This window comes from Hibiscus syriacus, unplaced genomic scaffold, assembly GCF_006381635.1.
Source record: "Hibiscus syriacus cultivar Baekdansim isolate YM2019G1 unplaced genomic scaffold, ASM638163v2 tig00111584_pilon, whole genome shotgun sequence".
Classification (NCBI taxonomy): domain Eukaryota; kingdom Viridiplantae; phylum Streptophyta; class Magnoliopsida; order Malvales; family Malvaceae; genus Hibiscus; species Hibiscus syriacus.
The window spans coordinates 1,819,587-1,880,534 of record NW_024063127.1 but is presented as its reverse complement, the minus strand read 5'-3'; the positions used below and the strand labels follow the sequence as shown (position 1 = coordinate 1,880,534).

The 60,948-nt window shown below is 34.6% G+C and overlaps 1 protein-coding gene, 1 long non-coding RNA gene and 2 pseudogenes across 2 annotated transcripts; 1 reads left to right on the top strand and 3 right to left on the bottom strand.

Annotated features, from left to right (window-relative positions):
* Nucleotides 1–12,405: 12,405 nt before the first annotated feature.
* LOC120165596 lies at nucleotides 12,406–13,674 on the bottom strand (annotated as a pseudogene).
* Nucleotides 13,675–13,850: 176 nt separating this feature from the next.
* Nucleotides 13,851–17,629, top strand: LOC120165642 (uncharacterized protein DDB_G0290685-like). Its single transcript, XM_039175114.1, has 2 exons — nucleotides 13,851–13,968; nucleotides 14,546–17,629. Exon 2 carries the CDS (start codon nucleotides 14,567–14,569, stop codon nucleotides 17,360–17,362), a length of 2,796 nt encoding a protein of 931 aa, XP_039031045.1. The 5' UTR covers nucleotides 13,851–13,968; nucleotides 14,546–14,566; the 3' UTR covers nucleotides 17,363–17,629.
* Nucleotides 17,630–18,680: 1,051 nt separating this feature from the next.
* LOC120165622 lies at nucleotides 18,681–23,270 on the bottom strand. Its single transcript, XR_005519838.1, has 2 exons — nucleotides 23,109–23,270; nucleotides 18,681–19,254 (listed from the first exon to the last, which is right to left on the bottom strand). It is a non-coding gene; the product is annotated as an uncharacterized LOC120165622 (long non-coding RNA).
* A 30,596-nt stretch (nucleotides 23,271–53,866) lies between these two features.
* LOC120165595 overlaps nucleotides 53,867–60,948 on the bottom strand; it is a 10,786-nt pseudogene continuing 3,704 nt past the window's right edge.

The window sequence follows — 60,948 nt, the reverse complement described above, 5'->3', positions numbered from 1 at the left end:
CAGTTCTTGCACCTTTGCTTTCAAAAGTATGCCAAGACAGTATAATGCCAAGACAGTATAAGGTAACCTCTGCATCACTGATTCTAGAAAAAAGAGACAAAACATTGATACCATCGGGGAACATATATCTGGCAGATCCTCTTCCTTGTGTATGGTTTTTATAAAAACCTAGAAGAATTTACACCTCATCAGGTTCAAGTGGAACAACTTTATTCCTTCCAACCCATACCAGATTCAATTTTTGGCACTCATCAAGAACATACTTCTGGACACTCGAAGGAAGGCCAACATTTCTTTGTCAATGGAAAACCAAATGAAGCAAGTGTCACGTTCTCGTAATAGAAATAAGGAGGCCCAATAGCATCTTCTGGAAGTGTTCTTTGAGTTTTTTGATCTGGTTCAGTAGGAACCCCAAAACTAATCATTGGATTTAGAAGATGAACTGCATAATCATCTTTTATTGAGAAACTTCTTTTCAAGCTTTCTCTGCTTCTTCCTTTACAAATATCATAGCCCGAGTTTTGCCTTTTCTTGTAATTGGGGTCATTGCATAATGGTTTCCTATCTTCTACCGAAAGAAGTGTGTCAGCAGCCTTAACCATTTGAGCAGCACATATAAAATATGTCAACTCTGCAATTGATGAATCCGGATCACATTTCTCCATGGCTATTGAAGCCTCAGCCTCTGAGTTCCTCATTTTTCGTCAAGTATAACAGTTTATTCTCCTCATCAGAATTAGAATTCAGGATTTCCTTGGTATCAGAAGAACTATCAATATATGTGAAATCATTCTGAAAGATCGCTTCATAATCAGATGAGTAGTTATCAGAATCAACATGTTGCATGGAAAAGTATATTCCATAAATAGCCTTCACTAAAAACAAGGTTCATTGTGTCAGCCTGAAATGAATTACCAAGCGATTTATACCACTCTGTCTGACTAGACCCCTCCAGATCCAGAAAATGGTCACCTCATTCAGAAGAGGCACATATCTCATACATTTCTGTCATAATGATTGATTATTTTTAAAGTTAATGACAACATGAAGAGCATTCCTCAAGTTACTTAAACAATGTTGTTTTGTAACACCAGAATGAGAGTATTCAAGATAAACAGATTTGAGGCATGGATAAAACCACAAGTACACACCATAGTGCATTGTCAAAACTGGACCTTGTGGGGATCATGATATTCAAGTCAAACAGACATTGAAAGTAAGCCTTACAGTTTAGAATGTCAGGGGCATTGTGAAGGCCCAATTCAGACAGATCCATGCGGGACATCTCGAAAGCCCATTTCAACCAGGAATAGAATGGTGGGGCATTTTGAATGCTCATAGTAATATGAATATTTGGGCATTCTTGGAGGCTCATCTCAACAAGAAATAATGTGAATACATTTTTAACACCTGTATCAGCAAATGTTGGGGCATTTTAAAGGTTACTTCAGACAGATCCATGTGTGGCATTTTGAAGGCTCAGATTAACAAAAAGCAAATGTTAGGGCATACTGAAAGCCCCTCTCAATCAGAATCATGAATGTTGATGTATTTTGAACATTTATATCATCAAATGCTGGGGCATGCTGAAAGCCCCTTTCAATCAGAATGAAGAATATTGACGCATTTTGAATGCTTGTATTAGCCAATGTTGGGGCATGTTCAAGGCCTATATCATTTTGCAGAAAAATCATTGACTTGAGCAAATATTTCCAATGAGACAGAAAGGTATGAAGAATGAAAATGGTGAAGCAGTGACAGTCGAGCTGATTATACGTGATTGCTTCGTTCATTAGGCAGTTGCATCAGGGTATTGTTGTTGAACAAATATCTACTCAGCAAGTATGGTTTCAAATACCCAATCTTCTTAACCATGTGTCACATGACATCGTGTTTTTTAAGATACATCATGTTTGTATAGATAAAGATGGTACCCATGCAGACTATTCGATCTAGGGTTCAGTGCTTCAAAATCTCAGCTTTGAATTTTGCTTTCTCTGTATCAGTGATGATTGGAAATATTTATTTGAGATTTCTGGCAGTTAGTTTCAACCGTACTGTTGGGGTTACAAAGTTGTTTTTCACATCCGTTTTTGTTTACTTGATGACATTGAATAAAGAGGCTCTGTTTACGTATATTACCCTTATTCCCGTTGTTACTGTGGTTATCATTGTCAGCCAGGGTGAACTAAGTTTTCATCTATTCTGGTTTTATCATGTGCGGTTCATCCCCAGCTGCAAGAATTCCATGAACATCCTTCTGTACATGGTTCCTATAGTTGATGTGTTTCTACTTCCTACAACACTCGTTATGGAAGAAAATGTGACCAATATCACACTGGTCCTTACCTGAGACGATATTAAGATCAATTGGAATCTCTTATTCAATTCATCACTAGCATATTTTGTGAATTTGACCAAATTTTTTATCATGAAACACACCAACCTCTCACCTATATTCCCCCTGAGTTTTGTTCTCAAGAGGTCTTGTGACATCATGTAAAAGCTTTGAACACTAAGCAAAGAGCTTCCTTAACCATAAATTTATACAGAAGCCATAGGAAGAGATGAATGCGTTGTCAAATGTTTTATGAACATCTGGGCAGAAACCACATGAGATGATAAATGTGTTGTTAAATATTTTCCGAACCAGTGATTATGGTGCTGAACCAATGTTGCTATCATATGGTGTTTTCATTTATTGATCTGAGATAAAGTTTTCTTCAACCCCAAAGTTTGAAATGAGATATGATGAAGATTTCTTTCCACAAAAGGGAAGAAGAAATTTTAACAACAAGAAACTAGTGGAGCCAACAAATATTGAACGATAGGTTGTTGTTAAGCATCTCGACATGATATGGTCCAAGTTGCCTTATTGAGATTTGATTAGATGTGGAGACATGAAGGAATTAAGATACATCCTCCTTATAATGTGTTGCAAGAGTCAGATCAAAACAGATATTGATCTCTTAATTAATCCCTGCTGAGTCAGGTATATCTACATCTACATTCTTCAAAGATGATAGATTTTCTCAAAGATGATAGATTCTCTCAAAACAGATATGATCTCTTAATTAATCCCTGCTGAGTCAGGTATATCTACATCTACATTCTTCAAAGATGATAGATTTTCTCAAAGATGATAGATTCTCTTTTTAAAGATGAAAGCTTTATTGGATTTTTACACAAGTCCAAGAAAAGAAAGCCGATGTTATCAAAGACAAAATGGGGCATCAAGGTCATAGTTCTGACTACGACAAGAGTTCCATAAATGAAACATTTCTTCTGAGACTTAAATGAAACAAAGAAGACACAAAGATACAAGTTGATCAGATGATTTTTTCAGAGATACAAGCTTGATAGCATAAGTTGCTATACTGTTATCCAAAGGTAACCCTGGCAATAAATGATGAAGTGAAAGAAGAGCTAGTTCACCACTTTGAAGTCAAATGAAGATTGCATAAACATTCATGCATCCATAAGAACATCATTTACACAATAGACAATGCATTACATTGATACATCTGAATGCATTCAAACATGAAGTTTTATAGATCTTCATATGAAAAAGAATATTCATGATGAACAATACCTTACAAGAAGAAAGTAGAATTCAAAACCTCAAATGCAGAAATCACACAAACATCTGAAGAATAGATGGACGTAATCCACAGAAGATACATTATTTTAATTGGGTCATGTTACCCAAACAACAAGTTATTTCAATGACAAAACGATTTCCAAAATTTCTCATTTAATCTTTTCTAAAAATGAAATTGTTGAAAAGTAAGAAAATGATTTCCATAGTTTTTTTACTTAGTAAACTATTTCCAACATCTGTAAGTCCTTCAGTGCATGATGTTTTCAAAAAACCTTCAAGTCATCTGTAAGCCCTTCAGTGCATGATGTTATCAAAAACCTTCGGGGTCATCTGTAAGTCCTTCAGTGCATGATGTTATCAAAAACCTTCGGGTCATCTGTAAACCCTTCAGTGCATGATGTTATCAAAACCTTCGGGTCATTTGTAAGCCCTTCAGTGCATGATGTTTTCAAAAACCTTCGGGTCATCTGTAAGTCCTTCAGTGCATGATGTTTTCAAAAAACTTTGGGTCATCTGTAAGTCCTTCAGTGCATGATGTTTTCAAAAACCTTCGGGTCATCTGTAAGTCCTTCAGTGCATGATGTTTTTAAAAACCTTCGGGTCATCTGTAAGTCCTTCAGTGCATGATGTTTTCAAAAACCTTCAGGTCATCTGTAAGTCCTTCAGTGCATGATGTTTTCAAAAACCTTCGGGTCATCTGTAAGTCCTTCAGTGCATGATGTTTTCAAAAACCTTTGGGTCATCTGTAAGCCCTTCAGTTCATGATGTTTTCAAACATTTCCGTCATACTCAATAGAGGCCAAATGAAAAAATTATTGTCTTTTTCGTCTTTGCTCTATTCTTGTTAACACAAGAATGAGCAAAAAGGGGCAGCTGTAGACACTAATTTTTTAATTTCATTAAAATTATTCTTAATTATTATTTTTATTATTATTATTAATATATTATTATTATTATTATTTTATTACAAATAAATACAAAACAAACCCAAATATATTACAAAACCCAAAGCCCAACATCTGGCCCAAACCCTTTAGGGTTTATAACATATCAACTAAGGTTTTCTAACCCTAGCCCCAGCCACCGCAGGTCCTCAACCGTTGGATCTAATATGATCCAACGGTCTTGATGCTTCTAGACAAAACCCTAGGGTTATGATACCCTAGGGCAAACACGAGGTGCCGCCTATGCCAGATGCTACCTCCAGCCGTTGCCGACACTCCCATTGCTAGGTGCTCCATTCCGATGATGCCACCACACTGCCACGAACCGTCGAAGCTACCAGAAGAAGCATTTCATCCGCCCACATGTCTCATTCTTCAATGAGTCACCACAGATTCGGTGACTCACCAGAACTCATCTTTGGGATCGGTCCGACAAGAGCCTCGATGGTGGCTATAAAAGCCACCACACCTGTAAAAAAAGAAAGGAGACAGCCAGGGAGAAACAAAAACAAACAGCGACAAAGGGCAACAGAGAGCAGAAAACCACCAGGAACAGAGGCGAAAGATCCAAACAACAAGCCAAATACCACATCAACAAACAACCATTCAAAAAAGAAAAACAAAGAGAAGGGAGAGAAACTTACCACGTCCGTCGGAGCCCTCCAAACCGCCGTCGAACAGAAAATACCGAAGGTATTTTCCTTAGATCTAGGAAATATTGGAGGGTTTTAGGAGAAAAGGGTATCGGATTTGGCTTTAGAGTTTAAAAACGGAGGATTTGGGTTAATTTGTAAAATTTTGGCCACCGTGAATGGTGACCGGCGGGAGTGTCGGTGCCGGAATATGGCTGCCGGCCGGTGACCAGTTTTCTTTCTGGCCAAAGAAGACGAGAGCTTCTCTCTCTAGAGAGAGAAGCCAAACCAGAAAATGAAATAAATTGGCCCAAGGAGGTCGGTTTTTGGATTTAAATACCCTCCCCGAACAACGTCGTTTTGGGGAGGGGAATGTCTGTAATTTAATAAGGGTAAAACCCTTTCCGCAGTCATTCATGTTCTATAAATTTACATTATGGTCACCAAAATCAACTTATATGTCTTTTAATTTGGTATTTCAATTTTATTTTTTATATTTTCTCCACTAATTATATATGTTTATATATATGTTTAGGGTTATGGTTAAATTGCATTATTAATGTTTATATTATATTAATGTTTCGAATTATAGTTTTAAGTTTTAATAACTTTTATTTTAAACCACAAAATGACTAATTAAGGCTAAATTACATTATCAGTACATATCTTTTGAATAATTCGAATTAATATCTTTAAATTTTATATTTTATATTTTAATCCCTAATAGTTTGATCCTTTTTATTCATTTAAGTTAATTTTATAATTTTGTTTTATTATTATTATTTATATATGTTTAAATTATTATTATTTTATTAGTATTATCTTAAGTCATATAAATATATATATAATATTTATTTATTTATCTTATTTGTTTTCTATTTAAATCCTATTTTTTAAATTTTTTACTTTTAAAATAATAATAATAATAATAATCATATTTTAAATATTTATATTTTTTAATATTAAGAAATGGGCTTTCTTAAAGCACCTAGAAGTCCTTTTCTGATATTCTTAAATAAATTTTTATAAACTATACTAATTTATTTTATTAATATTTATTTATTTTTTAATATTAAGAAAGGAGCTGTCTTAAAGCACATAGAATCCTTTTTCTGACATTTCTAAATAAATATCTTATTTATTAATAGATTTTTTATAGTAATAAATGTGAAATAACAAGATCATAAATTAAATACAATTGAATATTTCTAATAATAGAGACAATTTATAATTAATAAGTACCAATTTGGGCGTTGTGGGGGTGCTAATCCTTCCCCAAACATAATCGACCATGAACCCCTTTTTATTATTAAAAAAGAATGAATTTTTGGTTAAAACGCAGACCAGTTTATCTTTTAACTGATGTTTTCCTAAAACCTCTTTTAAAAGATAATTTTTAGGTATTCGACCTACCTGACCCAAAAGGCCGATGGCGACTCCTTAAAATATTTTAAAAACCATTTATTCACATTATTTTCCCGCCAAGTAAAAATTTCGTGACCGGACGAAAACTGGTTACGACAAAGCTTTATCCTTTATCTGACATCTTGTGTGAAAGATGTTTGTTCTTTGAATATCCAAGCCATCAATTGTTTGAATGCTTAAGTTTTGTCTCACAACTAAGCATATTTTGTCAAATCCATCACTATCCGACTCAATTTCTGTCTTTTTTTTTCATATGATCGGTACAATCTGTTTCTGAATCGGGCCATCTAGTATTCTCCTACCAGATTATCATTGTTTTCAAATTCGGATAATCGTGATTGATGTAACCATACCCTTTGCTTTTAAAGCAAACATGTTATTTTTTTTATCTTTTTAGGGTTTTCAGTCATATCTTTATTAGCCACCTTAGACTTTTCATCCCTTGATTTCTTATTCGTGACAGAAGGAGTAGAAGAAAGAGTGAGATCAGATAAAGTACCTTGGAAAGAAGAGGATTTACCTTGATAATTGTCTTTGAATCTGAACCTTCTCTAAAGTCATGCTTTAATTGTTATTTTTTTTCAATGTTTCTTCTAGACATTCATAGTCATGAAAATCAAGAAGATCAACTATGTTTGTGTTTAAACCAACCAAAAAAATGAGAAAATGTGTATCCCTTTTCTTCAGAGATGTTTGCTCGGTTTATGAAAGATTGCATCTTCTTGTAGTAATCTTCCACGTAACTCTTTCTAGTAATCTCCTAGTATATTTGTTTTACTTCTCTTGTGTAGTGTGTTGGCAGAAAGAGGTTTCTCATGATTTTTTTTTCGAGTCTGCATCCACCAAGTGTGAGTATAGCCCACGAATTTCATAGTGACAAGGGGTACTTGTTCTGTAATGGTACAATCATGGTAGGAAAACATGAGATCAATGCTTTCTTCATAATCGATGTAACCATTTGGATCATAGTCTCCTTTGAATGGAGGAATTGTGAACTTTGGTTTAGCGAACAGTTCCCACATTTGAAACTGGGTTGTGTACGCCTGAGACCCATGAAGTTGTTTGGTTTGTTGTCTTGTCTCGGGTTATCGGCCGGTGGTAGTTGAATCTGTTGTTGTTGTATGAACAAGTTTAGGTTATCCAGCCATTGTTGAATTCCCTACAGTAAAGTGGATTGTTGATTTACAACATTCAAGTGTTGCTAAGGTATTGTTCAAAGCTTCTTGTCCCATCCTAAAATCACAACACTCAAAAAAATTTAAGTGAAAATAAAACAAGAAACCTCACAAGTCACTCCAAGGAAGTAACACAACGAGAGACAAGAACGTCAATCTTATACTCTTTAAAACTTTCTTCTCCAAAAATCTTTCCAATGTTCGTATCAGAGTTCAATCACTAGAAAAGGAAGAAAACATTACTTAAGGGTTCTAAGAGGCCAAAGAAAGTTAAGACTCCAAGCTAACGAGAACGCAAAGAAAAAGAAGTATGCAAACTCTTAAATCCTAATAAAACAAGGAAGATAATGTGTTAGATGATGCAGAGTAATAATAAAATCTAAAACAAAAGAATCTAAAGCAATAAGAGTCAAAGAAAAAAGTTGGAAAAAACTAAACCCAAAAAACCCTAATTGGTTGGATTAACTTGAGCAACATCTTTGAGGGGGTTTTCGATATCCAAAAATTATAATTTTTTTGGATGTCTTAAAATGAGTTTAGTTTATATTTTTAAAATTTAAGCACCAAATTATTCATGTAAAATTATTAAAAAAAATCGACAAGAACTAGTGCTCAAATCTACCGAATAATCTTGAATAAGGAATCAGAGGGATCAAATAAAGTCCGATTGGTCCGAAATTTGAAATAGAGATTTATCTTAGGATAATGCAAGTACCTATAAAAAAAAGTCTCAAATTCCTTCGTTTGTGATTTCTGGATTTTTTATAGTTTTTTTTTTTATTTTTTTATTTGATTTTTTATTTTCTTTTTGATGGAAAACATCAAAATAACAAGAATGAATTGAAAATAAACTAAAATAAATTGAAAAGAACATGAAAACAATGAACTTATCTCAACTAGCTCCGTTGGGGTGCCTTGATGAAGTATGCTCGCAAGAACAATCAAGAAAACTTGATTCTCTTCAAGAATCATCTCAAATCTGATATCAATTGATAGAGAAGTGGCAGAAGATGATGATCGTTGATCTTCATCGAGGAATGAAACCTAGAAAGCTCTAGACTCAATCAAAGAAAGAGAGGATGAATGAAGAATGTGGGTGGCAACAAGGTAATTGGATTAAGGCTTTTATTTGCTGAGATTAAGACAAGAATAATAGGTTAAAACAATAAAAAAAAAGGGTAATAGAATTCTAATGAAATAAGGACAAAAGGAAAACAAGGGTAATTAGATAAACTAAAAGTCAAAACATGTAATAGAGGAATTAAAGTTATCGTCCCTTATAATGGGTGGCGTGAGGCTGTTTTGAATGGATTTGGATCAATGAATACTCGTTGGAAAGATAATGAGATAAGGATTGCAACGAAGAAGACGAATCAAAATTCTGACGGTTGGATCTTCGTAAAAAGAGATTTGAAAATTTACCCCTATAGTTATATAGCTTAACGCAAACCTAGCGTTTTGGTAATGATGATGGTGTGATAATGGAGTAAGAAGATGATGGATTATGGAGATGAAATATAGATGGATATGTGCTACTGAACCCTCCTAGTTGCAATGAAAAGACAAACTCGGCAATACGACTCTAACCAACCCTCCTAATCGCAATGAGAATGAAAACCGGAGTGTGAAGATCTCTCTCTCAAAAACTTGGAAGAACTTAAACGAAAAGATGTTTCGAAAGCACTAGACAACCAACTCTTGCAAAAACGTTATCACATTGTATTATTATTTAAAGAAAAGATGATGAAAAACAATGAAGGGGTAGTCTCCTTTATATAGGTGAGGAGGAGTCCTTGTAACATCCTATGTTTGTAATAAAATAATAATAAAAAATGTCCTAACAGAACTAGGATGGGCGGCATGAATGTTAGCTGTTGATTCAATTCTTGATCAAATAATTATGATAAAATCAAGGCTTTTGAATGCATGATGAAACCTCTAGCTTGATGGACGATCCAGATAAGTCTTCTAAAAGATGAAGGGGCGACAATGCTTTAGAGAACAAGGAAGGGCCAACCATGTAGGGTAAGGTGGAAATGATGGGCTTTCCTAGGGTTTTGTCATTACAAATAATTACCATCTTTGGGCATGGTCTTAATAAAATAAAGAAAACAACTTAAATAACTAAAATCTACTTAGGACAAGTGATTCATGGTTTATATTCCAACAATGGATACTTTATATATAGGTTTTAGTAATTTATGGAGGTTTGAAATTAATTTCAGGGTCATCTTCATGAATCTCGCAATTTGGTTTTGGGTTACCTTCACCTTTGGGTTTGAAGGCCCAAATAGCATTAGGAGGAAGGATGAAAGAGTTTCCCTCCTTAAATTCTTCTATCTCTACGTGGGCTTGGATTCCTTGTAAATGAAAGTCAGGAATGAAGCCTAAAAGCTATCTTTTAAGAGTTTGACTCAGTTGCTTGTAATTGGGCCAAGTAGAAGAGTTAGCCCATCATCTTTGGAGAAGTGACGTTTGGTGCATGTATCACCCCTTAATTCCATCATCTTCTTCAAAGATTCTATTTTTCTTTACTATAATTTCTGCACAACACTTGCACTAGTTATTAATAAAGAGATTATATTTTTGGAGAATATTCTCGTGAAATTATCAAATCTATGTTAATAATTATCTTGAAAGACTTCTCCCTCTAATTAGAACTTTTAGAAGTTGTCTGATATCCAGAGATATAACAAATCATCCTCGGCCGAGATCACTTTTTTATAGAATAAAATTTGATAGTTGATAGTCATATGTGTATAGTCAACTTATTAACAAACCTAATAAGTTTTGTCACCGTAAACAAAAATCAATTGTTAAAACTTGACGAGATATTTAATTGACAATTTTTTTATCAGTCTTTTATCATTTTCCTTTTATTTGGATATGCAACAAAATACATTTCCAGCATCCTTGATGTAGAGATGATTAGACAAGACTTTGGTTCCATACGTACAACAATTTTGGCTGTTTAAACCAATCAACTAAACAGTAGCTAAGCTTGCGAAACACCAAATTCCTGAATGACAGCAGATAAATTAAAGGCCCGACAAGGCTGCAACAACCAAAAGTCATGGGGTCATAGCTACGTAAATAATAATCAATTTTTTTCCAACTACAATAGCACGAAAAAAGGACTAATTTGAACATGGATGATGATACCTCAGTAAGTCATTCAAGGTTTGAATCCTCTGTCCTTTGCCTGTTAAGTGTACGAGCTATGAACAGGGAACTTAAGATCCAAAGTCGTAGAATGAAAAACAAAGTGGGTTTTCGTCTTAAGCTGCACATCTAATCCGAATTCCAAATGCAACCCTTTATCAATTCTTTGTCCAGTCCTGAGCATTGATCTCATCTCACTGTATTATCTAAAAATAATGATTAATTGTAATATCGGACTGGGACGACTATGTTAATTGGATTACCAGATATTAGAAGCTTTGTTAATGATGTTTAACAACGGCTTAATGATTGCTTCAAAATAGAAGATTGAGGGGGAGAAACAGGGTTAGGGGGACATTTATTTTACTGAATATAAAATTATCTATGAAAATATAAATATCGAGACGTGAGTTTACAAACATATCATTAAGAATGTTATGTTATGTTAACTTGTTTATAATAAATAACTTTAAGAAATTAAGATAAATGTCATTTCTGAAATGCTTTGTTAACAGAGAGAATGTAATATTACCTAAAACCCGAAATGGCAAGTGTTGCGTAAGACCGAAGCTACAAGGTTCACTGGATCAAATCACCTTCGATTCCTTCCTATTTTACATCTCTAATTTATGAGGTTTTTAGTTTGCATAATGAGAGCTTAAAATAAAAGCTCAGAGTTGCCTGTTTTGAGAAATCCCATTCCTTGGATAAATACAGAGAGCTAACATTCAGAAAAGAAGATTTGCTCACCCAAAGGCAGGTTCGCATTGTGTATGTCGGGCATGCCTGAGTACCATATTTTCTGGGAAGACTACTTTCTATGCACACGTCTCAAGGTTCAAGTTGACTTTCCAGTATTAGACTTCATCAGCAATTTTAAATAACAGTCGTTGAAAAAAATGGCTATCAAGATGCAATCTAATACTATATTTTTTCTTCAACCTAGAGACCAGTATTAGACTTCATCAGCAATGAGGATTTGAGGACACTGTAATTACAGAAGTCTGGTTCCAGCCTAATTCACAATTTAATCCAACAAAGTGGCGAAACAAGAGGCACCATGCATCAGTAGCCAAAGCAACTCAGCAGCTTGGCAGAAAAGGGAAACGTGTTATTACAAATTTTTTTCAATGCATTCACAAAAGTAGGCACTTTTGCGAGAGGTAAATCCAATGTAGAATGATGTCTACTTCACAATGCTTGATTTGATAGGAGACTTCACACTTATTTCGATGGTAGAAGAACCGAAGCATTATTATAAATTTATAAGTAATGACTACCGCTGAATAGATCACCCTAATTCATTTCATTATATAAAAAGCAACATAAAACTAGATATTATTTGGTATCCATCACAGTGATCTCAGAGTTCCAAAAACATTCAATAACTTTACAGCTAAAGCAGAAACATTTATTATTGTTTCTATTATCAAGATAGGATCTCCCTATTTTGATGAAGTGCAAGATTTACTTTCTAATCATGTAAATTAGCTAAGAAAGCTATCAAGGAGTGTACATGGATGAGAGAACAAAACCAGGATATAATGACACAATTCTAGGCTCTAGCTCTGCATAATCATTCAACATGCAATTCTTATCCAAACTAGCCTCACCTATCTTCCGAGCTCGATCAATGCTGCGCCCATTGAATCTGCTTAATGTCAATACCTTCCTTTACCATCTCATAAAGCGGACTCATTTCCCTTAATTTCTCAACCTGTTTCACAGTAAGCTCAACTGCCTTATCTATCTCCTCTTCGGTAGTAAACCTCCCAATCCCAAACCTAATCGAAGTATGTGCCATATCCTCATCCACACCCAATGCTCTCAACACATAAGAAGGCTCCGAACTTGCACTAGTACACGCACTCCTCTAGACACTGCCACTTCTTTCAACCCCATCAACAAACTTTCCCCTTCAACAAACGCAAATGACAAGTTCCCAACATACCTCCTATCCATACTCCCATTCACCACAACCCCATCAATCTTCTCCCCGATCCCATTCAACAACCTCTCTTGCAAACCTTAAATCCTCTTCTCATCATACTCCATTTCCTTCAAGGCCAACTCACATGCCGCTCCTATCCCGAAAACAAGTGGAGTAGGCACAGTCCCACTCCTAATCCCTCTCTCTTGCCCACCTCCATTCATTTGAGACTCAACTCTTATCCGTGGCCGCCTTCTCATGTACAAAGCCCCAACTCCTTTAGGACCATAAATCTTATGCCCACTTAAACTCATTAAACTAACGTTCCATTTCTCTACATCAAACTTAATCTTCCCTAAAGCCTGTGCGGGTGAAGAAAGGGTTTCGATAAAACTACGATCACCCACTTTTCGTATGTCAATTATAACACGTGGCCGCTATCTGCCCCTTAAGGAAATAAGTCAGTATTTTTAGTTAGAAGAGTTTATAATTAGGTTAAATTATGATTTTAGGTAAATTATCTAAGATTCTAAATAATAATACAAGTTAACTGATACAGTTTAATGAAATTAAAGAATTGTGAGACAAGGAAGTTAACGTTATATTCCATTATCTAAAATGTATAATATTATTTTATAAATTTATAAAAGCACGAGATTGAATTATATCAAGTTAAAATACATGGATTATATAATAATTTATGTATAATAGAGGATCACAATCAAAATAAGACCTTATAACCCAAATTGAAAGCGATTGATACGAAAACGGCGTAGTATACATATAATGTAATTACACGCGCCATTAAGAGTGTGGAGACAAAAGAGGGTATGAGAAGGAGAATTTTTAGTTTTGCAGAGATCAATGGGATGCCATTCTAAGGAGCACGAATGCACCATTTATGTGTTACAAGCTCTCTGATTTCCCATTTCTAGATCCAATCTCATTTTTCCACACACCCCGTAGCTTTTAATTCTTGAAACAAGTTTCTTTTTTTTTCATTTCGTCCAAATTCTGGAAATATAACCATTCTCTGAATTTTCACTTTAAAAGCGAAGAGATTCCATTCTTAGTTCTTCCTGATCGTTTAGGATTGAAGGTGAGTCTCTGTCCAATTTTTTTCAATTTAATTTTCGGTTGTTAAAACTGGGTTTGCTTTTAAAATTTAAGTGGTTGATTCGTTTCAGATTTTTAGTGCAGTTTTGATCCTGCATTGTATTCATCTCTTCATTTGATCTGTCTTCATAAGACGTCTTCTTAACTTACTTCTGTCATTTTTACCTTTAAAAGACGTGAAGGTTAAATTTTGTGTCTTGGTTAAAGCTGTAAGAGTGTTTGAAAGGTGTTTCATTGATATCTTTTCGGAATTTTGTCAACCTTCCTCTTGTTCATTCATTATTTATCGTCATTTTCTGTGGACTGGATCGGTTGTAATTGTTAATATTAGTGTTCGATCATATTCTCATATGGAAATTTGAATTGAATATATTTATGTTAATGGTAAACTACCATTTGAGCTTTAGTTCATGGGATGATCTGAATTTTCCTTTGCATGTATTGCATTTTAACAACATTGTCTGCTTGAGTTTTCATTTTCTTTCTGTCGTGTTAGCCAATTTTCTCGATGTTGTAGTGTATGACTGTAAATACAAAAGAAAAGTGATGTTTTGGGGCAGGTTCGTTGGAGGGAGTGCACCATGCCGAGGGTTTCATCCTACAGGAATCAAAGATCCAAAGGGTTGAAGGTAAAGCATGCTCTCCAAATATGTGTTCTGGCTGCTATATGCATTTGGCTGCTTTACCAAGTTATGCACAATAGTGAGAAGAAAGCCGAGTACGAGAAATCCAACAAGGAAGTCTTAAAGTTGGGGAGAAAGGACCTTCCTCGAGCAGAGGAAACAGTTATTAAGGATGTGCGGGTCAAGGATGAAGACGAGGAAGCAAGGAAGATTGGAGAAGAAGATAACAAGCTCGAGGAAACCGAAAGTGTAGCAAGAGGGAATGGAGAGGATGATGTGATGGGCGAGCACGATAATGTTAAGGCAGAAGAGGAAGCCGATCACAGAGAAGATTCTATAGATGGAGAGAAGGAAAATGAAGAACGTCGGAACACTAAGATTGGAGAGAAGGAAAGCGTAGACCTGGAGAGTGAAGAGACTAAAGAGAATGTTAGCGATGATAAAGGGTTAGAAGAGAGTAAAGAGGACAGTAAAAACAAAGAGAGTGAAGTTAACACAGAGGAAGGGGAAAATAAGGCACTTGAGGGGAAAGAAAACACCAAAGAGAGTCTAGAGAAGGAAAATAACCATATTGGGGAAGAGAGTAATGCTGCTGAAAGCGGCAAGAAAGAGACCGAGAAGAGTGGAGGTGAGATTGAAAATTTATCAGATGATCATGTCCGTGATGGAACTGAAATGAACAATGGAGAAGCAAGAGAAGAACACTTAAAGGGGGGTGATGCTTCAAGCGAAGTAATTCATGATACTCAACATGTATCAGTTGAGAATGAGACAGGTGGTTCAGAAAATTCCAACCAGTCTGAGCAATTGGAAAACAGAGGTAAAAATGAATTTGACCAGGAGAAAGGATCAAGTAACAGTGAAGCAACAAATGTTTATCTTAATGAGTCAAACGTGCAGGAAAATGAAGCAACTGAAAACAATCAAGAGAGTGGTAATGAGAGCACGGAGGCTTCAGTGACAGATACAAACTCAAATGAACACCAGAATGGTAGAGAGGCAACATCCAATTCAACTCATAATGAAAATGATCAACAATTGGAGAAATCCAAATCAGGTGGTGATGGTGGACAGTTAGATTTAAATGCAATTGCTGCTTTGACTGAGCACATGAATGGAGCTAACAGTGGTTCTGCAAGCTCTACCAGTAACTCTGAGTCTGTTGAATCAAAGGGGCAGATTGAGAACTCTGATGCACGGAGAGGATCGGACAAAGATTCTTCATCTTCAGTTACAAGCCAAAATGACGGAGTTCAGATTGATGAATCCAACACTAACTCTGGAGTGGAGGGTACACGAGAAAAACTTATTTCGTTGAACAAAATCGGGAATTCAAATACTGGTCAGAGTGAAGAAGTTCATTCTTCTGATTCTTCAATTGCCAAAGGGAGGACAGCATCCTTGAACACTAATTATAATGCCGGTTCTGGTCAGAATGAGAGTGGAGACGATACCAACAATGACGCAAATGTAAATGGGAGAGACAATCAGAGCAACACTAATGATAATGCAAATGCAAATGAAGATGTTGCTGAAAAGGATAATAACAATTCAAGTTTAAATGAAAATGCTGCTCAGAACAACAGCAGCAATGAGAATGCAAGTCAGAATGAGAATAATGCTTTCCAGAGCAACGACGAGAAAGCAAGTCAGAATGAGAACAATGATACTGTTCTGAGCAACAACAAGAATGAGAATGCTGGTCAAAACGAGAAAAATGCTGCTCACAGTGTTACCAACAACCAGAATGCTGGTCAGAATGAGAATTATACTTCCCAGAGCAACAACAACAATGATAATGCAAGTCAGAATGAGAACAATGATGCCGTTCAGATCAATACCAGCAACAGTGATAATGCAAGTCAGAATGAGATCAGTGATGCCATTCAGATCAATACCAGCAACAATGAGAATGCAAGTCAGAATGAGGTTAAAGATTCTGTTCAGATTAACACCAACAACCATGAGAATGCGAGTGAGAATGAGAACAATGCTGCTCAGAGCATTACCAACAACAAAAATGCCGGTCAGAATGAGAATAATGCTTTCCAGAACTATGACAACAATAACAGCGAGAATGCAAGTCAGAATGAGAATAACATTGCTGTTCAAATCGACACCAACAATGAGAAAGCAGGTATGAATGAGAACAAGGCCTTCCAGAATTACAACAATAACAGTGAGAATGCAACTCAGAATGAGAACAATAATGCTGTTCAGATTGACATCAACAGCGAGAATGAAAGTCAGAATGAGAACAATAATGCTGTTCAAATTGACACCAACGGTGAGAATGTAAGTCAGAATGAGAATGACAAAGCTTCTCGAATCAACACCAACAATGAGAATGCAGTTAAGAATGAGAACAATGCTGCTCAGAGCATTGTTGACAAAGAAATTGCAGGTCAGAACGAGAATAATGCTTCCCAGAATTTAAACAATGACAACAAAAGCACCAATGACAATTCTAGCCAGAATGATAACAATGACGGTGTTCAGGGAAACACAAACAACCGGGAAACCACAAATCAGGATGAAACTAATATGGCTCATACCTACAATAATGAAAATGCAGGTCAGAATGAAAACAACAATGCTGCTCAAAGTAACACTCACAATAATGGGAATTCGGCTGAGAATGACAACAATAATGCTTCAAAGACCTACAAGGACAACAATGCAAGTGACGATATTAGGACTTTGGCAGATACCAAGACTGGGGGAAATGATGGTGAGCATGTAGCTGCAGAATGAAAATGATGTTCTGTTGTTCACTATATGACTATTATTGCCATCAAAGTTTTGTTTTGTACTTGCATTGATAATATAACTGGAATTGTTTGTTTTGTACTTACAGTTCTACTTTTAATTATTAACACTCCAAGTTCCATAAGCCACATATGTATATGTTTAAACTGTGTTCTCCATCTAGCAAAAATGAAAATCATAGGCTTTGATTCAACAGAATATATTTCTGAAAGTCTTTTGTTTAAGAAGGAAAGTTTCTTTTCCTGCAAATGTGTCTAGATCCCTCTTACATCATCATTTTGATTCCATGAATTTGTTGCTTAACTTACAAGGACCAGTAGAGTTGGCAAAGCAATACAACCTGATTCTGCCCAAAAACCTAAAACCGATCTGAAAAACTAGACTCTTAACCTTATCTCTGTCATCCTAACTTCCGCTTGGATTGTCCTTTGATTCTAGGATTTCTTGGTAACATTATTATTATGAAAAGACCTTCCATCTAACATTAAACAATGAAAAATCTTGGTCCCTTCCATTGAGAAAGCCATCTCTCTAGTCTTCAGTTATTTTTCATAATCTTTACCAATATTCTTCTCTCTCATTGGGTAGTGTTGAACTCTCTTAATTATGTTCTTACTATCCTCCTTTTATGATGGATAATCTCAACTCTCAAAAAATCCTCTCAATTGTACATTTTCGAAAATCCTCTACTTTTAACATATGTACAATAATATTTAATTTGTTTTCAAAATTTGTGTTTCATGATCACATGAAAACGTATTTCAAACGAGATCATTTTTTTCATACATTAATGCATACTTCGAAATGTTAATGTGCACACTCTATGTGATCACCTATTATTTGATCTCTAAGAATATTTCTTCACAGAGATTTCTTAATACATCCAGCAGCCCAGCACACTTCACTGTAATAAATCTTCAATTGTACATTTTCTATCACATAAACACAATCAACTCAAAATTTAAATAATCGTGTTTGCATCCCCAAACATTTTTAACTTCACTCATGTAGATAAACCAGCTTCAATTTTTTTTCCAATAAAAACAAACAGTACTAAGGCATTACAAATATAATCACCCATCAGACGAGTTCAAACAAGACCATAAGGGAGTTTCAGTCCCTCAACTGACTATAACAGTTTGTCAGTCTCCCCATTTTTTTTCCATGTATTTCAAGTATATGCAAACAACTATGCCTAGCCTCTCATGAAAGCATCTTACATGAATTCATGGATTCAACCTGGGTCACAAATCCGTCATTCATGAATTGAATCAACCAAGCAAATTGAAAGAGAGAGAAAACATGGTAGACATGGGAAAAACTACTTTATTATTTTTATTATTTTTTTTATTATTATTCTTGATTTTCAATAATGTTCGGAAAATAACGTTACTGAAGATCCACAGAAGAACCACCATTGGTAGATCAATTCGGGGAAGCATTACTTCCTCCTGCTGACATGGAAGTTGAAGAGGCACCCTTGGCCAAAAGTTCCTGACGATGCTTTTTCAGCTTCTCAATAAACTCCGCTGTCTCTGCATCCAGTGCCAGCAACTCCTCAGGGTTGAGTTCATCAAGTGGTCTCTCCACCAACCATAGGCCCTTTCTTTGGTTCTCCATCTTCATCTGTTCAAGTTGCTTAGCTCGAAGTTTTGCAGCTTTCAGATTTTTACACGCATCTGAGTATTCTTCAAAAAGCTTCTTCATATTGACCAAAAATTTAGCAATATCCTGGCTGATTTCATCTGCAACCAGCTTCCCACAGTTGGCACGCTTATCTATATTAGCAACACCACCAGGATGAGCATCCTGCAGAGCATTTTCTACTTGTGCCGTTGACTTCTGATTCCTTCTCCGCTTGACCTTGAGCAAAGATCCTGCCATTCAGAAACTATTAGAACAGCAAAAAGAAGTGTTTAAAGGATTGATTTGTAAAGTATGGAGAACAAAAACATGTTATTTATATGACTTTGATGGCTAGACCAATTATTCGGAGTCATCCAAGTCCCGTTTTTCGATTAGTCACCTTTACTTCCTACCACATATTACAATGGCAGAGATGTAATAAAAATAAACTATTCTATTTTCCTTTTAGGACTGACTAGTAAGCTCGAGTGTCCTAGGTTGGCATGATTAAACAAAATCATGCTTCAGGTGCTAGGATGGAAATGGAAGTTAAATTCCATAATATACCTGCCATAGCCGCAAAAAAAATGAAATAAGCCTACCAAATTTATCTAATAGGAAAATATAATGGCACTAAATAATTCAAGATTTGCATGATACTGCAATTACTTCATAAAAGAAACCTTTTTATCTGGAAAACAGAATTCATTCATTGTTGGTGTAAAGTTGTCCTAGTGACTCAACTTACCCTAGGGCCACATGGTTTGCAGAGCACCATACACTTCATACAGCAACCTACCCGGACATTTTCCGCAAAAAGGCAAGTCACTTAAGATCAGCTAAGAAATGGTAACAAGATAATTAAAAATTATAATAGGTAATAATTCCAGACCTCCATTAATTACATTAAATTAGTACGAAATGTGACATTTCTATTTGAAATGCAGACAGATCATTGCATGATGCTAGATATTTTGGTTAAGACCGATATTTTGGTTTCATGTCAGGTTTCATTGTCAATCAAGGAATCCATACACCTCATTTTTTAGGGATTATAATCATATGGAACAAATATACAGAAGAACTCCTCTTAGGATAATACTAAATGTTATCCGGACTCTTCATTTTCCAATACTTATGTTTTACACATTTGAGCACAAGTATAGGAGTATGGTCCTCCAAATATATGAAAAGAACTTAACATGGTAACATAGTAGGCTATAGAGTTAACATGAGAACAGGTGTAAATGGTGTGACTTAAGCCAGAAAATTCTATTAGGAAATGGGTTCTTACAAATACAGCCATATTTCTCCAACACATTTGCACAAATAAATATTTTCTCTAACACTAAAAATTAGCAGAATAGTTCATTTTTGTCAATAGTAATGATGAAATACCACAATAAGTATATTCAGTAGAGCTGAATGAAACCTTGCAAAAGGTACTCTGTCTTTCGACATCAGGGCTTATGCTTATGAAGAGGTTTAGTAGGCTATAGAGTTAACATAACAACAGGTGTAAATAGTGTGACTTAAGCCAGAAAATTCTATTGGGAAATGGGTTCTTACAAATACAGCCATATTTCTCCAATACATTTGTATAAATAAATATTTTCTCTAACACTAAAAATTAGCAGAATGGTTCATTTTTGTTAATAGTAATGATGAAATGACCACAATAAGTAAATTCAGTATAGCTGTATGAAACACTGCAAAAGGTACTCTGTCTTTCGACATCAGGGCTTATGCTTATGAAGAGGTTACTCATAATAGAATACATGCTATGTACAGCTAGTTTTTCGACATCAAGGCTTATGCTTACAAAGAAAAAGGGGGGTGGGGTGGAATCACATATTTCATTTATTCTTGTCTAAGCTAAATGGATGAGTGAAACCGCTTTTACTCATAATATGCTATGATATGTTCAAATCAAAATCTGATGCTTTAGATCTTACAATTGATACCAAATATTTATGTGTTCCTCGCATTTTTAGACCATTTCTGCCACACTATTTTTATCATCAATCTAGATGAACTTACAAACCTTCATAGCAGGTCACATATAGCATATCTATGCAAAAGGATGCAACATTTATAACAATTCTAAGACAATTTTTTGTATGAAAAAAAAACAATATATCAAAGCCATTTAAAATAGAGAAAATTGAAGATCAGAAACAAAAGATCTAAGTCTAAGTGGTCTCAAATGTTCCAGATGTGATGATAACCCTATCAATAATTTCGCTGTGCAAAAAAGTTGTTTCTTGCTCTTTTCTTTTTAACCCCACTTTTCCTCTTAATTAAACTGACAAAGCTAGAACACTTCACATCTACCGTAAAAGAGGGATTATAGATTCCATTTTTCCAAATACAAGTCTAATAGGTAAGATTAGGTATCAGTAGTGTGGAATAAGACTAAAAATGCAGACAAACCGGATATTTAGCTTGCATCTAATTGTATTCAGTTCAAGAGTGAAACAATAAAATTCATACCATTATATAACATGCAAATCCATAACAGTTCCAGGATTGTTACTATGATTCCCTAATACATTTAGACATTCCCCCCCCTTTTTTAGTCACTATTTTTGTCATCAATATAGACAAACTTTATAAACCTTCATAGTGGGTCACATGTACCATAACTAGGCAAAAGACTGCAGCAATTATAACAATCTAAGACATTCTTTTGTGAAAAAAAAATATAAAAGCCATTTACAATTCAGAAAACTGAAGATCAGAAACAAAAGATCTAAGTCTAACTGATCTCAGATGTTCCAAATGTGATGATAATACTGTCAATAATTTTGCTGTGCAGAAAAAGTTGGTTCTTCCGCTTTTTGAGTTAAAACTAGTTGGAAATGAAGCACCAACACCACCCCAACTCCCACTTCCTCTTACTCAAACTGACTATGCTAGAACTCTTCGCATCTACGATAAAAGTGGGATTATAAATTCCAATTTTCCAAATAGAAGAGTTACAGGTAAGGCTAGGTATCAGTAGAGTGGAATAAGACTGAAAATCTAAGACCAGTTTCACATAAGTAGGCACTCATCAATAGAATACTCGGTAGAAAGATTCCAGTCATGCCTTTCAAGAGTAATTTGTCTTTTATGATTTGTAGAAATAGAGAAGAAAGTTTTTGGAACAGAGAAGAAATTGAATTCTCTGTATTTTCTCACTTCAAAAACAATTACATAGGTTAGGCCTTATATGGGAAGATTTACAACGAAGATACAATAGGAACACAATTCTTGTGCCCTACTAGGAGTTAACTTAATCTAATTAATATCCTATCTAATCTCTTAATTAGATAAGACGTAGAATACAGAGTAAATAGAAAATAGAAAATAAAACTCTTAACAATCAAGTTAAACGAAAACTCTAACAATTAAGTTATGAGGCTACAATCTACATGATATTTAGCTAGCATCTAACCGTATTAAGTTTGAATTAAGAATGAACCAACCGAGCCATACCATTATCTAAGGGTCTGACATGTAAGAACATAAAGGTTCTGCAACGCCTCTTTTATATATTTAATTGTTTATTAAAAGTATATAATAAGAAACTTATGTTACCGGACATTATTTATACAACTAGCCTGCTTCTTTAAGCTTACCTATTTTTATATCCTCAATTAACAACATCTATTCATTCGATAATAAATGTAAATCAAACATGTTCTCGTTCACAAAGGTTTCCAGTTCGATGGTTTTCATTACGCTATTATTTAGCCAGTTAGAATCAACTAAAAATTGAACCAGATGATCAACAAATCATATGCAAACATCAGTAACATCAAACTATTTATAATTTCCCCAGTTTCTGATGACTTTCTTTCATTCTATATCTAGTTTGATCATGATTCTTTCCCAATTTTCATTGTTCAAAATTTTGGGGTATCATTGTTTTCTACATTCAAATCAAATAACAGACTAAAATTTCGTTAAACCCAAGAAAACAAAATCTGAATGAAGTACCGAAAATAAATGCAAAGAACGGATAAAGAACACCAACATGATTCATGAATGTGAAAAGGAACCGAAAACGTTGAATTAAGTGAATGATAAAGAGGAATAAACAGTTGAAAGAACCCCAAACCTCGTTTTGACTGAGATTTCCAATGAGCATCACAGCAAAGAGAGAAATACTTAGCAACAGAGACACCGCAGCAAATGAATCTTGATAAACACAAATATCCCAAACCAAAGACCAACTTTTAAAAACCGGCATGTATTTTCGTGTCTTAAATCAAGATTTTGACGATAAGTAGGTTTTTACTGTAAAGCTCTAATGTCTGTGTCGCGTGCAGATATTGGATGCGTAGATATTGGATTTTGTAGACTATTTGATTTTTATGAGACAAAAATTCTTCAAACGTCTGCGCGAACTCTTCTTCGTGCAGACATGATTTTATATCTTTAAAGGTCTGTGAAAAAATTAAAATTATTAAAATTTATTTTAAAATATAGATTAATTTATTTTAAAATACGAATTGATTTATTTTAAAATATCGATTGATTTATTTTAAAATATGAAAAAAATTATTTTAAAATATTGATTGATTTATTTTAAAATATGAAAAAATTTATTTTAAAATATGGATTGATTTATTTTAAAATATAGATTGATTTATTTTAAAATATGAAAAAATTTATTTTAAAATATGAATTGATTTATTTAAAAATATGGGAAATTTTATTTTAAAATATGGATTGATTTATTTTAAAATACAGATTGATTTATTTTAAAATATGGATTGATTTATTTTAAAATATGGAAAAAATTATTTTAAAATATGGATTGATTTATTTTAAAATATGAAAAAAATTATTTTAAAATATGAATTGATTTATTTTAAAATATGAAAAAATTTATTTTAAAATATGAATTGATTTATTTTAAAATATGGATTGATTTATTTTAAAATATGGATTGATTTATTTTAAAATATGGATTGATTTATTTTAAAATATGAATTGATTTATTTTAAAAAAATTATTATTGTAGTTGTATGGATTATTTAAATTTCAGTATTATAAAACTAAAATTATTTAAATTTTAGTATTGCAAAACTCTTTTAAGTTTAAAAAATAAGTTTATTTTATATTTCAGTTTATTTTAGCAGTCTGCAGACGTTAAAAAACAAACAGCCTTCTTCTTGCAGACTGCAGACTTTTGATCCACCTCTTCTGCTGCAGATGTCTGCAGATGTGGTCCGTAGACTGCAGATCTTTTACCTCTTCAAAAACAAACACCACCTAAATGTTTTTCGTTTTTTAAGGTAAACCCTCTTTATGTGATGCTAAGCATGGCATTAATGAGTAGTGACTGCCGAGAGCATTATTAGGTTATAATTCAATTAATCGTAATCTATCCGATTTCGATCGGTTTTTAATCATTTTTTATTAAATTAATTTTAGGGTAAATTACACAAATGATCCCTCGACTATAGGATATCGCTTTATTGAATCTTTTGACTATTAAAAGTTTCAAAATAGTCTTTTGACTATTGAGTTTTGTTTTGTTGAGTCCCTCGACTATTAAAGTTATAAAATGGTCACTAGACTATTCATTACTTTCCAAACTCGTAATTTTTCGTTAAAAAATTTATGGTATTATGTGTTGAAAGTTAACTTACTGACTATAATATTATAAAATTTGATCTTAGAATCTCAAATGACTATCATCCAGTCATCATGTTAACGTTCAATTTAAGCAACCACCATTTTTTAATGGAAAATGATGAGTTTAAAACATAATTGTAACACCTTTATTTTTCCCTAAATCTGAAAACCTAAAATTTGGGAGAAATTGTTTAAATCTCTAAATTTGACTTAGGGAAAATTGATTTATTGGAAATTTTGATGACCTTTTCGTAAAGAAGTAAAATTTGGAGTCTTTTTAGAAAGCCTAAAGAAATACAATGACTAAGAATGTGATTATCTCTTTTTCCTTTATAAGCATAAACTTAAAATAACTTCAGTGACCGAAAATGCCTTATAATATACGATTTTAACCAACTTTTTTTGGATTTGCGAAAATAACCAACAAATTCGCAACGCGGTCTCGAATTCGTAACGCGAACTCCAAATTCGCAACGCGATTTCCAAATTCGCAACACTGAATTTCAAATTCGTAACTCGATTTCTGAATTCGCAACGCGAATTTTGTTTTCGCAACTCAATTTTCAAATTCGCAACACGAATTTAATTTCTGACCAGGTTTTATTTTCGCAACACAAATGTTTTTGGTATATAACTACGCAGCAGCAACAACTCATAGCCTAAATCCCTAAATCGCAATTCATTCCATCTTCATCTATCACTCTCTCCGGCGACATCCGTTCCTATATCCAATGACATCCTTCCCCATCTATAATTTTTTTTACATAATTTTATTTCTATATAATTTTTCACTGATTTCTCTCCCAAATTATCAACTATCAACTTAATAAATGTATGTTTTTCTCTAAGTTAGTGATATGATACGTAGTTTATAGCTCGTTTGTTTAGTAAATTAATTTACAATTTGTATAATGAAATCATCTAATGTTGATCATGTTTGGATAGATTTGTGTTTTGGATGGTCATGGGAGAATGGTCATGGGAGAATGTTCATGGTGTTTTACAATATATGCCTTTACCCATGAATCTTCAACTAAAACAACTATTAAAAAAGTTAACTTATGAAACTCTAATGTTACGTGTTGCAAAGAAATTGAATTTAGAGCCTCTAAGTGGATTTAGGCTATCTTATCAGAGAAAATGTAAAGTTTATTTGTTAACCGACAATGAAGATGTTGAACGATTCATTGCTTACATTAGTGTTTCGCAAGAAGATGATGTTACATTGTATGTTGTTGAACCTAGAAGTAGTGAAGTTGGGTCAGTAGCGGGTAGTAATCAACTAAGTTCTTCAACCCCAGTTTATGGTGCTCACAATGTACAACGTTGTTATGAACCTCAAAATTTAATAGTTCCACCACAATTTCATCACCAAGAAAATTTTGTTTCACCAAATTTCCAATACCAAACACAATATCAAATACAATCTCAAAACCCACAACATTTTCTTAATCCAAATCCCAATCAACTTTCAGCACCAAATTTCGTTTTCGCATTGACCAATTAGACTATTATGAGCCAATAGAAAAAAGTGTGAGTACTAGTCAGTATTCGAAATTTGATCTTGGTCAATACCCGGACTTTGATCTTGGTCAATACTCGGATTTTGATGATGTTTCAGAAGAAGAAACAGACTCTGCGTGTAATGATTTTGATATTGGTCAATACCCGAATTTTGATGATGAAACAACCACTGCCGAGGAAGATGTTGTTGATAATAATGAGGAGGAATTTACGACTGTGAATGAACATGTTGAACATCCATTCTGTAATTCATATAACCATGAAGAAGAAAAAGAAGAAGAATAAGTCCCCGAAGAAACGAAAAAGAAGAAAATGCCACGGGAGTATAACTGGAATATGCCAGAATTACTTCAGATACCGGAAGAAGAGTTGGTAAAGATAACAGTTGATTGTTACACAAACGTTATTCAAATCAAGAAAGATGATTGTTTTGATACAAAGGAAGACTTGAAGATAGCTTTGTATACGAAATGCGTGGAAGATGACTATCAACTAAAAGTTAACAAATCAAGAAAAATCGTTTTGAAACAAAGTGTATGATTGATAAAAATTGTACGTGGCGTATGATTGCAAAGAGGATAAAAGATTGTGAAATGTTTCAAGTTAGGACTTTTATTGATAAACATACATGTTCAAGAACCCAAGTTTTTCCTCACCATAGACAGGTAAACAAAAAGGTGTTGGGTAGTTTTCTGGCTGAGTTAATGTTTTTTAATGACAGGGTATATCGGGGACATGAAATTATGACTGACATGAATGCTCAGTTCAAGATTAGTATCTCATATTCTCAAGCTTGGAGAGCCAAATGCTATGCCTTGGAATTGTTGAGGAGGTCCCTAGAAGCATCGTTTACCCAACTGTCGGCTTATTGTCACAATTTAAAGCTAAAAAATCCTGGGTCGGTAACTCATATCAAAACAGATAGAGATGGACGCTTTGAGTTGCTGTTTATCACCATTGGTGTTGCGGTTAGTAAATCAATATAATTTTGTTGACTCATTTTTGTTAGTTACATGCATTTCACATTTAAATGATTATATTTCTTGTGTATATTATTTTGTAGATTCGTTCGTTTATTACTTGCATGCACCCAGTTATTATAGTTGACGGAGCACATTTGAAAGGTCGATACCTTGGAGTAAACTTATTAGCAGTAGCCATGGATGCTAACAATGGGATACTGCCAATAGCTTACGGGGTTGGCAAATCTGAAACCTCTGATTTATGGACATGGTTTATGGGGCATCTTAGGGATTGCATAGATCCTATTAGCAATCTGATAATCATATCCGATAGGGAAAACTCAATTGACAACGCTATTAGAAGGTGTTTCCCATATGCTTTTTATGGACTTTGTGGTGTTCATTTGTATAGAAATCTAAATTCAATGTCTGCTGGTATAAAAAATCACAAATGGGCATACTGGAAGGCTGTAAAAGCTTATCGGGAAGTAGATTTTAATAAGCATATAAATTGTTTAAGACGTGTTTTGTCTCAATGTGCTCAAACACTAGAAGATGTCGGGTTTGAAAGATGGTTAAGAGTACATCAACTTGGAGCAAGATATGGTTTCATGACGTTTAATAGTGCAGAATCAATCAACGCTCTAAGTTGTCATTCCCGAAAATTACCCATTACTATGTTAATGGAGTTTTTTCGAGCCTCTATTCAACAGTGGTACTACAAGAAAAGAAACCATGCAGGTATTATTTCTTTAAATTCGTAACTTATCATATTTATATATTTTACTAAGTATTATTTATTTAAATTTACAGGAACATTGGAACGTCGTATTACACCATGGACTGAAAAAAAGATAACAAAACGTGTTGTGAAGTCAACGTCATGGAGAGTTGAACCATGTTCAAACACTTTGTTTGAAGTATTAGATAATAACTTAAATGAGCTTGTCGATCTAAATGCAAAGACGTGTAGTTGTATGAAATGGCAAACATCTGGTTATCTGTGTGGCCATGTTATAAAAGTTGCTCTTCATCTAAACCAAGATGATTCAAGCGCATACGCTATGGATTGCTACACTACAGAAGTATATCGACAGACTTATGCCGAGATTGTCTACCCTATTCCACATCCTTCTGAGTGGGATATACCAGATGACTTACAAACAGTTTTGCCACCAGTCATGCACAGCAGGCTACCTGGCCGACCAAAAAATCACAATCGTATACCGTCTAAGGGTGAGAGAAGAGGATATCGACATGTAGTCGGTGAAAGGAAAGTGGTCATACAAGGTTGACCTATGGATCACCAGTGCTATCACAATCATCTTTTTCTCTACCAAAATATGGATCCTCATCAAAATCCAAAGCTCATATGGTGCCAAGAAAAGGAAATCAAAGTCGCAATAAAAAAAATTCCAATCACAACCGGCTTCACCTTTTGGGACTTATTAACTTAGGTGATTTTTAAATGCAAACGTTGTATTATGTGTATTTTATGTGTGAATGCATACATTTTCAGTTAGACATGCATTAGTAACTTGAGTTTGAACATTGCTATGATCTGTTCAGTTGTTATCACTTATCAGATTGTTGTTTGTTATCTTGTTTAAGGTGGTTTCCTTGAATTCGCGACTCGAAAGTCAAAATCACGTTGCGATTTTTTGTTGCGATTGTTGTGAAAGTCAAATTCGCAACGCAAAAGTCAAATTCGCAACGTAAAAGTCAAGTTACGAATTTAACTTTTGCGTTGCAAAAGTGTACTTTCAACATGTCTTTTTTTTCCTTCAACATAATGCAGATTGAAATTTTCTTAAACAACAAATCAAATTTTACAAATCAATTAAACAAGAAAAAAACAATTCTTATTTACACATCTAAAAAAAACAAATCAACAACACATTGATACAATTAGCCCCATACAGTACATCCAAATGCTCCTAACAATAGGGAACTTACTTCCAATACATTCACGCAGCTCACTTCAGGATTAACCTGCATAAACCAAACATTTTCTCAAACAACACTTTCTACATATATAAAACCAACAAAAAACAAATTATTGAATTCTAGGTACTTAAACCAAATATTTTCAAACCAACAAAGAAAATATATGTTAACAACACTTGCTCAAACTTACCAATAACAAATGGTTGTTTATGTACACTGTCAGCACGCAGATGCAGGTAGGCAACGTCTGGAATATATCACTCTAGCCATAAAATGACAAAACCACAACCCTACTGCACCTCTATCTCTATCTGTGGGAGGTAGAAACCGTTTCCTCATGTCGTCAAACGTTCCAAGCACATGCAGACAAGAGGACCACAATCCCCTTTGGCTCCAACCGTTTGTTGTGGCGCTGTCTCGTCTTTCATCATTGTAACTTTGAACTTTTTTGGCTTCTTGTTTCCAGAATTAGTCCAATAATCAATCGAATCCAAGTATTTAGCCAAATGAGTGCTCCATCCCTTACAAATAATATCTTTTAAATTATACAATGGTATATAATTCAACATGCTGTCATATACTATCGTCTTCAGGGATGGGAGCTGAATCTCGACGAGAAGCCAATGACGACGTTCCATAACAGGGATAAATACCTGCAATCATAAATAATAATTCAATTGCACACATCAAATAAAATTTATGAACACCTTTAAATATGCATATCAAATACTAACCTTATCGACCTCCCACCACGCAGGATAAAGGCGGGCTTTTCCATTACCCAACACATATGAAGAGTCTCTCTGATCCTTCAAGTGAGCTGCATAAAAAGACGAAGGTATAATAGTCCATTGCGTCTTTTTTATTTTCTTCAATTTTCTTATAATCAGAAGACGTGACACCCATGCATCAATATGTTGTTTTATAAAAAAAATACATATATTAGTGAATTTACTAAATTTTAAAAAAATAATCAAAATCAATATAAGAAGAATATAAGACTTACCCCCCATTCGAAATAGTCATTCTCTTCAACCCCTAATAAAACACCCCACCAAGACCGCTCAAGAAACAAATGGATATCGTCGATTAGGCATATGTCAATATATCACCCCTGGCTCTGCTTGTGTAGATAAAAATCAACTGCGGTCTTAGCCCAAAGGGTATTATCCAAAATTGTGTCCGGTAGTATTCTCCTCTCCTGCTGAGGAATGGTACTGTCCGGTAACTCATACGAAAGCCAACTCTCATCCATCATGTCGGGCATGTGAGGGGGTTTATCAATATGTCGACATAGTATGCCATGTGAATCGGGTTCTTAAATGGTGGGAGGGACCTCTTGAACGATGACAGGGGCATCTTGAACGATATGAGGGGCCTCTTGAACGATGGCAGGTGAATCGGGCTTCTTCTTACGGAGTCTTGGCACTATTGGGGTGAACAGAGGTGTAATGGCACGTGCACGATGTCTGATGCGTGAACCCCATCGTGCAAGAAAAACCCGATATAAAGCATCTACCTTATCGGGCCGCTAAAAATAAATTAATAAATAAATCAGTAAATAAATAAATAAATAATACCAAAAAAAGGTTATTTGCATTTTTAGTATAGTATTAAACAAACTTACCTCATTGTGCAGAGTATGAACCTCATTCTGCAACGATGAAACAATCTCACATAGCGCGGCTACCTCATAATGTAAAGTAGATACCTCACCACGTAAAGCACCATTGTCATCGCGTAAAACATCTACCTTACCACGTAAAGACCGTACCTCATCATATCATGCACCATTGTTGTGACGTAAAGTACCGACCTTATCACGTAAAGCACTGACCTCATCACGTAACTCCCCTAACTCATCCCGTAGAGGTGGAGAATAGGGAGATAAATGTCGTGGCATGTTTGTCGGTCGCCTATCATGAGGTGATGGTGGAGAAGAGGCTCGATGATGTGATGGAATAGGTGATGGCTCTTGTTGTGGAGGTGTATAATCGGCTCGATCAGGTGATGGCTCTCGAAGTGGGGGGTGCTCATCATCCATCCCATAAAAAACGCTTACTAGCTTGCCACCAAACAGTGGCAAGCTCAGCCTCTGTAATGGATAGTTGGCCTCCTGACAATATAAAATCTCAAACAAAGTTAAACGTCTACTAGTAATAACTTGTTTATATATGGTAGTATTTGTGTTAACTTACATCATTCATCATCGTATATGGTAATAAATCTTCCCAATCCAACAACCGGATCCTCCTCCAGGTAATAGCCCTAGGAATATCATTTGAATTTTTTCTTGCATATGTCTGCATGCAGGGAAAATCCTCAAATATCCAAATCTACAAACAATATAATACACAAACATTAGTAATTGTTAAATAATTAATTATAATTTTGGAAACATTATATAGAAATTCTTACCTTAAATGCCCAAATAAAGCCTACCAAAGTGTATTTGGAACCATCTCCACGCAAACTATGACGGTCCTCAAAGGCAGATGACAACTTTTTCCATGTAGCTTTCCATAGATATGAACCCCACGAAAACAAGTTTCATGCATTTAGGTCCTCTACCAATAATATTAGGGCATCAAAAATAGGTTGTATGGCCTCATTGCCTAAAAAGTCGGCATTCAAAAGTAATAAAAGGCATACTCAGACAACATCAAGGTCATCTATCCGAGTAAAACCATCTTTAAGAAGTAATCTTTTCAAGTCGTCGACGTGTAAACTGGGCTTCACCTTTGCCAGCTCAGGAAAAACCCGAGATAACCATGATGGATGAGCGATATGACTAGTGTACCGACCTACTTCATCGTGTCCGAAACATAGATCAGTGATTAAGCAAAACTCCTCCAGCCCAAAACAAGTATACGGCGGTGGAAAATGAAACCATATCTCTTCATCACCACGTTGTATCCTCTCGGGTAGATCGTTAGTCATGGTCTGAAGAAACAAATGGGTCAACATAGCATCTCCACTTGGATATTGTACTTTCAGCCATGGCCCGAAGCAAGTATCCTCAAACAATTTTCTTTGTATAGGTGTTAGTGTCGACGGTATAGTAGTGGCCAGGCTTAATTTATTCCTTAGAGTCAATGAAGCCGAAAAAATTTCTAACAAAAACAATAAACATACCAAGTTAGATATACCAAAAACTACAAATTATACACTATAAACAGATATGTTATTAAACAGTGAAAACAAAGCCAAATACGTTTCAAACTAGCACGGTATTTACCCAAGTTATTAGTCTATCATAGTTTTTTGGTTGAAGTAATGCAAATCATTCAAGTTTCAATTTGCAGAAGAAGAGTAGTTTCTGAAACTTAAAAGTTTCAAAAACTATTCTTCTGCAAATTGAAACTTGAATGAATTGCATTACTTCAACCAAAAGACAAAACAAAGACAAATACTAACTTCACAGGGTTAAAGACTAAACAATTTAGCAGTATTGGCAGCAACCGAATGAATTTACTAAGCAATCTAAGTGAAATGGTTAATCTATATATTGAAATTACCAGTAAATTTATCATCAATTTAAATATGAAAAATATAATAATAATACAAAATTTTCAAAATAAAAATAATTTAAAAAACTAACCATCGGTGGTTGATTTTCCATTTATGGCCGTGAATGGTTGTGAGGGTGGCTTTGAGAGATGGAGATAGACGAATTTCGCCGGAGATGCGGATGAATTTTGTCAGAGATGGGGACATATGTCGCTTTAGAGAGTGAGAGATGGAGATGGGGCTGAGTTGTGATTTTGGGTTTTAGGTTATGAGTTGCGATTATAATGTTTACATTTGTGTTGCGAAATTAATATTGTGTTTCAAATTCGAAAATAAAATTCGCGTTGCGAAAATAAACGCGCTTTGCGAATTTGACTTATGTGTTGCGAATTTGAGATCGCGTTGCGAATTTGTTGATCATTTTCGTAAATCTAAAAAAAATTGGTTAAAATCATATATTATAAGACATTTTCGATCACTGAACTTATTTTCTCTAAACTTAACCCTTTTTCTCTTTTAAAAGTCACGACGTCGGTCCGTTCACTCTCTCTTTCTTTGCATTGCTCCATTCACTCTTTATCTTTCTTGCTTTTCATCAAGTGCCCATTGTCATCCTTTTGCAATGGATGCGAGCTCTTTATGTCGTTTTGTGCGTCAATTGTCGAAACCAAAATGACCAAATCATTGAAAATCAACGACGCTCTTAAGCTTACAAACGACGCCAGCGAAGTTTGACTTGTTTAAATCAGATATCATTGATTTTCGAATCGATAAAGATGCTTTTAATGTCAATTTATTTATGAGTTCACTCTCGACTAGCAGATTCGACCGATTTCTTATTTGGTCCCCACGGTTGTCTTCAACGCATGGTATTGTTTCTCACTTCTGAACAACAATTTTGGTCGGTCCAAGAATGTGTGGGTGGCACTAAAAGTCCTTTCGAACCGGCAGCCTTTAATCGAACCAATACCTACTATCTGGTTTCAAATCAGATTTATTTTTAACTACCGTTTTAACTTTACACTATTCAAAAATTACGTTACTAAGTATTAATACGAACGATTGTAAAATGGAGATATTAAGTTGGAATCAGACTTACCGTCTCCTCCACCGTTACCGACTCAAACTGCGAGAACCGAATGCGAGTATTAGATTATATTTAGATTTGAATTGATTCAGTTAGACCCACTGTTTGAGCCAATCATGGAGACGTTACGTTCGCCGTTAGAGTTATTTTGTTGAGGTGTGTCTCTGTCTAGTACTATATTATGTTGTGTTGATTAACTGTTAGTCTAATTGAAACATGATTGTATTGTTGAATTAATTATAATTCAGATAAGCATGTTGATTGGAAGTTTTATTTTGAGCATGGTGGATTCTGTGATGTTGTTGTATATGATTGCACTTTAGAGCGTGTTGTGTCTTGAGCATGTTGATTAAAGCATGATTTCCGTTTTGTGTCTCGAGCATGTTGATATGTCGGATTGAAAATTTATGAGATACATTCGGATTATTTGTATATGTAATCATTACATTAGGATCAGATCGAAATTCAGATATATGATATTCGAGTATATGTTATTCGGATATGTGTTATTCGTATCATATATGATACCGAATATGTGTGTCATTTTGCATGACATATTGGGAGGAATTTTGATAAGGAAAATTCAATGCATTCACTCGACGGGTGAATGTCACTTTCAAATTTAGTGACCTCTACCTTTGTGGTGGATCTCACTTTATATGGTGTGGTTTAATTGTAGATAGTGTGGTTCTGATGAACTCAATCTTCAGATGGTGTGAGAGGAGTATGAGTGGGTACATAAGTATTTGCATAACATTCAAATTATGATTATCGTTATTTGATTTGGACTATGAATATCACTGTGTGATTCGACTTATGTCATGACTTGTGTTTGTTTGCACTTTAGAGACACACTAAGTCTAATAACTTACACCCCTTGGTTTTTTTCTTTCAGATACTCGGACTTAGAAAAATCGGTACTTAGAGAATCACAATTATTATTTTGGTAAAAATTTTATGTTAGTATGAATTTTATTTGATTTTTTCTTTATCGGACTTTGCTTATAATATTTTAAGATTACTTGTATTACTTGTATTTGGGACTTCGGTCAATATTACAAATTTTTAGATTGTTTTGCATTTTTTTAATTATTTATTATTTCATTCGAATTTCCTCATACTTTTATTCTTAATAATATTTATTAAAGTTTAGAAGTGATAAATGATCCTAAGTTTTAAATGGATGTGAAGATACTAATTTTTATCCATATTATTATTATTATTATTATTATTATTATTATTATTATTATTATTATTATTATTATTATTATCATTATTATTATTAAATATATATTAAATATATATATAAATAATAAATTACAGACCAATTATAATTGAACCGGCCCAGTTACAAACCAACCAGAGCCGGTCCAAATCCAACCAGAAACCCTAAATATTTGGGTTTCCAGTTAGGGTTTCCTGACCCTAATCTAGCCAGCCGCCATCTTCAATCTCAACCGTTGGATCTGGTTTGATCCAACGGTCCACCATTTGCCAGAGAAAACCCTAGGGTATCTATACCCTAGGGACACGTCCCAGCGCCGCCGCTGCTGCTTCCAGAAGCTCTCACCGCCTCCGCCGCTGCCACGTCCCGAATGATGCTTCCAGAGAATCAACGCCAGCCGTCCATGCAAGGCTACGGGGTGAGTCACCACTGGTAGTCCGGTGACTCACCGAGGCCCCCTCTTCGGACCGGTCTGAGACGAACACCGGTGGTGGCTATAAAAGCCACCACCCATCTGCAAGCAAAAGAGGAGAGAGAGACAGAAACCAGGGACAGAGACAGAACAAAAAAAAAAGAAGGAAAATAGAGAGAGATATAAAACTACCAACGATCTCAGCAGCAAAGAACCAGAAGAAAAAAAAAGAGAGAAAAAGGAAGAAGAGACTTACCGAGGAAGCGTCGACCACCGGATCTCGTCAGAACCTTCGAAACATCGAAGGTATTATTATAAGATTTGCTCCGATTAGGAGCCTTTTAAAGGAAGAGAACACCGGGACCGTCCTTAGGACGGTCCGATCTACCTATTCGTATAAAAATATTTTTTTCCGGCCACCAGATGCGGTGGCCGGCGGTGACATTCACGGCGGCACACGGTGGCCGACCAGTGACCGGCTTCCCTCCGATGAGGGAAGCTAGAGAGAAGGCAGAGAGTTTTAAAACTCTCTCTGCTAGAGAGAGAAAAAAAAAAAGAAATGAAATGGTTGGCCCTTCGGGCCAGCCGGTTTGGACCATTTATAGTCCTTCCCGAACGACGTCGTTTCGGGAAGGACTATGCGCGTAATTATGAAAAAATTAAATCCCTTCTGCAGTCCTTCGTATTTGTAAATTTTACATTTTGGTCACTAAACTGAATTTATAATAATTTTAATTCAGTCTTTGAATTTTAATTTTGTTCATTTTAGTCTTTTTTATTAAAATAATATATTTAGGATAAATGACAAATTTAATCCCTTAATTTTAATAAATAATATTTTAATCCCTAGTTTATATTTTTAATTTATTCGATTCTAATATCCGAATTTTAGATAATTTTATTTTAGTCACCAAATAAATAAAATAAGGAAATAACATATTAAATCCCTATAATTTTGATTAATTATGAATTAGATTCTTAATTTTATTTTTATTATAATTTAGTCAGTTATTTTTATATGTTTTCATTTATTTTATTGTTTTTAAATATATTGTTTTAGTAGTATTTGTATTTTTATTTTATTATATTGTTTAGTAATTTTTAAATATTTATTTTTAATAACGAAGAAAAAGACAGTCTTAATACAACTGGATGTCCTATTCTGATATTTAAATTAATATTTATCAATATCAAAGAAAAGAGCTGTCTTAAGGCACCTAGAAGTTCTTTTCGGATATTTTTAAATAAATAAATATTTTTTATATAATTTTGAAATAATAGGATTATAAATTAAATATATTTTTGAATTTTTAAATTTTAATAATAGAGACAATTTATAATTAAAAAGTACCAATTTTGGGCGTTGTAGGGGTGCTAATCCTTCCCTAAACGTAACCGACCACGAATCCCTTTTTATTATTAAAAAGAACGAATTTTTGGTTATAAAACGCAGATCAGTTCATCTTTTAAATATGGTTTTCTTAAAAACTCTTTTAAAAGATAATTTTTAGGTATTCGACCTACCTGATCCAAAAGGCCGATGGCGACTCACAAATTATTTTTAAAATTTTTATTCACATCAATTTCCCCGCCAAATTTAATATTTCGTGCCCGGACGAAAACCGGTTACGACAGCTTGGCGACTCTGCTGGGGACCGGTCAAACTTTTAAAAATTTAATTATAAATTGTCTCTATTAGTTAAAAATTAAAAATTTATATATTTAATTTTTAATTCTTTCTTTTCATTCTTTTTATTTATTTATTATTTTTATAATATTTATATGTTTTATTTTATTTGCAAGCATTTTATTTCAGTATTTATTTTTTCTGTCAAAGGTTTGAACATTTCTCCTCACACACAACACTTGCATTGCATTACATAAAGCTCTATAATTGAGTTGTCCCTTTTAAGTGGAAGTGAAAGCGATGTCTTCGTGAGAATTTATTCTCCGTGTCAGACCTAGCAAGTAACTTTCGGGGTTCATATGCTCTATGTCTTCGTGAGAATTTATTCTCCGTGTCAGGCATAGAGAAATGTATCCCCTCGAATTGAACTCGATCCACTTTAGTCTGTGATGGACTAGGATTGAGGGTTAGCAGCCTAAGGGGGCACTAACAAGGACAATTCGGGTACCTTGATTCTTAGATCTGAAACCCTGCATATAAAAAACCTTAGAAACTCTTCCAATCCGAAGTCATGCCAAAATTTTGTCCAAAATAGGTGTACACACAGGAGAAATGAATTCTGTCTTTTCTGTTAATTTATTTATTGTTTAAGTTACATGTTTATTTAAATTTTTTAAATTCAGAAAAGCATATTTAAATAAAGAATATTTATGTAAATATTATTATTAAATTTCTTTATTATGTAAACTAATTTATTTTCTTTTTGTGTGTTCTTTATTTTTCTGTTTGCATTGCATCATACAGGATAAAAGACATTGATCCTTGTGTTAATTGTCTCATTGGAAAGTCTACATCTATGGATAAAAAGTGTTCAAGTCAAGTAATTCTAAACTCAGAAGTAAGACAGTGGGCTGAAGATTTACAAAGACAAGAAGGAGATAGTCTGCAGGATGATTATGTATCTGACTTGGCCAGTTATGCTTCAGTTTCACTAAAAAGAAATGATATGCAAGATTTGCGAAGCATTTGGGAAAGTTGGGATTCAAACAAAAAATTGCAGTTTTATCAGACTTACGGAGACATCCCATATTTGCTCTATGTTGAAGTTGATGATGAATTACTCAGAGCCCTAGTTCAATTCTGGAATCCAGGGTACAATTGCTTCACTTTCAATAAGGAGGACTTGGTCCCTACTATTGAAGAATATACAACTTTGTTACATCTTGAAAGTGCTTTGGAGAATCGAATATATTCAAAGTCAATTAAAACTCAGCCCTTTCGAGTTAAATTAGCAAAGATTGCTGGGGTACGAGAAGAATGGGTAGCATCCCGTACAAAACAAAAAGGCGAAAGCGAAGGCATTGCTTGGACCAACATCAGAGAGCTTATTCAGAGTCATCCAGACGCTAAAGTACGATTCGATCTATTTGCTCTGGGTATATATGGTATGGTCATATTCCCAAAAGTATTGGGATATATTGAAGCTGCAGTGGTAGACTTGTTTGAACAGCTACCGAAAAAGATTAATCCTGTTTCTGCCATCCTAGCAGAGACCTTCAGATCGTTAAATGCTTGCAGAAGGTTAGGAGGTGGACGATTCTCAGGGTGTACCCAGTTGCTATATGTTTGGATCCGTAGTCATTTCTGGAGGACGGAAAAGGTTTCATACCGACGCTTCAATACGAATTACTCACCATTAAAAGAATTTCTAGAGCAGGAATGGCCTAAAGAAATTAAGAAAGATATGTGGATTAATGCCTTTCGAAATCTGCAAAGCAATGACGTTGTTTGGCGAGCCCCGTGGCAAATACAAAGGGAATTCTTTTACAGGTGTGGTGATTACAACTGGATAATGCTGCTCGGATTATGGGGAGGAATTGGATATGCACCACTGCTGGTTATAAGACAGTATGAAGGTCGTCAATTTGTACCTGTCACTGCTGGATTACAGTCATCTGAGTTCGCATTTCACAGCAAAAATTATAAAAGAAATATCATGGAAGCCGTTACAGCTTGGAAAACAACTTTTTGTATCCGAGCTAAAGCGGCAAAAGAAATGCTAACTCCTGATTATGAAGATTGGAGATCTGTCAGAAAAAACGAAAATATTCCTCTACCAGATCAAAATGAGGATATTTCTATGGAAGATCGCATTAAGGTGGTTCCATCAGAGATTGAAATCTTGAGAGCTGAGTTTAAAGCAGAAAGAGATGGCTGGTCGAAAGAGTTAGAGCAAATGAGACAAGATAAAGTTATGTTGGGGGTTGACATTGACTTTCATTCATCACAATGTGCAATGTTGAGAAAAGATAAAGAAAAAGGTGAGGATGAGTACATAGCCTTACAGAAAAATTACCATGAGTTATATAAATCCCGAAAATCATCAGGACCCAGCCAATCGACGGTACAGATGACCAGAGAATTGAACATTGAGAAAAGACGAGTTGAAGATCTGAAAGGAAAGAATAGTCGTCTACTCAAAAGCCTGGAAAAAGGAAAGCAAAAAATGGAAGATTTCAAGGTCGACAGAAGAGAGCGAATTATAAAACACAAGGCTGAACACCGTGAGATCATGAATGAAATGCAAAGAGAAAGAGATCGAGCCAAAGATTTAGAAGAGATGAAGAATGACATCTTTGTTAAATTTGAAAGCGAGAAAAGTATCATGTTCAAGGGATTTGAATCTGAAATGAACCAGTTGATTGCTGAGCTTGAAGTCAGAGGCCAAAAGATGGAAGAATCCAATGTTGAAAAAGAAAAATGGGAGCTAGAAAGAAAAAATTTCAACACCAGACTTGAGGTAGAGCAGGAAGTGGCTAGCAACTGGATGCAAAGATGCAGAAACAAAGATGTTCAAATCCAAAAGCTTAATCAAAGAACGCAAGAAGCACGAACAAAACTTGAAGAGGATCTGGATCAGTCTAGAAACAAAAACTCCGAGTTTAATTCTTACATTTTGCAACTTGAAGAATCATTGTTTCAAGAAAAGGTTCGTCTAGGACCTAATGATCTCAAAGAAAGTAATGAGGAAAATGCTTCACTGCGAAGACGCATTAGAGATTTTGAAAAATTTTTGCACAATTGTCAAGTCAGAGTCACTGAGTTAGAGCAAACTCTTGAAGGAACAACTGAACGATGGCAAAAGTCAACTGAGTTCTATGTCGAAAGAAGTGAAGAAAGAAGCAATATGGTGTTCGAGGCCATGGTACAAATGAGCGAGGTTGCCAGATATGTTGGGGAACTAGCTGTTGAGGCCAAAATAATTGAGCATCAAGTTGATCCAGTTTCTAAGTGCGGAAAGAAGGTGTCATGGTTAATGAAAGAAATTATAGAGCTTAATAGGAAAGCTACGCCTTATCTGTAGTTATGAAATATTATAAAGAAACTTTTGTATGCCGATGGAAGTTGTTCTATGACAGTTAACTTTTTGGGATCAATGTTTTTTACATACATGCATTTTGCATACATTCATCATTCATTTCATAATTTTCGCTATGAATTATTATTTTATCTATTAAAATAAAATTCATCAATTAAAATTTGAAATAATATTAAAAGATTTTTCAATCGCAGTTACTCTGGCCAAAAGAGAAATACTACATCACTACAGTACTAGACAAGCTACTAAGAGAATTATGGAGGATAAAATACAGCGTATTGAGGAACAGCATCATAAAGAACAAGAAGAAATGAGAATGAAGTTGGAAAAAATTGAAGCCAGTATTGCAAATTCACAAGACAGTATGATGAAGAAGATAGAGGACATGCTTAAAAGGCAGGCTATCAGTGGAAAAATGCATGAAAATCATGTATCTTTCGACCAAGAACCCATATATCCTCTAGGTTTTTCACCAGAACCAATTTATCACTCTGGTACTACCCCTATACAAATCAATGCTCGTACATCTGTATTACAAGAAGCTAAACCACATGAAGATCAACAAGTGGATCCCGCATCTTCAAGCAAAAATCCGCTTATATCAGATGTGAAAGTAGGGGATCTTAATACTGATCAGTTGATCCCAGATTTGAATGAGCTAAATGAGAAACAAAAAGTAAATGAAGAACTGACCAGACAGATCAAGAGCTTAGAAGAGCGAATGAAATCCGTGGAAATAACTGAATCATTCTATGGATTTGATGCTAGTGAGTTGAGTTTGGTTCCAGACCTAATCCTCCCTATCAAGTTCAAAGCTCCCGAATTTGATAAATATAACGGTACTACATGCCCTTCATCCCACATTACTATGTTTTGTCGAAGAATGGCAGGATATGTGAAGGACGAAAAATTGTTAATTCACTGCTTCCAGGATAGTTTGACAGGACCGGCTTTAAAATGGTATACTCAATTGACCAAAGCCAACATTAGATCTTGGAAAGATTTGGCTAAAGCATTTTTAGAGCAGTACCGCCATGTAACAGACATGGTCCCTGATAGATGGACTCTTCAAAACTTGGAGAAAAAGAATAATGAAACATTCAGACAGTATGCCCAGAGATGGCGTGACACTGCGGCCCAAGTTCAACCACCTTTGTCAGAAAAAGAGGCCACAGTGATGTTTGTCCATACATTGAAGGCTCCTTATTTAAACCATCTAATGGGGAATGCAACTAGAAATTTTGCAGATTTGGTCATTTCTGGAGAATTAATTGAAAATGTCTTGAAAAGTGGCAAGATTGAATCGAATGATGGGTCTAGTTCCAAAAGACCTACATACCGGAAAAAGGAGAATGAAGTCAACAATGCAAATTCTTACAGCAAGGATTCATCGAAAAGTGTTACAATAACCCAGCCATGGGTTAAGAAAGAGGAAACAAACACTAATCGAGCAGATTCCAGAGGATCTCGAAAGGAAAATGAAAGGTTATCTTTTACACCTTTACCAGTACCATATGCAGAGATCTATGATTCGCTGTTAAAAGCAGATGTTATAAGGCCCTATCCTTTGGTTCCCATGCAACCACCATTCCCTCCTTGGTATGATACAAAGGCACACTGTGTTTACCATGAAGGAATTACAGGACATTCTATTGAAAACTGTCTAGCATTCAAAAGGGTGGTTCAAAATTTGATCAACACTGGGAAGTTGGAATTCAATACACCATCCGCATCAAGTCATCCATTGCCAAATCATGGAGATAAAAACGTGAATGCAATTCAGGAATAGAACAGAAAGAAATCAAAGACTGACATTTCTGAAATTAAATCTCCATTTGTTTGGATATTCCAACAGCTTTCTTTAGCCGGTATAATTCCACAACAATTCAGGACAAAGCAGAATGAAGGCAAGAATTATTGTGAATATCATCAGGAGAAAGGGCATAAAATTCAACTATGTCATGAGTTTAGAAACTTGGTACAAAAATTGATGAACAACAGAGAAATAGAATTCTTTGAAGAAGAACCCGGGAAAAAAGAAGATGATGTTTGCTCATCAGAGGATTCTAAACCAAATCAAAGAATAAATGATCCTGTGATCATTAATGTGAAATCATCCACGGTGATTCCGGCACCAATAAGGCCAAAAGTAGTCATTACCACTCCTCTACCATTTCCATACAAAGATACCCGCAGGGTACCTTGGAATTATACTACCAATGTTTCAATGGTAGGAGGATCTGATTCTCTAGAAAAAACAGAAGAGAAAATACAGAGTTTGAGTACTACATTGACGTCTGAAGCAGTGAGCGAGGTCGGTTTCTTTACAAGAAGTGGGAGATGTTACTCTCCCGAAACATCCAATGCTTCAGAACAAGTGAAAGCAAAAGGAAAAGCCATGGTAATACCTCAGAAGGTATTTGAGGATGAATCCCTTCCAGCATTCAATGAACCTGTGACAGAAAAACAAGCTCAAGAATTTTTGAAATTCTTGAAACATAGTGAATATAGTGTGGTTGAACAACTACACAAACAACAGGCGAGAATTTCTATTCTTGATCTTTTGATGAATTCAGAAGCGCATAGGAATGCTTTGATGAAAATCCTCAATCAAACATTTATCCCCGAAGATATATCCCTCAATAAACTTGACAGAATTGTGGGACATATAGCCGCTGACAATTACATAACATTCACGGACGATGAAATACCGGAAGGCGGAATGGGGTCAGTAAAAGCTTTGAACATCACGACACATTGTCATGGTCATGTGTTACCAGGAGTATTGATTGACAATGGATCCGCTCTCAACTTGATGCCCCTAGTTACACTTCAAAGAATGCCTCTGGATCAATCACACATGAAGAGTTATCAGAATGTGGTACAAGCATTTGATGGTACTCAAAAAGAAGTGCTTGGGAAAATGGAAATACCGTTGTTAATTGGCCCAGTTGTGTACAATATTGACTTTGTGGTTATGGACATCCACCCCACATATAATTGTCTATTAGGGAGGCCATGGATTCATTCAGCAGGAGCCGTTCCTTCTTCATTACATCAGAAATTGAAATTTGTTGTTGATGGACAACTAATATGCGTCAGTGCTGAAGAAGAAATCATTGCGTCTGTAACAAGCGATGTTCCATATATCGACACCAATGATGAGGCTCTTGAATGCTCTTTTCGAGCTCTTGAATTTGTAAATGCAACCTTTATAGCGGAAGGAAGCAAAATTCCATATCCCAAATTGTCTGATTGCACCAAGATGACGGTACAACAAACTTTAGGCATCGGAGCTAAAGCTGGGAGAGGTCTAGGAAAGAATCTTCAAGGAATTTCAGTTCCTATCAGTATAAAGATGAAAAAAGACCATTTTGGGCTGGGATTTAAGCCCAATCTTCAGCAAAAGAACAAAGAGATGAAAAGAAGATGTGAAGACAGAAAGGCAAAATTGAAAGGGGGAGAAATCCTTTGGAAACACATGTCTTTCCCACAGTTAAAGACCATATTCAGATCAGGGGGAACAATTAATGTGGAACAGCAGCTTGTTGAAGCCTTTAAAGAAGAAAAGTTGACGAAAGATCAAGACATAGTTGAAGAAGCTATGAATGGATTATTTATCAACATGATCATGAATGACAACAAGACTGGCGAGTACTTGGATAGGATTCGACCATGTCTTCCTGGAGAAACACTCACCAATTGGACCACTGAAGATCTTCCTATAGTTTTTAATATTAATGCAGAGTAATATTCAGAACTAATCTTTATGTTTAGCTCAAAAATATGAAAACTTTTTGTTATCTTGTAAAAGAAATTATGTTAAATATAAGAAATTTTCTTTAAAATTTTCAGATGGCAATCATTCTTTACATTTTCTTACATTTTTACATTTATTTATTTTCATAAATTTACTATATTCTTTCAGAAATGTTCCGACTTAAATTTGCAGGTGTCACCGTGTTAATAGCATGTTTATTCCTAGATTTAATCCAGTGATAAATTTAGAGCAGCCTATATGTCTGGAAGAAATCAATGGTTGTGAAGATGAACTGGAATGTGATGTTCCTACTGAACTATTAAGATTGGTAGAAAAAGAGGACAAACAAATTATACCACACAAGGAAGAGGTTGAGACTGTGAATTTGGGAACAGATGAAGAAATAAAAGAGGTGAAAATTGGTACCACTCTGACAGTCCAGATAAAACAAGAATTGATAAATCTCCTTCAAGAGTTCAAAGATATCTTTGCATGGTCTTATCAAGATATGCCTGGTTTGAGCACAGATATAGTGATACACAAGCTTCCAATCAATCCAGAATATAAACCAATCCAACAAAAGCTCAGAAGAATGAGGCCAGAAATGTTGTTGCAAATCAAAGAAGAAGTGATGAAACAAATCAATGCAGGTTTCCTACAGGCATCTAAATACCCAGAATGGGTAGCCAACATTGTTCCCGTACCTAAGAAAAATGGAAAAGTTCGAATGTGCGTGGATTACAGAGATCTCAACAAAGCTAGTCCGAAAGATAGTTTTCCATTACCCCACATAGACACATTGGTGGACAATACTGCAGGGCATGCATGGTTTTCATTTATGGATGGCTTTTCAGGATATAATCAGATAAAAATGAATCCTGAAGACATGGAGAAAACAACATTTATAACCATGTGGGGCACATTCTGTTATAAAGTGATGCCATTTGGATTGAAAAATGCAGGGGCAACATATCAAAGAGCCATGGTAACTTTGTTTCATGACATGATGCACAAAGAGATTGAAGTATATGTAGATGACATGATTGCCAAATCCAGAACGGAAGAAGAACATATTCAAAATCTGAGGAAGCTTTTCCAGAGATTGAGGAAGTATCAATTAAAGCTTAACCCTGCTAAATGCACTTTTGGGGTAACTTCTGGGAAACTTTTGGGATTTGTAGTCAGCAAAAAAGGAATTGAGATTGATCCAGATAAAGTAAAAGCAATTCAAGATCTTCCACCACCCAACACAAAAAAAGAAGTTCGAGGCTTTTTGGGGAGATTAAATTATATATCTCGGTTCATTTCTCAATTGACTGACAAATGTGATCCAGTGTTCAAATTACTTCGAAAGAACAATCCTGAAGTCTGGAATGAAGAATGTCAAGAAACTTTGGATATTATTAAGAAATATTTATCCAATGCCCCCATTTTAGTATCACCAATGCCTGATAGACCATTAATTCTCTACTTAACGGTCTTCGAAAATTCGATGGGATGTGTACTAGGACAGCATGATAAATCTGGAAGAAAAGAAAAAGCTATTTATTATCTGAGCAAGAAATTTACTGATTGTGAAATTCGATATCCACCAATACAAAAATTATGTTGTGCCTTGGTGTGGACTACTCGAAGACTCAGACAATATATGTTATACCATACTACTTGGTTGATATCAAAACTTGATCCTTTGAAATTCTTAATGGAATCACCAGCTTTGACAGGCAGAATGGCTAGATGGCAGATGTTATTATCTGAGTTTGATATTATATATGTCAACCAAAAAGCAATAAAAGGAAGTGTAATAGCTGATTTTCTGGCCAGTCGTGTATCAAATGATTATCAGCCTTTGAACTTCAATTTTCCTGATGAAGATTTGTTATGCATATCCATGAATGAAGAAGTCAGAACAAATGATGAATTTGCAACTTGGAAGCTTTACTTTGACGGAGCATCTAATGCTTTGGGACGAGGAATCGGGGCAGTGTTAATTTCTCCTGAAAATGTTTATTATCCCTTTACAAGCAGACTAGAGTTCTTTTGCACCAATAACATGGCAGAATATGAAGCTTGTGTCATGGGGTTGAAAGCAGCTATAGAAAGAAAAATCAAATTTCTCAAGATATATGGAGATTCATCGTTAGTGGTGTATCAATTGCGAGGAGAGTGGGAAACAAAAGATCCCAAATTGTTAGAATACCGAAATTTTACACTCGAATTAGTGAAAGAATTTGAGAGAGTTACCTTCAATTATCTCCCTCGAGAAGAAAATCAAATGGCAGATGCTTTGGCTACATTAGCTGCTATGTTTCAGGCAAATAAGAAAGTTGATATGATGCCAATCAAAATGCAAGTATATGAAATTCCTGCACATTGTTATAGTGTGGAAGAAGAGGTAGATGGTAAACCATGGTATCATGATATCCTGCAATATATCAAAAATCAAAGTTATCCACCAAATGCATCGGAAATTGATAAAAGAACCTTGAGAAGAATGGCTGCTGGATATTTTCTTGATGGAGAGATTATGTATAGAAGAAGCAATGATCAAATGCTATTGAGATGCTTAAATACCAGTGAAGCTCGAAACGTCATTGAAGAAGTACACAGTGGAATATGTGGAACACATGCAAATGGTCTTTCCATGGCCAGAAAAATAATGAGATATGGATATTATTGGGCTACCATGTACACAGATTGCATTGATTACGCAAGGAAATGTCATAAATGCCAGATATATACAGACAAGATTCATGTACCCCCATCTCCTTTACATGTAATGACAGCACCCTGGCCATTTTCTATGTGGGGAATAGATGTCATTGGGGAAATCACACCAAAAGCATCAAATGGACATTGCTTCATCCTTGTGGCAATTGATTATTTTACCAAATGGGTTGAAGCTGCTTCATACACCAATATTAAGAGGTCCACAGTCTGCAAATTCATAAAGAAAGAGATAGTTTGCCGGTATGGCCTACCAGAAAGGATCATTACAGATAATGCTCTGAACCTGAACAACAAAATGATGACCGAACTTTGTGCACAGTTTAAAATCAAACATGCAAATTCAGTGGCATATCGTCCAAAGATGAATGGGGCAGTTGAAGCAGCAAATAAGAACATCAAGAGAATCATTACAAAGACTACTGAAACTTACAAAGATTGGCACGAGAAGTTACATTTTGCTCTATACGCATACCGAACTACTGTTCGAACATCTACTGGGGCAACACCGTTTTCTTTAGTCTACGGGATGGAAGCAGTCTTACCAATTGAAGTTGAGATTCCATCGCTCCGAATATTGAGAGAAACAAAATTGGATGAATCTGAATGGATCCAAGCTAGAGTTGATCAATTGAACCTTATTGAGGAGAAAAGATTGAAAGCTATTTGCCATGGACAGATGTATCAGAAACGGATGATGAAGTCTCATGACAAAAAAGTACATCCAAGAGAATTCCAAGAGGGTGATCTAGTATTAAAAAAGATCTTGCCTATACATAAAGATTTCCGTGGGAAATGGATGCCTAATTGGGAAGGACCATACGTTGTGAAAAAGGCCTTTTCCGGAGGAGCGTTGATCTTGGCAGAAATGGATGGAAAAATTCTGAGAAATCCAATAAACTCGGATTCTGTCAAGAAATATTATGCTTGAAGAAAAAAGAAAAGAAAAAGAAAAGAAAGAAAAGAAAAAAGAAAAGAAAAAAAAATAGAAAATGAAAAAAAGAGAAGAAAAAGAAAGGGGGTCAAGGTGAAAACCCGCAAAGGGCATCTTGTAACCAAATGAAGGATTTGAGTTGAAAACCTGAAAAGGCGGCTCAAATGCAGGTTGATATTAGGCATCTGGCAATTGAACCCTCTTAAGATTTTGACAGTTTGGGAGAAACTTCACATCTACAAGCATTTTGACAACGTTTGAGATCTTCCAGACAAAAGCTTACATCATTACTCTAAATTGTGTCAACTTGATTAATTTAGAAATACTTATGCTTATAATTTGTTGAGACATTTGAATTTTTATTCTTATGCTTGTCATAACTTTGAATACAATTATATCTATTTCAAGTTCAATTTATTTGAGATTCAATTTATTTTTGGAAATTTAATTTATTCTTTTCTATTGAATTAACATAATTTTGAAATAATTTAAAGATTTCTGAATATCACTTTATGTTAATACTTTTAAATACATGGAATACAAAGTAGGCAAATCATCACTAGCTTAAAGCCATGAACATCAAGATTGTTACAAGTGGTGCTACCAACAACAAGGTTGAATCCGCCAAATCTACTCATCAATTGCTCCAACCGATCACCATTCAGTTCTTGCACATCTGTTTTCAAAAATATACTAAAACAGTAGAAGATGATCTTTGCAGCACTGATTCCAGCAAAAAGAAACAAGTCATTGATACCACTGGGAAACATGTTTCTATACAGATCCTTGTATATGGTTTTTAAGGAAACCTAGAAGCATTTCCACCTTATCAGGTTCAAGTGGAGTAACTTTATTCCTTCCAACCCATAATAGATTCCATTTTCAGCACTCATCAAGAACATACTTCTGGACAATCGAATATGGCTCATTGTCATACCTTCAAGAACCTTACAAGATCCTTTCTGTCAATTTGGCACTTCATGTACATGTTTATAAACAGTTCAACTTTGTTCTTGGATCCCATGAAAGCCATCATTTCTTTGTCAATGGAAAAGCATCAACACATGGAGGAAGCAGAATAAGAGAAAATCTATTCTTAATTGGCAGAATTATGAATATAGCCCTTTTCAGTGTAATAGCATGGAAATACTTCGAATCTACATATTCTGGCTCTACATCAAATAAATGTTGTGATATCTTAGTCCAATCATTGAATTTAGAAGATGAATGTGCTCATAGCATCTTCTGGAAGTGTTCTTTGAGTTATCAGATCTGGTTAGACAGAACCAATCATTGAATTTAGAAGATGAATTTGCCAATAGCATCTTCTGGAAGTGTTCTTTGAGTTATCAGATCTGGTTAGACAGAACCAATCATTGAATTTAGAAGATGAATTTGCCAATAGCATCTTCTGGAAGTGTTCTTTGAGTTATCTGATCTGGTTGGACAGAACCAATCATTGAATTTAGAAGATGAATTTGCCAATAGCATCTTCTGGAAGTGTTCTTTGAGTTATCTGATCTGGTTAGACAGAACCAAGCATCTTCTGGAAGTGTTCTTTGAGTTATCTAATCTGGTTAGACAGAACCAAGCATCTTCTGGAAGTGTTCTTTGAGTTATCTGATCTGGTTAGACAGAACCAATCACCGAATTTAGAAGATGAATGTGCTCATAGCATCTTCTGGAAGTTTTCTTTGAGTTATCTGATTTGGTTTAGTAGGAATGGTTTAGTAGGAACTACAGAACCAATCATTGGAATTAAAAGATGAACTGCATGATCGTCTTCATTAAGAAATTTCTTGTGCTTATTCCTTTCCCAAAAATCATAGCACAAGTTTTGCCTTTGCTTATAACTGGGATCATTGCATAATGGCTTCCCATCTCTTACTGGAAGAAATGTGTCAGCAGCTTTAGCCATTTGAGCAGTACATATAAAATTTGCAATTGATGAATCTGGACCACATATCTCCATGGCTATTGAAGCTTCAGCCTCTGAGAATCCCATTTTTGTCAAGTATAACAGTTTATTCTCCTCATCAGAATCAGAATTCAAGATTTCTTGGTATTAAAAGAACTATCGATATATGTGAAATCATCTTGAAAGGACATTTCATAATCAGATGAGTTGTTATCAGAATCAACATGTCACATGAAGGCAAGCTTTTCAAGAGCCTATACCATTGAGTTTTATTCTCAAGAGGTGTTGTGACATTATATCTAAATCTACATTTGTTAAAGATGATAGATTCTCTGATTTGAAGAAGAAAGATCTATTGTGTTTCTACAACTGAAGAAATACTCAGTTCACCAATCTGAAATCAAATAACTTAACATTCATGCATCATATTTTAGGTGTTTACAAAAATAGGTGCATTTTCATTCATTTTCATCTATGTTGAATTTTTAACAGGAATTTCAAAGATTTTAGCAAAGATTCAAATCTATCAATTGATGGATTATTTTTTGAAGAGAAAGTTCATAATGAGAAGAACTCATCTGAAGAAGGAAGAAGAAGTTCATAATGAGAAGAATTTGTTCAACCTTTTACCTGAATTCATCACTTGATGGATCATTTTTTCCAGAAAAAGTTCATAATGAGAAGAACTCATCTGAAGAAGGAAGAAGAAGTTCATAATGAGAAGAATTTGTTCAACCTTTTACCTGAATTCATCACTTGATGGATCATTTTTTCCAGAAAAAGTTCATAATGAGAAGAACTCATCTGAAGAAGGAAGAAGAAGTTCATAATGAGAAGAACTTGTTCAACCTTTTGTTTGAATTCATCACTTGATGGATTATTTTTGCCAGAGAAGGTTCATAATGAGAAGAACTCATCTGAAGAAGGAAGAAGAAGTTCATAATGAGAAGAACTTGTTCAACCTTTTGTTTGAATTCATCACTTGATGGATTATTTTTGCCAGAGAAGGTTCATAATGAGAAGAACTCGTCTGAAGAAGGAAGAAGAAGTTCATAATGAGAAGAACTTGTTCAACCTTTTGTTTGAATTCATCACTTGATGGATTATTTTTGCCAGAGAAGGTTCATAATGAGAAGAACTCATCTGAAGAAGGAAGAAGAAGTTCATAATGAGAAGAGCTTGTTCAACCTTTGTTTGATACTATCACAGAAGGAGATAGATTAGCATTAGCCTTTCTAGAGAAAGTTCATAATGAGAAGAACTCATCAAGAGCTTATTCAACCTTTTGAATGAATCTATCACAGAAAGGAGGTCATCATCATCCCCAGCAGAAAGTTCATAATAAGAAGAACTCATCTGGAGAGAGAGAATAATTTATTCAATATATCCATTATGATCAAAGTAAAGCCAAATGGATAAAAAATTTTATTATCTTTTCATCTTTGCCCTATTCTTGTTAACACAAGAATGAGCAAAGAGGGGCAGCTGAAGATACTAATTTTTATCCATATTATTATTATTATTATTATTATTATTATTATTATTATTATTATTATTATTATCATTATTATTATTATTAAATATATATTAAATATATATATAAATAATAAATTACAGACCAATTATAATTGAACCGGCCCAGTTACAAACCAACCAGAGCCGGTCCAAATCCAACCAGAAACCCTAAATATTTGGGTTTCCAGTTAGGGTTTCCTGACCCTAATCTAGCCAGCCGCCATCTTCAATCTCAACCGTTGGATCTGGTTTGATCCAACGGTCCACCATTTGCCAGAGAAAACCCTAGGGTATCTATACCCTAGGGACACGTCCCAGCGCCGCCGCTGCTGCTTCCAGAAGCTCTCACCGCCTCCGCCGCTGCCACGTCCCGAATGATGCTTCCAGAGAATCAACGCCAGCCGTCCATGCAAGGCTACGGGGTGAGTCACCACTGGTAGTCCGGTGACTCACCGAGGCCCCCTCTTCGGACCGGTCTGAGACGAACACCGGTGGTGGCTATAAAAGCCACCACCCATCTGCAAGCAAAGAGGAGAGAGAGACAGAAACCAGGGACAGAGACAGAACAAAAAAAAAAAAGAAGGAAAATAGAGAGAGATATAAAACTACCAACGATCTCAGCAGCAAAGAACCAGAAGAAAAAAAAAGAGAGAAAAAGGAAGAAGAGACTTACCGAGGAAGCGTCGACCACCGGATCTCGTCAGAACCTTCGAAACATCGAAGGTATTATTATAAGATTTGCTCCGATTAGGAGCCTTTTAAAGGAAGAGAACACCGGGACCGTCCTTAGGACGGTCCGATCTACCTATTCGTATAAAAATATTTTTTTCCGGCCACCAGATGCGGTGGCCGGCGGTGACATTCACGGCGGCACACGGTGGCCGACCAGTGACCGGCTTCCCTCCGATGAGGGAAGCTAGAGAGAAGGCAGAGAGTTTTAAAACTCTCTCTGCTAGAGAGAGAAAAAAAAAGAAATGAAATGGTTGGCCCTTCGGGCCAGCCGGTTTGGACCATTTATAGTCCTTCCCGAACGACGTCGTTTCGGGAAGGACTATGCGCGTAATTATGAAAAAATTAAATCCCTTCCGCAGTCCTTCGTATTTGTAAATTTTACATTTTGGTCACTAAACTGAATTTATAATAATTTTAATTCAGTCTTTGAATTTTAATTTTGTTCATTTTAGTCTTTTTTATTAAAATAATATATTTAGGATAAATGACAAATTTAATCCCTTAATTTTAATAAATAATATTTTAATCCCTAGTTATATTTTTAATTTATTTGATTCTAATATCCGAATTTTAGATAATTTTATTTTAGTCACCAAATAAATAAAATAAGGAAATAACATATTAAATCCCTATAATTTTGATTAATTATGAATTAGATTCTTAATTTTATTTTTATTATAATTTAGTCAGTTATTTTATATGTTTTCATTTATTTTATTGTTTTTAAATATATTGTTTTAGTAGTATTTGTATTTTTATTTTATTATATTGTTTAGTAATTTTTAAATATTTATTTTTAATAACGAAGAAAAGGACAGTCTTAATACAACTGGATGTCCTATTCTGATATTTAAATTAATATTTATCAATATCAAAGAAAAGAGCTGTCTTAAGGCACCTAGAAGTTCTTTTCGGATATTTTTAAATAAATAAATATTTTTTATATAATTTTGAAATAATAGGATTATAAATTAAATATATTTTTGAATTTTTAAATTTTAATAATAGAGACAATTTATAATTAAAAAGTACCAATTTTGGGCGTTGTAGGGGTGCTAATCCTTCCCTAAACGTAACCGACCACGAATCCCTTTTTATTATTAAAAAGAACGAATTTTTGGTTATAAAACGCAGATCAGTTCATCTTTTAAATATGGTTTTCTTAAAAACTCTTTTAAAAGATAATTTTTAGGTATTCGACCTACCTGATCCAAAAGGCCGATGGCGACTCACAAATTATTTTTAAAATTATTTATTCACATCAATTTTCCCGCCAAATTTAATATTTCGTGCCCGGACGAAAACCGGTTACGACAGGATGCTTTAAAGTTATAAATCAAAAACAGTTTCGATGGGACAAGTTTCAATATGACTTTCTAGATTTGACATAATTCCTTTTAGGTAGGATTTATGGGTTACAATAATGAATAGTTGAGTTATTATTTTATAATTTTTAATAGTCGAATGACTTAACAAAGTAACATTCTATAGTCGGAGAACCATTTTGTAATTTTTAATAGTTGAGGAACTTAATAAAGAAGTACCCTATAGTCGGGGGCATTTGTATGCTTTACCCTTATTTTTAATGATTATTAAAATTTTATAATCGAATCTAATAATTTTAATATATTATTTTTTGTTTTAAATATACTTATAATATATTTACTAATAAATTAAGAATATATAAGTTAAAAGATTTAACTAATCAAGTATATCAATGCTAAATTAATTTGATCAAATAAAAAAATACACACCATTAGTTTACAATATAAGAACACAAAAATATTAATCATCAATCTTAATGATGAACAAATACAATATATCATTTAACTTATATCAATGCTAAAAAAATACACATATCATTAACAAAAGGTTATTTCAACAAAAGCAGTAAATTTTACATAAGCTTACTAAACTACAATCCCCACGATTTTGAAAGCATAGTCGACAACAACAACACACACATTCAACTCTTAGTACTCATCTCCCTCATCACCATCTTCACCGTCGCCAGACTCAGCACCAAGCTCCTCGTAATCCTTCTCCAGGGCAGCTAAATCCTCACGGGCTTCAGAGAACTCACCTTCCTCCATGCCCTCACCGACATACCAGTACATGAATACTCTCTTTGCATACTGTAGACATCAATTTTCTCAAAAGATAGAACTAGCAAGAGTTCATCTTTTAAGAAGACTCTTCCACCACCATATCTTTTAAAGCAACAACCACACCAACAGACGTGCAACAACCGAGCAAGGAGTCTATTTGCATTAGGATTCTATTGTTAATAGGATTTTAAAAATAGTTAGTTTTTTTACTATAAATACATGTAATCCTCCCCATTTGTAAGACACGATTTACATATAAGATACAAAGGAAAGCACGAAAAAATACAAAGGCAAAGCTATTGTAAAAGATTCGAAAATGAAATAAAAGGTAGCATCTTTTTTTTACATTGATTCGTTCATTTCTCGCATGTGCATGTTATTTTTCTTGAGATTCGGTTTGAATAACCCAAAGCGTGGGTTGCGCCGATGACCAAAAAGGGGTGGGGTTTCGAACCTAGATCTACTCCCGATGCATGTTCATTTTTTTAAAGTATTTAATATTCCCCATAAGTCAATCTTAATCTTTAATTTACCTTGAAATTTACCCTTTAATTTTACTTTTATATTAATTTCGTCCCCAATATATATATATTTTTAATTATATTTTTTTATTTATTTACTTACTATATTCCTTTTTTATTGATATTATATTATTTTTATTATATATATCTTATATCATTATATATATATATATATGTGTGATGTATTAATTTTTCTCCATTTACTATGTATATATATTTTTTCTTAATATTATATTTTATACGTTTTTATATATATATTTTTTCTTAATATTCTATTTTTTTATTTATATATATTATATTTTTATTTTATTTTATTTTTTTCTATTTTTTTTAATATCATGTATATCTTTATTTTTTATTTGTTTTACTTAGTATTATATATTTATTATTTTTATTTGTTTTAGTAAATACTACTTTATATGTACACATTATTTTTACTCATTTTTAATTTCTTTTACCTTTTTATTTTTTACCCTATTAATATTTTCCCTTTATCTGTGTCTTTGTTTTTTAACATTTTATTCATTTTGTTTATTTTTATTATTTTTTACGTATTTTGTTATTTTCTATTTTTTCTTGTTTTTATTTATTATTCTCACGTTTGCACACTTGCTATCCTAATTCGATTTTATACTCCGCTATGAGTCAAACGTTTTAATCTTTTAAGGGTATTCAAATCAATCAATTGTAAGTAATTTGAATCGGGTCTGTTAAATTTTAATTTAAATTTCGAATTTTTGCAACTAAGACAATCGGCAAATTAATTGGTACCGAAAGGGCGGTTCAAGGGTGTTAATCTTTCATTGACCGTAACCGACTCCCGAACCCGACACATTTATGGTAAAAACGTGGATCAGGTAAGATGGCGTCCGACCCACCTAGATTCGTTTTAAAATGGTCGGTGGCGACTCCAATCCATAATTTTCAAGTCGAAGCCCAATTCTGGGGCCCAACCGAAAGACGATTACGACAGCTTGGCGACTCCACTGGGGACAGGTAAGTGAGTCATGCCGAAATTAATTTTTGGTTGTCTTTTTTTATCGAAAATTACAAGTTTAAATTTTAATTTATTTATTCGATTCCAATTATTTATCTTTGATTATTTTTTAAGTAAATAGTTGTACTGACGTTTTTTCGATGATTTCAGATTTTTAAAAAGTTTTCATCTCTAGCTCTATACCTGAGCTCCGAACCCTTTTAAGTGGGGGTGAAAGCGACGCATTCGTGTGAATTTATTTACCGTGCAGGCATAGCAAGTAGCCTTCGGGATTCATATACCTTATGTCTTCGTGTGAATTTATTCACCGTGCGGGCATAAGGGAATGTTTCCTCTCGAGTTTAACTTAGTCCACATAAGCTTGTAATGGGCTTAGGACTAAGGATATGGTAAGCCCAAGGGGCACCGGCAAGGAGAACTCGGGTCCCGTTTTTTAGAACCTAAATCGGGAGGCTATGGAGAATTAGAGCCCACCCCAAAATCTCATTCTAAACCCTAGACTGCTTTGTTTCATGCTTTACTTTCTGTTCAAAGCATGCGAACTAGACAAATATGCGGTTAGGATTTGTGTGGAATTATCATGCAGGATAGAGATCATGTCCGGGTATGGATTAAAGCATGTGGGGTAGATATCATGTGGGGTATGACCTTTTATTTTCATTATTATTATCTTTACCTTACTAACTCTTTTCAATTTTTCTCTCATTTATTTTATTTTCATCATCTGCATCATTTAAAAGAGGTGTTGATCCACACAAAAAAACGTGTTCGTTAACCATAAATAATTTGCATTAATGAACAAAGGGGTTGTAATACAAGAGATGAAAAACACAGGGGTCCGGCTATGGTCAGAAAAGACTTAGAAAGAAAATGAGGACAATTTACAAGACAACTATGTGTCACATTCGATCAAGAAGACATGGTGCCCACAATCAAGTACATCAAAAGTTAACTTTTCAAAAATGGGTTGATAAAGATGGCAGGGGTAAGACGAGAAAAAGGTTACTGACATCGAGAGTCCATTCAAAACAACAAGAACAAGATGGCAAGTCATTGTCGACAAATTCAAGAAACAAGCAAATGAACTTCAGATAATCCCTTTGATGGAGGATTTCAATGGAATTTCTGATTCAGCAAAGGATGAAAGCTAGAGATGCAGTCATTCGACACTTTTTGGGAACCAGTACAAAAAAACAACTCAACATTTTCACGGTTCATCCAGAGAGCCGGAGTGGTTCAACAGATTATTCAACCGGTGAAAGACTAAGGCAAATGACTAGTCAACCTGTTCCGGGTCTAGAGGATTTAGTCCGGATGTACCTTTAAATATGTTTATTGTCTCTTAAAAGATAAAACACTTTTGTCCCAATAAAGGTTATTTACAATAACATATATGTTTTTTGATCAATGCCACAAACATTTCAAGCACTTTTGCATTTTGCATCTACATTTCATTTTTAAGTATTTTCATAAACACAAAATTTATTCATGGAGAATTCATTCATGGATGCTCCAAATATTCCTCTGAGAACTATAAGGCGCTGAAGCACAAGATCCAAAACCTGTTGGATTCAGAGGCATGGACAGTCGAAGAAGAGGGAATTGCATATACCATTTTCACATGGAGGATTGTTTTGTTTGAACACGTCTTTGATCTTTTGCTTAATCTTTTAAACGATTGAATTTATGCTACTTTCTAAGGTGGAGCAATTGAAAAAAATTTAATCTTTAGTTCTTCGAATATTAAATGAATTAAGGATTCTTTTAATTCTTCAAGAATTATAGATTTTTGACATATGGCAAGATTAGACCTTTCTTATCCTGTCTCAAACCCCAAAATAAAATACATTGATTCTTTACCCAAAATAACTCATGGTCATTACCAAAAAGACCAAGTTTTGACGTTACCACCCCTTTGAAACTTTTTCATACCATACCTTTCTTTGAGTCGATAAAGTCACACCATTGTCTTTTTAGACTCAAAATTGACATTTTTATGCCACCAAAACCCAAGGCATTAAGTTGTTCATTTGAACATGAGCATTCTTCTAAGACACAACTTGGGGCATCTCGTAGGGAGCCTGAACATTGAGACATGTTGGGGGCAAGAAGCAGAAAGAAGAATTCACTCGAAATAATTCTATCATGCATTAATTACACTATTTTCATGTGAATAAAATTAATCCTGAAAATCTATCCCCCTGGGAGTACCTCTTCTGTGAAAGCTTCTATGTATGAAATGATGAACGGCTTTCTTTCTTTACCCCTTCACAACAGGAGAAAATATATATCACTTGTGTCCCCTTTTGAGCCTATAGTATTTTTCTTCTGATTTAACCCTAACCAAGGATCACCCTCCACACTGGGGGCAAGGTGGAGAAAATCTGCTCGCATGAGTGAAGACATTGATTCAGATGAGATACCGAAAGGTGAACCAAATGCCAAGTGCGAAGATCAGAACAAAAAGAGAAGAAAAAAAAGCAAAGAGAAAATAAAAAGAGAAAAAAACAAAGGAAAACTGAAAAAAAAGAAAACAAGATGCATATGCAAAGGTTCTCTCGATTCAAACGACGCATCGAGATTCAAACTATGAGATTGATCAAGCACAATCATTTCCGAATCACTGAACCACTTTACTCGAAGATCATAGAGCATCAAATGAGATTGATCAAGCACAATCATTTCTGAATCACTGAATCACTCCACTCGAAGATCATAGAGCATCAAGAGAGAGACACATACGAGCAAATTCAAATTGAGCAAGATATGATTGAATACATCAGAATGAATTGATCCTTGGTTCAATCACCCTTAAGCACTTGTTTGTGCCTTTTATCCATTTCTTTCATAACCATGAACCATGACCTATGTTACATGCCTTAAAAGTCTCTTCTAATCATACATGAAGTTCTGAACATAAGAGACTATCTTCATATTTCATCCCGCCCATCAGGATTAATCTTTATTTGCAAAAAATAGTGTAATTAATGCATGATAGAGAAAAATAACAAAGGGGGGTTCAAGACGTAAATTACGAATGACGTCTTGAAACCAAAGGAGGATTCGAGTTGAAAACCTGAAAAGGCAACTCGAATACGAAAATTGGGCAGTTGAGGTGATCGCACAAATTCCTTGATAAAGCATCGCACAATCCGAGCATGACCATGAAAGTTGGGAGTTGGAGAACACTTCCAATAGAGGAGCATACAAGGTACCCCATCAAACCTTTGAACATCAAATAAACAAAAAATGCCAAACCTTTGACCAAACACAATAACCTGAGACTTTTTATCCTTTCCTTACTTAACCATTTCCCAAAAATAGTTTTGATCTTGGCACGTGTCAAATAGCTATAATTTATTGAAGGATTAACATTGTAATTAATTCTTTGATATCCAATGAACTCTAGTTTTATTATTCGTCTCAATTGTAAAATCATAAAAGTGGCAATATTTTCAAAACTTCTGATTAAACATTTTTCGAAACTCTTTTAATTGATATTTTCAGAACTTTGAAAATAAAAGAGAAATATTTTTTCAAACAAGACAATCTCTCTAGAGTGGATCTTGGTAAATGACATGTGGCTCTCAGACAATAATCTCATGCTTAGAATTAATGTTGAAGCAAGAAATGAGGAACAATAGTGGCACTTTTAATGTTGGGGCATTTTTGGAGATTCAATATTGAATATTGGGGCATCTCCGGGGATTCAAAATCCTAATGCGAACGATCAGATCTTCCGAAGGCTTTTCCTCTACATGTAGGAACTAGCAGGCAAAAAATGAGATTCTGTCCAAGGAATAAAACAAAAACTCATTCATTATGCATACATTTTAGAGCATCATATTTATCATTTTTTCACATACATAAGTTTTACAGCTTTAGAGTCAAGTTTCAACTTCAAGGCGAAAGATATTTGATTCAAAAGAGTTTGTAAAAATCGATGGTGGTTGCTTAACTCAGCAGCAAGAAGTCACACTTCAACCAACTTGACAGATTGAAAGATCGACATTCATCTTCAGATTCAACATTTCCAATATAAATTTTGTCTCGCTTGAGACAGTCTCATTTAATGCAGATGATTATCTCACTTGAGATTGCTTTTCTTAAAACAGACTTTGTCTCACTTGAGACTGTTTCACTCGAAAGAAGGCATTTCATTTCACTCAAGACTGTTTTTAAAAAGAAGATTTTATCTCGCTTGAGATAGTTTCCCTTGAAACAAAATATTGTCTCCCTTGAGACAGTTTCTCTTGAAACATAAACATTGAAAACATTTCCTTTGAAACGAATTTTGTCTCTCTTGAGATAGTTTCCCTTGAAACAAAATTTTGTCTCCCTTGAGACAGTTTCTCTTGAAACATAAACATTGAAAACATTTCCCTTGAAACAAATTTTGTCTCTCTTGAGATAGTTTCCCTTGAAACAAAATTTTGTCTCCCTTGAGACAGTTTCTCTTGAAACATAAACATTGAAAACATTTCCCTTGAAATAAATTTCGTCTCTCTTGAGACAGTTTCCCTTGAAACAAATTTTATCTCTCTTGAGACAGTTTCCCTTGAAAAAAATTATTTGAATATGTTTTATTTGAAACAAATTTCGTCTCCCTTGAGACAATTTCTTTTGGAACTAAGTTTTGTCTCTCTTGAGATAGTTTCTCTTGAAACAAATTTCGTCTCTATTGAGACAGTTTCCCTTGAAACAAAATCTTTGAATTTATTTCCCCTAAAACAGATTTTGTCTCCCTTGAGACAGTTTCTCTTGAAACACAAAATCTTCAAATTTATTTCCCTTAAAACAAAATTTTGTTTCCCTTGAGACCGTTTTCATAAAACAACAGATATATTTAAGATCGTTTCCCTTGAAACGAATTCTATCTCTTTCGAGACAACTTCTCTTGAAGCATCATCTGAACTGTTACACTCAGCTCAGACACATACTTGAGATGGTCGAGAAGCATTTCTCAAATCAAAAATAGAATGTGCACATCAGATTTGAACATTTGAAGAATTTAAGATCAGGGATCAGAACTTGAAGATTCAAGAATCAAGATTCCAGACAGGCAACTGGAGATCGAGATTTCTCTCCAGAGCCCCAAGATAATATATGTTCATAACATCACATATATGCATAACTTTTTCAGGTTTTGGCTAGAGTCAATTTCAACTTCACGATGAAGGATATTGAACTCGAAGCGACACGACTGGCTCGAGAGTAGATTTCAACTTCACGACAAAGGATATCTAACTCGAAGCCAAACTTCACAATAAATGGGGGCATCCACGGTTTCAACTTCACGGCATAGGTAATCGTGTCCACTCGCAACATACAATACTTGGATTTCAACTTCACGACGAAGGATATTCAAGTCAAGGCTCAACTTCACGACGAAGGGGCCATCCACAATTTCAATTCCACGACAAAAGATA

What these genes read in the sequence shown, in the direction of transcription:
- LOC120165642 (XM_039175114.1), top strand. Translation starts at nt 14,567, where the DNA reads ATGCCGAGGGTTTCATCCTACAGGAATCAAAGATCCAAAGGGTTGAAG.